At 38.5% G+C, this 72,089-nt stretch overlaps 2 protein-coding genes across 3 annotated transcripts; one reads left to right on the top strand and one right to left on the bottom strand.

The window, feature by feature from the left end:
- Positions 1-23,680: 23,680 nt before the first annotated feature.
- On the top strand, positions 23,681-53,030 carry LOC143039491 (chaperone Ric-8A-like). 2 transcript variants are annotated; one of them, XM_076209600.1, is made up of 12 exons: positions 23,681-23,696; positions 23,890-24,080; positions 26,409-26,545; positions 27,123-27,247; positions 28,797-28,995; positions 32,047-32,186; positions 37,166-37,340; positions 38,930-39,137; positions 46,340-46,583; positions 46,880-47,030; positions 48,243-48,362; positions 51,543-53,030. In XM_076209600.1, exons 2-12 carry the CDS (start codon positions 24,000-24,002, stop codon positions 51,676-51,678), a joined length of 1,716 nt encoding a protein of 571 aa, XP_076065715.1. In that variant the 5' UTR covers positions 23,681-23,696; positions 23,890-23,999; the 3' UTR covers positions 51,679-53,030. The 2 variants fall into 2 exon arrangements, with proteins under 2 accessions (XP_076065715.1, XP_076065716.1); XM_076209601.1 differs by lacking the exon at positions 23,681-23,696 and adding an exon at positions 24,223-24,366 and having other exon boundaries at positions 23,826-24,080.
- Positions 53,031-54,739: 1,709 nt separating this feature from the next.
- On the bottom strand, positions 54,740-60,556 carry LOC143039492 (tRNA methyltransferase 10 homolog B-like). The gene is made up of 2 exons (XM_076209602.1): positions 60,538-60,556; positions 54,740-56,415 (listed from the first exon to the last, which is right to left on the bottom strand). Coding segments are annotated over exons 1-2 (936 nt in total). The 5' UTR covers positions 60,540-60,556; the 3' UTR covers positions 54,740-55,481.
- Between the last annotated feature and the right edge of the window lie 11,533 nt (positions 60,557-72,089).

The following is a 72,089-nucleotide window of genomic DNA, read 5'->3' as shown; positions in this document are numbered from 1 at the left end:
CCCCCTGTCCCTCCGCCACCACACACTCTCGCTTGACCCAGGTCACAGCGCCTACCTTCTCCCCCTCCACCACCACACACTCTCGCTTGACCCAGGTCATAGCGCCTGCCTTCTCTCTCTCCCCCCCCTATGACAGGTTACCGCGTCCCCCCGGCGGGCGTAGCTACTAGTATATTAATATCATGTGACAGGACTCGAAACGTCGGGAATGAATTACCTACTCCTGAGTCTGGTGTTTTCTACGTTTCCACCACTATGGTTCCCGGACTCCAGCTTTTTTCGTATATATATGTATATATATATATATATATATATATATATATATATATATATGTATGTATGTATGTATATTTAGATAAATATATATATACATATATATATATATATATATATACATCAATTGGTACAGAGGGTTGATTGGAAGGCAGTAAAAGAGCCTGTCACAAATACACAACTCAAATTAATTCGTATCGAGTAGAAACGATTTCGTTTACAATTTTTTCTCAAAATCTCCAAATGTTACCTTGGCGCCATATGTTAAGGAGCTTGATGACAAAGTTATGATGGTGTGGTACTATTGCAGCATCGTACCACTGTGTTGTGTATTGTGTATCATACTTACGTATTGGTCAATTGGGAGTTGTATACTTTCCCTTTTGTATTATTAATTATTGGGTTTATTGTGGGATATTGATTTCATTATTAAATGTATTGTTGATTATTGTAATTAATGTAACTTTATGTGCGCGCTCTGGAGTGAGTTTTCCCGCCAAACTGAGCTTGGAGTCAGTTTATACCGCACCCTCAAGGTGTAAGCACATTATCTGTATTTCGTATAAATTGATCGAATTGTGACTTGATACATTATTTTACCATTGTAACGTATTTTTCATTGCCACCCTACTACAAACTTAGAGAGGTTAAACCCAGACGAATATTAGACACATTGTTGAATTGTAGACTTAAGGAAATCTAGAATACTACAGTATAAGCGAAGTTGTTCTGCAGATTTTCAAATTCACATAATTTGTCAAGACAATATGCGAGATTGTCCACACGGATAGAAGTGCTGGTTATTGTTGTAACAAGGAGGGTATAGAGGATTAGTAGAGGTTAAAAGGCGATCAGCCTTTTTGTGGATATTTGAATTCAATGGCATAAAGATAATGCGTGACCCTTTTCCGATTGGATGTTGGTAAATCCCCAGTCACACCAAGCTCATGACCTATTTCCAACCACCTTCGACCGAAAATCAAGCGATCGGTCGGCGACACAAAACTTATGCAAGTAATTGAAATGGAAAAAGTTCATGTGGTTGCTAGGATGAAAATCTATGTACTGGGGACTATTTAGTGTGTGTTGTAATATATCTATCGACCTATCTATTTTTTTACCGACTACTAGCGACTTCCAAAGACTACCTGCAATTGGCAGGCGACCAACTGGTCGCCGGTGGTCGGAAACAGGTCGTAAGCTTAGTGTGAATGGGCCTTAACATATCTAAAATTTAAACTGAATATAATATGCACTGTATATTAGGTCAAGCACAAAGGGGGGGATTTTACCTTTGCAGACATCAAACTAATAATTATATGCCTCCACAAAAACTACTCTTCAAGAAACTACTCTTCAACAACTATTAGTCTGGGCGTGAAAATATAACATCAAATGGGAAGTTTTGTTTTTCAAATGTATTGTTATTTTTTTCCTTCCCAACAACAATCAATGTTCCTTTTAATAATACTGTAGTGTAGTTAATAGAGAAAGTTATGTTTATTGCTTTCAAAATTATCACTGTACTGTATAATTATGCAAAAATAAGACAATCCACGACATGATGAGGAGTTGCTTTGACCTTCTCTTGTATTATATATTAGCAGCAATCACCATCTGGGAAATGTTTGAAATGCAGCGAACTTAGAAGATGCATTTCCGTGGTCTTTGACGTTCTTTAAAATAATCAGAACTATATCAGAAGTATTTCCCTAGCAATCCTGCGAAAGTTCCCTTAAATCACTTATATTACGCAGGTTCTATGGTGCATGGTGTCTGACATTTTATATTAATGAGGAAATCCTTTTCTTCTGTGACAATAGCAGACGTAAATTTCAGCGAAAGAGTTAAACATTTTGAAATCTCTCGGAGAATGACGTTATGACGTCACGTCAGGGTGAAGCTGACGGAAGAAAGCCGTAGGGTACGACAAGTCCTTGGCCCTTGTACATGACTTGTATTCAGTAAGGAAGTATCAAGGTATCACTAGACCAAGCATTTTAACTTTTTTCTCTCTCTCTCTATTTTTTTTTACTTGGCTGCTGAGACAGGAAATTTCCCGTCCTCCAAGTGACTATCTTCCTTGAAAGATCTTGGGATAAAGAGCGGAAGTGGCAGGTGAACAGTACAATTTTTTTTCTTGCAATTGACATTTTATGTAGCGCTAACTTTACCATAATGAGCAATATCACAGTAATTAAAGTAATTTTGTACTTACAGGTGAATTTAGAATTTCTATAACACTGCAATGATTATGAATATAATCTTTATTGCCCTGGTGTATCTTGTAATGACAATAGCAGCAATAATAGTAATAATAATCTCAACAACGATGATGACATGAACCAAACATGGCGGCGACATGACGTCACAACGGAAAACGATCCGCATGTACACAACTGCGGCCGGAAAACGATCCGAATGCACAACTGCAACAGGAAAACGATCATGCGGGGGCGGGGAGTAGACCTACACGACCAGTTTGAGCCGCAGGGGATCGACCTCGGCCTCATGCGTCACCGCCCAGCGACGGGGAACTCCTGGTAGGGGGTGGGGGTGTCTGTGAGAGGGGACTGTCTGCAGTTATGGCGCGGTGGACAACAGGCGTTGGCAATTTTTTTATTAACCGTACAATTTCTTCCTCGTTACAACGTCCTCAAATACTCAAAATACCAAGATAAAATAAATTGAATAAATAGATTAATATATAAATGCATATAAACAAATAAACTAATAGACATAAACAAAATAATGAATTTATTAATAGAAAAAAAAACTAAAAAGAGAAATGTCGGTTTTTTACCTATCGTGTTTTTTCTTCTTCTTCTTCTTCTTCTTCTTCGGCAGTTAGCCTACTTAACCACATCCAAGACCTCCATTTGGCGCCTGTGAGTTGACCTGTTAGACCTTCTGGCAGATCCGGTGCCAGTTGGGGGAATTACCGTCACCCACCCCCACCCCCACCCACCCCCGCCTTCGGTGTCAAGTCCATACAGGAAAATAAATTTCTGGAAATTTTAATTTTAACACGATTTCATGCAGTAGTCTCAGGTTTCCCAACCACCCCCCCTCTTTCTCCCTTTTTCTCTCTGCCTCTCTCTCTCTCTCTCTCTCCCTTCTTTCCTCACCCTCTTTTTCTCTCTCCTTTCCTCTCTTTCTCCCTCCTTTCTTCCCTCTCCCCTTTCCTCTCTCTCTCTCTCTCTCCCTCCTTTCCTCCCTCTCTCTCTCTCCTTTCCTCTCTCTCCATCTCCCTCAATTCCTCCATCTCTCTCTCTCTCCTTTCCTCCCTCTCTCTCTCTCTCTCCCTCCTTTCCTCCCTCTCTCTCTCTCCCTCCTTTCCTCCCTCTCTCTCTCTCTCTCCCTCCTTTCCTCCCTCTCTCTCTCTCTCCCTCCTTTCCTCCCTCTCTCTCTCTCCCTCCTTTCCTCCCTCTCTCTCTCCCTCCTTTCCTCCCTCTCTCTCTCTCCCTCCTTTCCTCCCTCTCTCTCTCCCTCCTTTCCTCCCTCTCTCTCTCTCTCCCTCCTTTCCTCCCTCTCTCTCTTCCTCCTTTCCTCCCTCTCTCTCTCCCTCCTTTCCTCCCTCCCGCTCTCTCTCTCTCTCTCATCACTCCATGTTCTTTCCGTCCGTACCGGGAGGTAAGATTCCTTTGTATTATAAAGCGCGGTTCACACGAGCAATGTTTCGGCAGCAAGTTCCCGTTTTATCGGCAGCTTTTCCCCGCTTTGCTCGTGTGAACGGCACTTAACTGCCTGCGAGAGTTTTCCTTCATCTCCGCGGCGGGAACTTTCCCCCTCGGCACCAAAAATAGTTCTAGTTCATTTCGATACTTTTCCTTTTCATTTTCTATTGTTCTAGTTGTGGCCTGGTCCACGAACTCGACACCCAAGAGTTTGTAGTTCATGTCGATGAAAGCCTGTCTTCATCAATAGCTTGCGTACCGGGTGGGAAAAAAATCCAGTAAAATAATGCATAATAGAAATTAAACAACTGAAAACAAGTTTATTAACATAAACAAATATATTTAAATAAATTAATAAATGAAGAAGTGAATACATGAATAAATAGATAAAATAAATAAAAATACCAATAAGTAAATAAATATATAAGTTAATAAGTTAATCAATAAATGAATGAAAAATAAATAAATGAATAAGTAACTAATTAACTAAATAGATAAGAATATTCTGATGCGAGATATAATATGGTCTGGACTAGAAATTATGACACAAAATAGTGAAATTGTGATCAAAATAAAAAAGATAACAAGGCACGCCTGAGAAAACTACATATATCTTTATTCGAGTGCGGCAACAAAATACCGACAAGAGAAATGAATAAGTAAATAAATAAAATAAAATCTCCCTCGATTGTGACGTCAGGTCGCGCGCAAAGCAAGTTGTTCTGACTCGTATTCGCTGAGCTGCTGCATTCAATACAATTTGAAATTTTGTATTTTGCTGACAAAACCAGCGCTTCCATACTTGGAAACAGTATTGCAGAGAAAAAATAAAATCATAATAATACTAATAGATTTAAGGAAACAGGAGGGAAAGTAGATTATTTCATTTGTTTATTTATTTTACTGGATAAGTCTCCAATTATGAAATAATTATGCGATCATTATGGGTGTTAATAAATTCCATAACGTAATGTCTTCATAAAACTAAATCACTCAGTAGTCCATACTGAGGATAGTACTTAGGTTCTTCAGAAAATAATACAAATGTTGAAATATTACGAGTTCAACAATTTTACTTTATTTTTTTATAATCGCAAGAAGAACGTTACGATCTTGTGGGAAATATGGTCATTTTAATTTTGCCTATTTTAACGTGGTTTACATGACTTGTTGACAGCGTTCTTTTGGGGAGGGAGACTAATCTTAAAATAAATAAATAAACAAATAAATAAATGAATGAATGAATAACTAGATAAACCTATAAATAAATGAATAAATATAAGAATAAATAAACAATATATAAATGAAAATTAATTAACAATAAATTGATATATATATATATAGAAATTGAATAAATAAATATATAAACTAATCAACTAATTAATAAAATAAAAAAAACGTTGATCGCTTTTAACTATACGATTCCATCTCTGCCCTCAAGGATTCAAACACTGGATTTTGCCAACCAAATATCAAAATTAATACTTAGGCTGATGCTAATTAACTAATGCTATCACGAGTCAATCAAGAGAAACCCCACGCGAGGAAGGGGATCTTAGTACATTTCGCTTATTAGAATTGTATCAAGTGGATAATGACGCTGTAATAATTAATCAACGCTCCGTCATCACGTGGGGTTGCTCTTGATAGTCTCATCGTCAACTGCCAATTGCATACTAATATAAATGCTAATAGTAATGATAGTAACAATAATGATAATAATATAGTAACAATATAATAATAGTAACAATAATAATGATAATAGTAATAACAGTAATAATGATAATAACAATAATAATAATAATAATAATAATAGTAATAATAATAATAATAATGATAATAACAGTAATAATAATTACAATAATAATAATAATAATGATAATAATAATAATAATGATAACAATGATAATATTGATAATAATAATAATAATAAAATAATAATAATAATAATAATAATAATAATAATAATATTAATAATAATAATAATAATAATAATAGGACTAATACTACTACTAATATTAATGCTACTACTAATGATAATACTAAAACTCAAGGGACACTAACTCCTCCCTATTTGCGTACCCGATGACACTGTTCTTATGACACTACCGCCAGGCGATTTTATTCATCGTTATTTGGGATCAATCAGAACCAAGTGTTTAAAGAGCGCCATCCAAGTTAAGTTTCAATGGTAGTGATCAGTCACATTACATAAAATTTTCTTTATAAATACTGAACGTTTTTTGTACCTGTAAAATGTATATTATGCTGCACAAATATAAAAGATAGGTAGATAAACAAATACATAAATGAATGAACAAAAATAAATATATAAATAAACGACTAAAGAGATAAACATGAAAATGAATAAATAACAATAAACAAACTAATAAATGATTATGTAATTAATAGTTAGATATATAGATTGATTAAATAAACAGAAAATCGAATTCACAAAATATTGTGACCTTATTACGTAAGTGTTAATCGATGTAAAAATGTTCTAACAAAATCAGAATATTTTGTCGTCATACCACCAATTTCTCACCAAACGCCAGGTACATGTTATCATCTGTCAGTCGCGCTAAATCCAGCGTAGATTTATACTCTTATTCACACTAACGCTATACCGTTTCATTAGTTTCTTCTAAGTCCTCTTCTGAGAGGGTGATTATCTATTTGTGGTCGATATCTTGGTCACGTTTGTCGTTGAACAACATAGCTGGGCGCGTTCCTTAGTGCGTTCCGCTTTAGTTTGGCCGTGGTTAGCGCTCCCAAACTACTAAAGCTTAGGAGACAGGTTCATACCGAAATAAAAGTCCGGTAGGCCACATACTATACCAAAGAAAAATGTTCGTAGGCCACATCCAGTATACCGTCACCTATATTGCTTTAATAGTTTGGGAGCGCTAAGTGCTGTCAAACTAAAGCAGAACGCACCGAGGAACGCACCCAGCTCTGTTCAACAATTTGGAATAAAACTGTGAGAAACAATAGCCTCACGCACCGAAACAAACTTCAAGTCGTTATCTTGGTAAACGTAAACAAACTTGATTCGAAAATCCACGTAATGTACATCACATTTACTTCAGCTGCAAGAGCTAGCTGTCTTCAGACAATTATCAAGATTATTTTCTGAATTTTTGAATGCGCTGTTATGAATTTATTACAACTGCCGTCATTTGAGGTCGATGCATGGATGAAAATCCTCAGCTAAAGTCTACACTAATCATCGATTTTTAAGCCAACACAAGGACAGTTTAGAATTATTCTAAAAACACTAAATTTATCCCACATAACGACAATACCATATCATATCATACCATTCCGATTTCTGGCAGATATCAACACGAGGATTGCCTAAGGCCGTCATGTTGGTAAAAATCCAATATAATCAATCATCTTATTGTCGTCCGCCTAGTTTGATCAACGCCATATTATTGGAACCATTCGCGCGTGTATTGTAGGTCATGGCTAAGAACGGGATTCAGTGTTGTGCTTTTGGTTGCAATAAGCGTGAGAAACACAAATTAAAACAGTAGAAGAATCGAAATTAGTAAAGGCAGCAAAGATGCAGTCAAAGTTAAAACGACAATTTTCACGCATTTTCACTCGTACGTGATTTTTCAAGTTATGTTAGAAAAAACGTTAGACCAGACAACACTACCAAAAAAAAAAAAAAAAAAAAAGGAAAGATATACTGAGCGTTAAGCTACATTTTTTATATTTACCGAAATTGGCCTAGGTTCTAATAGCACGATATTGTACTCCCCGAAAACAAATCGTTTTCTCTAATTTATAAACGAATCTAAAAACTAAGTTAATGTTTTTCTTGACCTTAATTCCATCCTTAATAAGCTTCGCGCGTTCTTCTGAAGGGCTGGAACACTATCGGAATGCACAAGAAACTACAATACTTAATTACATTTTCTTTTTTATTTATTTATTTACTTATTTATTCTCCTACTGCACATTTATGTGTGCACAATGCATAACAGGCCGCTTTGCTATACGTTACATCTTGGCCAGAATACGTGCTCAGCCACTACTACGAACCTCACCAAAACATTTGGTAAGCCAAACCTGAGGGGAATCTCAATCTTCACTTCTTAGAAAATCTCCAGAATTTCCTGTTTACTCCTCCTCCCCCAACATCCCACGGCATTTGGGTCAGCCTGCGGCCGTCTATATCTCGTAACGGTTCATGAAGCTGCTCATTAACAGTTCACCCATTTTTTTTTTTTTTTAATCTTTACTGGAAAAACATTTATTTGAGCGGCTTTTCACCAAAATATCTTGATGTAAACAACGTCTTCAGGTATCAAGACTGGTCCCAGCAAGATGGCCGCCTAGAATTGTCAGTAGCTTCACTTTTGAATTGATGCTCGATCCAATCTTTCTGTAAGATCAGTGAGGTGAAACGTAGTTTCAAATAAAAAATATATATAGACAATAAATGTTTATGCCTTTCATATGTTTGTAACAAAAAATATTATAATTTTGATGTTATTTCTTTAAACAGCAAGAATATTTAAAGGGAGAATTGTGGAAATAAAGAACAACGAGAATGGGGTTAGTTGAAGATGCTAGTGCTCCCGCCACCTTCCCCTCCTCCTTACGAAGGGGTTCGTGAGCTTTCAAGTGCTCAAAGAACTACAAAAATGAATAAACAAATAAATATGTAAACAAATAAACGAATAATAACTGAATAAATAAATCAACAAAGAGATGAAATGCATCTTGCAAAATGTCGTCTGATCCTTGTACGTCAGACTGTTAAATTTCCTCTAAGGCCACAATAATATTGTAGGGAGGGGGGGGGGAGGACATGGAGAAATACCCTGATGACGCCCATGAGAATAAAAAAGAAAAAGTGTATTCCAGTGAAGTAGGGGGAAACTACTTCATAAGGTTACCAGAGATGCATTCGATTAAGAAATAAATCTTGTAACATCTTGAAATCTGAAGATTCACTTTAGATATCAGACCAATGAAATCGCTTAGATTAACTTGCTGGAACTGTTCCAATTTCGGGAATTGACATAATTTTTTCTTCCTCTTTAGAAATACGTTTGCCTTTCACCCTAAATCTGCGTTAGGAACGAGTTATGTTAAATGTGTGTATGTGATTCACCATGGCCTTGGATCACCTGTTGGACTCGTGATCGACAGCTATTTCCCTCCCAAAAGAGAGCTTAGAGCTCATAAACGACCGATCTATGGGTAATGCTGTGAAATTACACGCACACACACACACACACCCAACTCTCCGCCCACGAGAGTTGGAGTAACGACCCGCAGCGCAGTGATACTGAAATTATTTCAGCCCTGGACGGGATTCGAATCCGGACCTCCGTAGTGGCGGCCGGAAACTCTACCAACTGCGCCACGTGTGTGTGTGTGTGTGTGTGTGTGTGTGTGTGTGTGTGTGTGTGTGTGTGTGTGTGTGTGTGTGTGTGTGTGTGTTTAGACGCAATATACATAAAGGCTGAAGAAATAAGAGAGAGAGAGAGAGATGCAGAAAGAGAGGCAGAAAGAAAGAGAGGCAGAGAGAGAGAGAGAAGGAGAGAGGCAGAAAGAGAGAGAGATAGAGAGAAAAAGCGAGTTCATGACTCTTGTTTTCTTCCATCGCCATAAGGCGGCCTTGCATCGTCACGTCACCCTGTGCCCCCACCCCGGGGGGGGGGGGAGTGGAGACATTTCTTCCCATGGTCAGCCACTGGGAGGAAGAGGAACACGTGTGAATAACAGCTGAGGCATATAAAGACCTGGGGGGATGCACCGAGTGTCAGTCTAGACGTGATCAAGACCCGGAGAACCCCACCGTCCCCTTCCGCAGGTTCTTGTCTATCACTCAATCATCATGGTCTCCTTCGCCCAAGTCAAGTCTGTGGTAAGTCCCGACGCATTCCCTGGTGGGCAATAAGTAAACATGAGATGATGCTAAAGGCAGATGAGATTAAGGAATTTGGACTCTTATGGATTCTGGTCGTAAGGAAGTTTTTTCCTGTTCCTCCTGCAGGTGCTCCTTCTTGTCCTGGTGACGGCGATGCTGCTGGCTCCGGCACAGGCCTTCCGCGGATACTACCCGAGGTGAGGAGCTCTCGAACAGTTCTGCAAAACGCTTAGACATATTTTCTCATGATCTCAGAGGCATAGAGTCTTGAAATCAGTAATTTCTAATCCTACTAATTTCTAATACCGGACAAACTTCGGGATTTAACGGATCTGTCCGGTATTTCCATCGGATATAAGGAATCCTCGGTTATAACGGATCTTTGGATATAACGACAGACCCCCTGTCCCCATATCATCCGTCATACCGAGGGTTTACTATACTGAAAATATGTTTTGGAACGTAGGTCTACTCTATGACTATATCCAGTATACTCGGAAATCACAAAAAACGCCTCCATTAGTGCAGAAACTGAACATAGAATAATTTACTTAAAAAGAATATGTGTATGTCATAACCCGGTAATCCTACCCCTGTTATATCCGTCACTGCTCAAAATTATGAGAACATAAGAATGGAGGACACTGCAAGAAACCTTAAGGCCTACTCTAGGGCCTCGAGTCTAGGCAGTTCCATGTCCCTTACCACCTGTCATCCCTAATTATCTTGACTTGCTTAATTCATATGGCTATGTGTAGGACTGTTTATTTCTTGTTTTCTGTATCCAGATTATTGTAATTCAGGATCAAACACACGTACACAGACGCATTAACCCATGCAACACGTTACAGATGGTCTGATAGAGAATAAGATAAAAGTGCTGGAAGCAATTCTGTTCGTCACCGATGACCGACTTTGTTTTTCTTTCCTGCAGCCACTACACGGAGGACCACGTGCGACGGCCTTCCGTCTTCCCCATCAGGCCCATCACTCCCCCGAACCCCAAACCGAACCCTATCGGACTCAGCCACTACTACGAACCTCACCAAAATATCTGGTAAGCTAAACCCGAGGAGAATCTCAATCTTCACTTCTTCCTAGAAAATCTCCAGTCACCTGAAGCCCAAACCGAACCCAATCGGACTCAGCCACTACTACCAACCTCACCAAAACATCTGGTGAGCTAAACCCGAGGAGAATCTCAATCTTCACTTCTTCCTAGAAAATCTCCAGTCACCCGAAGAACAAACAGGACCCCGACCGAACTCTGTCTCTATTCTAAGCTCCACCAAAACTACTAGTAGCTGGAGACAACCCTCAACCTATCACAGCCTCTCACTATCAACAGCATAGCAATGCATCTCTCCCGGAACTTGTCCAGGAGCTTTGTGAAACATCTCAGGAGCCTCCTTGTGTCATGAAGAAGTCACACAATCGCATTCTCTATCAGACGCATTCTTAGCTACATAATTACACTACAATGTGGCTATAAATGTAGCTACTCGTCTGGGAATCCGTTGTCATGATGTAGATACCATCATCGTAACCATGTTGTGCTTTGTCTAAAAACACAGTCATCTTTCATCGCCATATTCACCGCTAGCAATAAATATTTATTCATAAACGAGGCGTCTTGTTACCCAATTCTCGACACCAGATCCCTTCATTAGAAACACTTGGCGCATCAGCCATGTACAATTACTCAGAACACTGTGCTCGGTGAGCTCTGTAGCCCTCCACGTCTGACCTTATTTCCTCATCGGCTGTTCGAACAATGCTCGCATGGATGATAATTTTGGAGAATTTTTTTTTTTAAGAGCTCGGTAAACGTTTTTCAGGTCATGAGCGCTGAAATGGCCCTCGACATCCTCATTAATTCCCCAGACATACCTCGAATTATTCTAAATTCTCATGACAGCTCTAGCTAGCTGTTTTAGAATTATGCGCTGGTCTGGATTACCAACCAACCTGGCAGCACTTTTTGCTTTCTTCTCCAGTGTCTTACGCGACGACCACTACTCGACCTGAGACGTTCATCAATACACTCCTCAGCAGTTTTAATATATATATATATATATATATATATATATATATATAATATATATATATATATATATATATATATATATATATATATATATATATATACTGAGGGTTTTCCACGGTTTCCTAAGCCTATCAAGGATGCTAACCATACCCCTGGGCACATACATTATCCTAATCTTCTCCAGACGAAATCTAGGTGGATACCATCTTGGAATCCTTCTGGACATTGCAAGCAACATGAGTGTTGCAACCACAAGTCTATGACCTGTCTCAAAGAACACAATATTCCATTAAACCCTGCAGTTATATAGGATCTTCCAGTGAATACTATCAAGGGTGAGATCGATTTCGTCTGCCGCTCCACAGGCGTTGCTGTATGAAGTCCATCGCCTCTGGAACCAGGAACCAGCAAACCTCAGTGTCTTGGATTTTGCAAAAATCAGGAGAGAAATCTTAGTGTCTCCTGAGCCATGGAATCAATACATATTTCATAATCACCTCTGTCGGTACCAGTAACTGCATTGAAGTCGCCCAAAACAACACGTGCGTCTCGTGGTGGGCACTGGTCCACCATGAAGTCAAACTTAGTATATTTTTTCAAGTTCATATGACCCAGTAGGAGTATATACTGTAATAAAACACATGGAACACAGGGTGTACCTCACCCTCACAAGAATCATGCGCTCATCAACCTTAGTAACCACTGCAATAGCGTGATATGATTGGCTAAATACACTTACATCTACCCATCGCGAAGTGGGCCCCGTTGCTGTGGCCTAGCCAGTATTAGGTGTAGCCCTCTCTACTGATCTCCCCATTGCTTGGTCTCCTCACCTCAGAGAGAGCCTCTATATCTAATCTAAGCCTCCTGAGCTCTGCTGATAAGAAGGGTCATCGGTTGCCCTGGAAGAAGGAAAGAATGACTCAGCGATTACACACAGAGTCCGCCGGAGGTTCACCTCGGACCTGACTCGACGTCCTCATCCCGGGTTTGCCCCATTTAACGTGGTTGGGGGTTTGACGGGGACATGTTGCTAACCCACGTCTATCAAAAGATAAAGAAAAAGAACAATCGTGCATCTTTACATTTTCTCTAATTTCTCAGATATTATTTGTCCGAAACGTTAGAGAAGTTAACGTTTCGATGGAAATAAACAAGCTCACCGTTGTGTTTTCCCTATCAAACGTTTGTTTGTATGTGTATGTGTATATATATATGAATGTATGTGTGTGTGTGTGTATGTATGTATGTGAATGTGGGTGTATTTATGTATGCGTGTGCAAAAGTACTTGTGCATTATTTTATGCATCCAGGCATGCATATGTACGTGTGTATGTATGTATATATGCATATATGTATATTATATGTATGTATATATGTATGCATGTATACATTATGTATGTATGTATGTATGCATGTATATATGTATGTGTGAGCAATGGATGTGTAAACAGTGGGCGGGATACAGGGATAATCCGTCATCCATGAGAAGCTAAGATGAGAGGGGGGAAAGGGTGGTGGATGGGGGTGGAATGAGTGGGAGTAGGCATGTGTCTTTGATTTGGCTACTTCTCTTATAAGGGGGAAAAGTTATTGACACACACGCACACACACACACACACACACACACACACACACACACACACACACACACACACACACACACACACACACACACACACACACACACACATACACACACACACACACACACACACACACACACACACACACACACACACACACACACACACACACATGTATATATATATATATAAATATATATATATATATATATATATATATATATATATATATATATACACACACACACACACACACACACACACACACACACACACACACACACACACACACACACACTTCAACGAATGGACGGCTTAGAAGACGTTCTGAAGAAAATTGAAGTTTGTGGATCCCAACGCAAAGAGAAGTGCCTATTGTTTTTACAGGGTGGGGGGGGGGGAAATTGCTCGTGGAGTAGTAGGAAAGTAGGGAAAGAGGAAAGGGGGAGGGATTACTGAGGGAAATGGAAGGAAATGAGGAAGGAGTAGACTTGGCCCAGGCAGACAGGCGAAAGGTAAACAAAAGGCCTCCCGACGACGACGAAATGTCTAATAAAAATGTAAAGATTAGAAGTATAGATAAGAGCAATACAGTAGAAAGTGATGAGAATATTTTCAAGGGATTTAAAGAGGGTGGGGGGGACACCCCCCCCCCCGACTGACAAGACTAGAGGAGAAGGTCGATAAGATGATCGAGGACTTGGAGCGTAGGTTCGGTCATATGAACACCATTTTACAAAGGGTTGAAAGATTGGAAGAACTAGAAAAAGCGAATAAAAACTTAACTGATGAAATAGAAGACCCAAAAAGACAGTTAAGAGAAGTAAAGGTGGAGAATGAGGAATTGAAGAAGAATAGTAAAGAAAACAGAGAGGGATGGAAGTCGATAAAAGAAAACAACCCAAGAAGGAAATAAGGTTTCATTCACTGACATAGTCAAACAGCAATTGAAAGAACATACTGAAGACTCAGTTATTAAAGTGATGAGACAAAAGGAGAATATAGTAAGAGATTTAGCAGACAAGAAGAAATGTATAATTATATTAGGAATGGAAGAGAAACACAACACAGATAGAACCACAAGAATCAAAGAGGAAAATGAAAAAGTAAGCCAATTACTAGAATCAGTTCAGGAAGATGAACCAGAAATTATGAAACAAATCGAAGAGAAATTTAGACTCGGAAAGTATAGCACAGACAAGACCAGACCAATTAAGATTAAATTCAAGTCACAAACAACGGCAGAGAATATCTTATCCAAAACAGGGAAACTAGCAACAAGTGAACAATATAAAAATATATGGATAAAAAGGGAAATTAATAAAGAGGAAAGAGAGGAAGAAAAGCAGAAAAGACTGGAAGCCAAGGCAAAAAACGAGATCAGAACGGAGTCAGAGAAAGAGAGATTCTATTGGAGAGTAGTGAACATGAAACTAAGGAAGTTCGACATACAAAAGAAAAACATAAGGGAAACAGAGAACACAATGGAAGTGGCAGAAAACTAAGAGTCTCTTACACAAATATAGATGGATTAATAACAGGATTGAATGAGCTGAATGATTATTTGAAGGAAAAAGAACCGGACATAATGGGAATTGTAGAAACAAAATTAAAAGGCCCACTACCACCCAACAGTGTAGGACATGATGCATACAATTATTGGATTAGAAACAGAGAGAAAAAGCAAGGGGGTGGAGTTATGTTACTGACTAAGAAGGATATAAACGTGAAAGGTGTCATATATGGAAAGAATACAGTAGAGATGATTATGATAGAAGTGGAAGACAGAGATAAGAAGAGCAGAAAATTTGTGATAAATTATGTGCCACCAAAAACAGCCTCATGGGAGGAGAGTGAACATAAAAGTATGTTAGAGGACACAAAGATAACATTAAATAAAATAATGGAAGATGGAGGAAGAATAGTTATGATGGGCGACTTTAATTGCAAAGAAATCTGCTGGGAAGAAATGACAGTAAAGGGTGAAGACGACTCATGGGGAAACGCTCTACTTGAGATGATTATTGACCACACAATGACACAATGGATACAGGAGAACACTAGGTATAGAAATGAAGAAGAACCATCGAGACTAGACTTATTAATTACATCTGAACCTAGAATAGTGGACAAGATTGAATATAAAACACCAATAAGCAAAAGTGACCACATATTGATTGAACTGGAACTTAATGAAGAAAAATATATGAAAAGAAATGAACAATATAGAAAAGGAAGAATGATGTATGAAAAAACAAACTTTGATAAAATAAGAGAATTCTTTCAACAAGAAAACTGGGAAGAAATATACAAAGAAGAAACATCAGTGGAAAAGAAATGGAATATTTTGACAAAAATTTACAAAAAAGGAGTGGAAAAGTATGTCCCAAGACAAAAACAAGAAAAAGAATATGTAAAATGCTGGTACAACAAAAGTTGTAGGGAGTTAAAAGACAAAAGAGACAAAGCCTGGACCAGATGGAAAAAAGACAGAAGACCTGAAAAATGGAAAATATATACCGGTTATAGAAATGAATATGTACAAACGTGCAGAGAGGAAAAGAGAAAACATGAAAAAGACGTCATAGAAAAATGTAAAGATCAACCAAAACTATTCTACAGATTTGTAAACAATAAACTGAAAAACAAACAGGACTTGGAGAAATTAAGACAAGAGGGAGTTGAATACACTGAGGAAATGGAAATGGCGGAAATTATGAACAAACATTTTAAATCAGTGTTTACAAGGGAGAACATACAACCTGAAGAGATTGAATGGAAAGAGAAAGTCCCCCCTATGAAAGAAATAGAAGTAACAAAGAATGAAATATTGATACACTTGAGTAATCTTGATGTCAGAAAATCGCATGGACCAGATGAAATAGCAAACTGGATTCTGAAAGAATGCAGGAATGAACTGGCAGACAAAATACATAGCATAATAAGCAGTTCCTTGAAAGAAGGAAAAGTTCCAGAAGATTGGAAAAAAGCAAATATAGTACCTATATATAAAGGAGGAAATAAAGAAGAACCTACCAACTATAGACCAGTCTCTCTAACAAGTACAATAGCAAAAATTTGTGAAAGAATTATCAAAAATAGATGGGTAAAATACTTGAAAAAAAAACAACGTACTAAATCCAAGGCAATTTGGATTCAGACAAGGACGATCATGCGTCACCAATTTAATATGTTTCTATTCAAGGCTAATAGATATAATACAAGAAAGAGATGGATGGGCTGATTGTGCATTTCTAGACCTAAAAAAAACTTTTGACAAAGTACCACATAAGAAGTTGCTTAAGAAACTAGAATCTGAAGGAGGAATACAAGGTAAATTACTAAATTGGATGGAAGACTTTTTGCAAGAAAGAAAAATGAGAGTAGTGATAAGAAACCAGCACTCAAAATGGGATGAAGTAATAAGCGGTGTCCCGCAGGGAACAGTTCTGGCCCCAATAATGTTTGCTATATATATTAATGATATGGATGAAGGAATTGAAAGCTATATGAGCTTCTTTGCAGACGATGCAAAACTACTGAAAAGAGTGAAAACTGAAGAAGATTGTGAATCACTACAGAGAGATCTAAATAAAGTACAGGAATGGAGTAGGAAGTGGGAGATGGAGTTCAATAAAAAAAAAAGTGTAGTATAATGGAATTTGGAAAAAGCAAAAACAGAATAACAGGATCATATAAATTGGGAGAAGAAGGAATAAAAAAAGTAGAAAATGAGAAGGACCTGGGAGTCATTGTTATGAATAATATGTCACCTGAGAAACATATAAATAAGATTTTTGGAGAAACTTATAATTTAATAAGAACAATCAAAGTGGCATTTACATACCTGGATGAAGAAATGGTGAGGAAAATCCTAATCACCCTGATAAGACCAAGATTGGAATATGCAGCAACGATATGGTCACCAAGTACAAAAAAATGTATAAAAAAACTTGAAAGAATACAAAGAGCAATTACAAAACTGGCACCAACACTCTCAAAACTATCATATGAAGAGAGACTACAAAAACTTGAACTACAGACACTAGAGCAAAGAAGAGAGAGAGGAGATTTGATAGCTATTTACAGAATCATGAAAGGCATAGAAATTACTGATAGAGAGAATCTGATAAAATGGGATGACAGAAATACAAGAGGACACGGAAAGAAAATAAAAAAAAGACAGCTATAGAAGAGATTTGAAAAAGAACAGCTTTCCTCACAGAGTAATAGACAGTTGGAACAAGTTAGATGAGAAAGTGGTGTGTGCAAAAACAATACATGAATTTAAAAATTGTTTAGATAAAATGAGAAATGAAGACGGGACCCCACGAGCATAGCTCCCCTTCCCGTAAAATACAACTAGGTAAATACACACACACACACACACACACACACACACACACACACACACACACACACACACACACACACACACACACACACACACACACACACACACACACACACACAGAGTGAGAGAGTGAGTGAGAGCGCTTGCTCCCGATTCTTGTTTTCCTTCATCATTACGATATGACCTTGCCGGGGCCACGTTGCACCGTCACATCCCCTTGCGCCATCCCCACCCTCCACGCAGAACGAGAAGCACTTTCTCTCTCTCGTGGGGCGCCCCCCGGACGACAGCGAGCATACGAAACTCACCAGGGAAAATCCCCTCAAATATCTGCTGGAGCATATAAGAAGACCTATGGGGCACCGAGTGGCAGTAGAGACCTAGTCAAGTCCCAGAGAACCCCAGATAAGACCTTGTCGTCCCTTCCGCAGCTTCTTGTCCATCACTCAGTCATCATGGCTTTCTTCCCCCAAGTCAAGTCTGTGGTGAGTCTCGATGCATTCCTGGTGGGTAACAACTAAACACGACAACAGGGTATTACTCGTAGTAATGGACTTAAATTGGATAAATTTAGATTTGATAAGGAAATGGGCAAGGACTGGTTAACGAATGGAATAGACTTAGTAACCATATCGTGAGCGCTGAAACTGTTAGCTATTTTTAGAAAAGGTTGGGTAATGGACATGGAACTACCTTAGTGTAGGCCTTATGGTCTCTTGCAGTCTCCTCCATTCTTATGTTCTTAAGACGTGATGCTAGCGGCAGATGAGATTAAGGAATTTGGACCCGTATGGATTATGGTCGTAAGGGAGTTTTTGCTGTTCCTCCTGCAGGTGCTGTTCTTCGTCCTGGCGGCGGCGGCGCTTCTGGTTCCAGCACAGGCCTTCCGAGGCTACTACCCGAGGTGAGGCTGGGGTTCATGGCCCTCTCTGTACAAGCTTAAACTTCGTATTTTCTTTCTTTCTTTCTTCACTCCCTCTTTGTTTTTTGTTTGTTATTTATTTGCTTGATTATATACTTCTTGCTAGAATTATTCATTTATCATAATAACAAGCGTGCATCTACGCATTCACTCATGCAGTAAGGGAAAGGAAATCGGAGTGAACAAGACAAGAAATGGTAAATGTAGTTACGTCCGTCATTGCTGACCTATTTTGTCTCTCCAACAGCCATTACACGGAAGATCACGTACGGCGTCCCCAATTCTCCCTTGGGTCCGGCCACCACTCACCCTTGGGCTTGCCCAGTGGGCACCTCAATCCCCTGAGGCCCAAACAACACCCTGTGGGACTCAGCCACTACTACAAACCTCATCAGAACTACTGGTAGATCTTTGTTTTAGCACACACGAACAACCTGCGTTCTTCAACCTTCCTCGAACTCGCACTATCAACAAAGTCGCACTGCATAGATCCTGGGACTTGTTCAGGAGCTTTGCGAAACCTCAGGAATCTTCTAGAAGTCACACATTTGTATTTATAGTCGAACTATATCGTGGCTACGGTGATGTTGTCTCCATTTTGTTGACACATTTCAAGACAATTAACTACATGTGACTGTCAGCCACGTATTCAGTCACACTACCTGACTATTTGATTTGGCAACTCATCTTGGAAAGCGTTGTCATCATCGTAACCACGTTATGCTTTGTTTATGAATACAGAATCATCTGCCATCATCATTCACACAACAAAACTAGAAATAAACAAACAAACAAACAAACAAATAAATAAATAAATAAATAAATAAAGATTTGTTCACAAATGCAAACTTTTAGTTACCTAAATTTCAACAATATTTTATTTGATTAGTGGGTCAGGGATTGGAGATGGTTAAAGAAAATGGAGAAAAGTGGGAGGTGAGCTAGCTGTTGTTTGCGGACGACACTGCGCTTGTGGCAGGATCGGAGGAGGGATTGAGGAAATTGGTGACAGAGTTTGGGAGAGTGTATGATAGAAGAAAGCTGAAGATAAATGTGGGTAAAAGTAAGGTGATGAAATATACAAGGGGTGAAAGTGGCAGTAGTCTGGAAGTGAGCATTAAGGGTAGAGCGACTGGAGGAAGTGGATAGTTTTAGATACTTGGGTACAAATGTGGCAGAAAAAGGTGGAGTGAAGATGGAGGTAGAATGTAGATTGAGAGAAGCGAATAAATGCTTTAGTGGATTAAAAAGTGTAATGAGGTATAGACATTTGGGAATGGATGCTAAGAGGAGACTATATGAAGGAGTGATTGTGCCAACAGCACTGTATGGGGCAGAAACATGGAACATAAGAGAAGAAGAGAGGAGTTTGAATGTGTTTGAGATGAGGTGTCTGAGAAGTATGATGGGGGTTACTAGGCTAGATAGAGTGAGAAATGAGGAGGTGAGGAGGAGAACAGGGGTGGAAAGGGAGTTGGAAGATAGGGTTGATGAAAGAGTATTAGGATGGTTTGGGCACGTGGAAAGAATGAGTGAAGAAAGAGTAGTAAAAGAGGTATGGAAGGCAGATGTAGAGGGAGTGAACATGAAGGGACGTCCTAGGATGAGGTGGGTGGATGGGGTGAAAGGGGCTTTGGGGAAGAGGGGAATGTCTGTTGAGGAAGGATGGGAGAGGACAGAAGACAGGGGTGAATGGAGAATGGTTATATGTGGATGATGTTGTAATGCATGAGGTGGAATGGGCGGGGGGATTGGGGGTGAGGTAGTATGTGTGAGCAAAATTTGACGCAGCCCGAAGGGATTTCTCCCCGTCTTCTCCTTTATGCATGGGGAGGACGGAGAGGGGGGGTCGCCGATTTAATGAAGCTGCCTTGCTGTGGATGTGCTGTGTCTTGCGACACTGCTTCTGACCCAGGGCAGTGGACAAGGTGCAGGGATGACCCGTCATCCAGGAGGTGCTAAGATGAGAGGGAGGGTGGAGGGGTGTGGAGTGTATTCAGGGATGGAATGGGTGGAAATGATTTTATGCCTTTTCCTTTTTGGCTATCTCCCTTGTAAGGGGGGAAAAGCCTTGGTATATGTATGTATGTATGTAGAAACTGTTTAGCTTTGATGATCCATTCCAGCACCAGCTTATTCCTTGTGGAGGACCGCAACACAGCCTCACGACGGTGCTGCTTATGGTCGACAAGAAAATCGCTAACATACTTTTCTTACATATATTTTTTTCAATATTATCATCTACTTTCCTCATGACTTAACATTGGTTTTATTTGTACAGTAAATAAAATATGTTCTTCTGCACTTATTTAGGATATATTTGTATTAGTAGGGTGTAATTACAAATATAACTGGAAATACACCCGACAAAGTCTTGGTTACTGGAGTAAAATAAGAAATTTTGTTTATTCCTGACGACATATTCCAGCGTAATCTGTTGCCGAAATACACCAAGATGACACCAGAAAGTAGCCCAGAAATTTGTATTCTCAACTAAACATTTATTCTGGATTCCCCCCAAGACTTAAATGTCCCCCCCCCCCATACACACACACCAACAGGGAGAAGAATCCTTCCCGCAGGGCCAATCAATCAAATCAGCCATCCTGAGTCCACTGCTGAACAAAGGTTTCTTTATTAGCATTCTCTTTATCTCATCTTTCTTACAAAACCTGTTCGATATGGGTGACCCTGCAGATATTTCCTCTCTGTCGACTTTAACCCACTACCAGAGAAAAATATGAGCAGAAGTTCAGCGATATCCGTAATTTCAATCACTAACTCTGGTCGTCTTCAGCAGATGGACTGTGGACTATATAGCAAAGATCACCCGCTCGCGCGGGATCGGTGTTGGGGTGGGTGGGAGGGAAGTCTAGGAAAATGAAAAGATAGTTGTGTATGGACGGGTGCAATTGCCACTAAGCGGTTTTTAGGGATATTCATTAGAGTTTATGTCGTGGTTCATGAGGAGAACGAGGAGAGACTCATGTCATATGCCCTTGGTGAGGCTGGGCATATGAACGAAAGGTATTCGATGTCAGTAGCTTTGGAGATTAATTTACTGACTGCCAACCAAGCGATGGAGTCTGCAGGTGACCGTTAGCCTTTGGAAGTTTTAAAAATAGGGAAGTGGTTAATGAGTAAAATTTCAATTATTTTTCTTCTAAAACTACAGTGGAATTTGGGGACACTGGCAGTGTTTTTCCAAGCAATGCGGTGATCCATCTTGCTGGAGTGAAGAAAGAATGCAGAGTTGTCTTGATCGTATCTGATGGAATTAATATATATATATATATATATATATATATATATATATATATATATATATATATATATATATATATATATATATATACATATACATATATTCTTGTTGTTACCACTTCCCGTTTAGCCCCAGTACACCTTAAGACAGTCTTGGAATTGTAATTTACACCGGAAGTATTATCCACTCTGGTTGTCCGATAGACATTTACAATTTTTTCTAAAAATACTATTGGGAGTAGTTAAAGGTGACTTTGATTTGACTGTTTGGCAGGTGTTTGGAAGAAGCATTGATGGACTCGTTGTTGGGTTCGCCATCAACCTGCCAAAAGCGAGTCTGGAGTATCAATGACTTTTATGATATTCACTTTGGCTAGTCTACTAAATTATTTATCACTAATATATTTCCAAAGGGATGATATTTCGGGGCTGGTGGGAAAAGATGACTGAGAGTGACAACCCTTCAAGACAGAGTTCGAAGAAGCAATGAAGTAGGCTTGGGTATGCAGCGCAGTAGTGATGTAAGCACTTGCGAGTTATTCGTTCAAATCGAACGACTTCTTTCATTGAAGCGGATGAATCGAGTTATCGTTCCCATTAAGTCGTTCACTTGGTGTTTGTTTACATCCTTGCAATGTACATATGTCGGTGGTTCGGAGTGGTATATAATATATGTACTTTTTGGTACTTGTATGAACAGTGATACAAGTGCTTATCAATCACCACTTTCCATAGGACTATTGGCTGTTTACTGACCAGCAACTCATGACAGGCTACGGGTTCCAGCCTGGAAACTTGAGTTACGGAATCGGGTAGAGAATATCACGAGCGAGTTTGATACTTAGTGACTTGCAGTAGAACTCAACTGCCTCCGGCTGCGCTGGGCAAATTTCGTGAGGTCCGGCTCACAGACGCCACTCCGGGCCGATTTGATGGACCCCAGACAAGGCCCAGCTCACCACTCGGCACTGACAAATTAAATAGGGATTATATGAAAAAATCGGTAAATATAAAGTTATTTGCTAGTCTTACAATTGCAAGTCTTTCCTATATCACTGGATAGCTCCTGTCATTCTGTTTTTTTTAGGTCAAATAAATTAATACCTCTAATCTATAGTAACGTCCGTAGCGATTTTTTTTTTTTTTGAGAGGGATGCGGTGGAGAATAACTTAACCTAAAATCTCTCTTGTTTAATGTTACGGTTGATGTTTAGTTCTTCCATGTCAAGGATCGCACTCCATATATTTGGCACTATTACTCGGCCCACTGCAGAACGCAACCACACAGGCAACTGACTCGATGACTCGACTGACTCAGTACCCCGTTCTCTTCAGCGAATCACTCGTCACAAAAAAAATCGAGTTTTCCATGATCCATCACTAGTAAATTGTACTACTGTTTTTGATCTCCCCTTATGAAATAATTTTTCTTTACATTTCCCTATTAGCTAATTACAAATAAAGTTAACATAGGGGTTATGTTTTTGTCATTCATATCAATTCTGCATATTACAGTGTTTGTAAATCACAATTAGCGCGCGCATGTTTACGACAGAGCTTATATTTCATGCAAGGTGTTTCTCGCCTCACATTACGCGCGCGCAGGTTGTTTACAGAGATCCTGCGTCGTGCAAAAGAAAGGGTCTATTTTCACTAATAACAACTTTCCCGTATTTGGTATATTGCGTCAGTTTATTATACATGTAATGACTAGTAAAATAAAAGGGAACATATTAAAAATTATGTATAATATATACTTGTGTGCTACCTCCCAGTGACCTGATGATTTTTTATTAATTATATCATGGTCAATATAACATTTATATTTTGTTTACAATCTGTTGCTGACAAGATAACATTCGATTTCAAGAGGGCAAGTCGGGGAAGAGGTATCTGACAAGTGCAAGGAAGAGACTTAGAAACGGGGAGAAGTTTGAATTGTAATTCGATACAGCAAATAGAGGCAAGTTTAATAGCAAAATGGAAGAGGCAGCCTTGAAACTACTAGAAAATGCAAATGATCAAGACTTTGTTCGTCTTCTCACCGATTTTAATACCAGGGTAAGTTAGCATAAACCATAGGAAGACAATTTTGAGATATCTGGCATTTATTAACGTAGTAGTAAAGTATCGTAAGCATAGATTACACTACATATAGTGTCATTTCCTTGTCTGACAACCACCTGTTTTCTTTTGGTTGTAGAATGTAGACGTAGAGTCAAGAGACAAGACTAAGAGTTAGAGTGCCATTGTACTCCTACTTTTACTTACATGGACTTACATGGATGACTTCCTGGAAGAGGTTTTCATGCCTGTGACTCCAGATAAACATTTTCAACTTATGGCAGTGTGTGGTGGACTACCTTTGCTTTAGACTTTAGTTTATAATCGTACTTCAATTCTTGATTAAACCAGAATGGAATTTATCAAGTATGACCTCAGACTGGTTAACTGATATTGCAGTGATCACCCACACACATAACTGATTCCAGCTATTTATCACCTTACATGGGAAAGTATACTTCCTTATATCCAGCCGTGACCTTGTCTTAAAAAGTTTCAGTGAATTCCCCTTCTTATGCTTTCTTCTCGAAGTTTCAATATACCGTGACTACATTCCCCATCATATTTTCCAGTGAGTATCTTGTATGTCTCTATTAAGTCTCCCTGTGCTTTTCTGTATGCCAGCGTTGGTAGGTTCAGTTTCCTTAGTCTCTTCTCATAATTAAGAGCTTTAAGTTCGAGTACCATCCTTGTAGCCCTACGCTGCACATTCTCTGCCATCTCAATGTCTTTAACCAGGTAAGGACTCCATAGCTGGTTAGCATACTCCAAATGTGGTTTTACCAGTGCTACAAACAGCGCTTTAAATATTACTGCACTCATCGTAACAAAAGTCCTTCTAATTATTCCCACTATTTTGTTGGCGTTGTTTACTTTCTCTGCCAGGTGATCCACACAACTTAATTTATCATTGATTATTACTCCCACATCCTTCTCAAAAGTAATCTTTTTTAGCTGCTTCTCCATTTGGTAGCCATGAGCTTCAGTAGTTGTTCTTCCTATTCTCATATAACTGTACTTATCTGAATAAAAACTCAACAGCCATTTTTCACTCCATGAGTATACCTCCTGCACATCCTGCTGTAATATCTGACATATTGACATATTCTGACATATTCAGACATATTGTGATATCCATTTAAAACCTATATCAACACATCTGGTTGCCATCCCTAATAGCACAAGGTCAAGGTAGGCAGACAAAAACCAAGTGAAGGGGTAGCTAAACCTGCAAGCATGCCAGTCTGACTAAAGGGTACCACTGAGCAGTAATTGATACTTGTGGGTAAAGAGACTTCAGTTGTGACTTTAGTTTTTATCCAGATTACAGATATATAGTATTTTAGAGTATCAGTAGATAGATAGGTGACAGAAATATTAGTCAAATTGATACAGGCATGAGCTGAAGGCATTATGGAGAGCTGATTTGAAACTGGCCAGAGAATTTAGTAGAACAACCTCATTAGGTAATGAATTCTAAATGCAAACATACCTAAGGGAGAAAAAGTATTTATTAGTTTCCAAGGAACTGTAATGACAGAATATTGTGTATTTATACCTTCTTAAAATTAGTGATGGGGCCATATGAATATGTCAGGAGGACTTATACTGCACTCACCATGAGAAAATTTCCAGTATTGTATGAGATCAGGCCTCAGTAAGCATCCTTGGGCCTGGAGCCATTTGGCATAGGTTAAAGTGAATAGTCACCACCATAACCTGTGTTACAAATACAGGAGGCAAATTCAAGCAAATGTCTGATGCGAGTAGTATGCAAGGTGACTGTAAATTTTAAAGATCTACATTGGGTAAATTTTAAGAAATTAGCTGACAGTTCTGTGTAAGGTCTTACAGCAAATTGAGGTCAAGCTAATAGGCCTGTAATTAAATGGGACAGTTTGGAAACCTTTCTTTAAACTGGGAATTACTTAAGAAAATTTCCAAGAAGATAGCAAACATGAATGTATACTGGTTTTAAATTTTCTAAAAATTTGATAAGTAAGAGCTGAACAAGATTTAAGCAGTGTAGGGTGCAAATCAAATCCCATCAGGTACATTCCCTAGTTGTTTTGATATCTTGCAATATATTACCCTTTGTTTGGGACAATTTTTAAAAAGGTAATGTGAAAACATGGAGTGATGTAAAACTAAGTTTCCTAAAACATTTAATTACCAAGCTTCTATGTTTCTAAATTGTTTACAAAAGAAAGTAAGACTGTTAAGTGACTTTGCCATGCATTATAAGTGGTATCCACTTCTACTTTATTTCTGTTGATATTTAGATATTTATTTTTTATCTAATGAACATATTTATGTTCTTTACAGTTTGAAAGGCAGTTTACACTGCCTGAAATGCCCAATGATGGTTGGGGACGTATGTGGTCTGTCATTTTTCACAGACTAGTGAATCCAGCGGCTTCTGGCACACATTTCACGTGTCTCAACACTGTCAGAATCCTAAGGTAACCATTATGCATTGCTTATTGGTGTATGAAGACCAGTGTTTCACAACCTTTTTATCCTTGCATAACCTTTAAAATATATTGCATGTCTCAAGGAACCCCTGTGCAAAAACAAAACAAAACACATATACCATATCTTTCTCATTTTATTTTCATTGTAATAGGTTAGATAGGATGATGTCTATATTACATTATTACAAAACCAAGAATATGTTGTGTGTATTTAATTATATTATGTATATGAAATTAAATAAAAAATCAAAAGTGCATTAGCTTATCTCACTTGTTCATGTGGAACCCTTAGGGACCTTTTGTGGAACCTTAGGGACCTTTTGCAAAACCTTAGGGACCTTTTGCGGAACCTCAGGGTTCTGGGGAACCCTGGTTGAGAAATGCTGATGGAGACAGTACTTTATGTGGTTCTGGATTTTCAAATTGAAGGGAATATCACTATTGAGGAGACTATATTTCTGTTTTTTATCATTATTATGATTGTTTCCACTATTCCATTTTGTATATATAATTTAGAATTATATTGTCATTTATGTGTACACAAGCAACTTCGTTTTCTTTCCAGTCGTAATAAAGCAGGAGTAGATTCTGTGGTGGATAGGGATTGTGTCTCCACATTAGTAAAATTGGCAGGGCTAGTGACAGAAGAGGAAGCACTATCAAGACTCAATGAACAGATCAACTATGATGGTAGGTGCCATGCATTAGTATTTGTCTTTTATGGGTGCAAAGGAGTGATGGGGTTGTGGCATGTGGTAAAGATCTTGAAGATGCTCTTATTCACACTGTACATTTATCTATTCAAGTTTTGCCATGCATTTTGTGGACTGGAAATTAGCAGCCTTACAGCTGCTGCCAGTAGTTCTTGAGCACCTCACATAGATTTCTTTGAGAAGAAATCATGGAGAGATATCTGTGTTTTACTAGTGTATTGCTACATTGCTTCTAACCCAGGGCAGTGGGCGAGATGCAGGGATGAGCCGTCATCCAGGAGGAGCCAAGATAAGAGGGAGGGAGGGGGGTGAATGGGAGTGGAGTATGGGGGGATGAAATGGGTGGAAGTGGATTTATGCCTTTGACTTGGCTACCTTCCTTGTAAGAGGGAAAAAGCCATTGGTATATGTATGTATGTATGCATGTACTAGTGTTCTATGTTCTGTGTCACTTCATGAAAGTAGTAGTAGGAAGGGAGCAATGGCATTGTATTTAGAGGAGGATATCCTAAGTTAATAAAGAGAAATCTGAGAGATTTTGAGCTCAGTCCACAGACTAAGTATCAGACCCTTGTGAAAATGAGGAAGATGACAGAGTTTGTCAATGGTAGAAAGATGAGTCTTTCTGATGTCCTTCTAGCAGAAGAGGCTGGATGACCGCGTTGTGAACAGCTGCCCAGGATGTAACACTTCACCCCATACCATACAACACATAATGGAAGACTGCATTATACACAATCATGCACGCAAACAACACAACATACGCTCTATAAAGGATTTGTGGGAAAACCCAGTTTCGGCTATGGCATTCCTTGGGGAGACGGGACTGCTTGGACAGACAGTCTAGGGAACAACAACAACAACAACAAATCTACAACTACCTGTCACCTGCATAGAGCTGATGGCCAGGGCTACCAGAAGAGGCTGGATGACCGCATTGTGAACAGCTGCCCAGGATGTAACACTTCACCCCATACCATACAACACATAATGGAAGACTGCATTATACACAATCATGCACGCAAACAACACAACATACACTCTATAAAAGATTTGTGGGAAAACCCAGTTTCGGCAGTAGCATTCCTTGGGGAGACGGGACTGCTCGGACAGACAGTCTAGGGAACGACAACAACAACAACTACCTGTCATTAGTCTCTTTACATTTGTAATATCACAAATTTTAATAACAGAAAGGTGAAAATACTGCTATTAATCAAAATTAATTTTACTTTGATTTATTTCCTTGTACTATGAAATGCTGCAGTTGATAATTATTGAAAGTCAGATAGCAAAAAGAGTGCAAAAGATGAGTGAATGGATGGAGCTTAATGGATGAAGGGATGACGTGGCCCTAAAAGATGTTCTTCTCATCCACTGTACGGACTGATATTAATATACAGTATACCACAATGAAAAAGTGTGGAATTCAATACTTATTCTATTTCTTTAATATTCTGAAACAATGACAACTGTAACTCAGTATTTTATTTGAGTCTGAAAATATTTATCTTACAATTTTACAGTTGTCTTAGAAGCACAGAAGAGTTTGTTTAATTTGATATACAGCAGTCAAGCAATACAGCGCTTCTGTTGTGGTAATAGCTGCGTACCTGGTCTGATGTGCCGAATGAAGCTTTTCCGAGACCCTGAATTGCCCTACCTTGTCAAATATTTCGACATGAGAATCCTCTTCCTAATTACTGCACTTTGTCCAGATATCAGGTCAGTAGGTCAATGTTTTCCAGAATTGAAGTATATATATATATATATATATATATATATATATATATATATCTATATATCTATATATATATATGTATATATATATATATGATTTTATGCCTTTTCCTTTTTGGCTACCTCCCTAGTAAGGGGGAAAAAGCCTTGGTATATGTATGTATGTATATATATATATATATATATATATATATATATATATATGCATGTAGAATTAAATACGACAGCATTCTGACAATTGTTAAACTTTTTCTTAATGTTTTCTATTTGTCTTATCAACTTTTTTCCAGTTGTAGGGTGAGCTGATACAAGTTCTCCAAAGTTTTCCATTTAATATTCTCGAGCTTTCGTCTTCAAAGAGACATCATCAGGATTGACATAATTTCTGCAATAATGAATACAAATGTTGGTACATATAAGTTACAAAATAAATTACAAAAATACAAATACAAATAAACAGGTAGAACAAAAGATATATAACAAGAGTTATTACTTACGTCTATAAGGAAAGTACAAATGATAGAGAGAGAGAAAGGTTTAAATACATAAACTGCTATCCGAGTTCCCATTACGGAGTCTGGCGGATCGTCTGAGTGGTGGGGGAGTGGGGGGTAGGAGGGGAGGGGGAGGGGGAGAGGGGACCTCAATGTAGCGATGTCTCAGGTTAGCGCTACTGTACAGTTTAATGCTGGACGTCATGTCCGACTGGATATTTATAGTGGGGGCAGAGTCCCTGATGTGGAATGCCTCCAAGAGTTTCAACCTTCTAGGGTCCTCACTGTACGCAATAATTTTGGTACATTGAACTAAGGTGTCTCTGTCAATATTTCTATTGTGATATTTTGAATAATGGTCCTTGATCGCTCCGTCCTGTTGGTGAAAGGTTAGTCTTCGGCTGAGAGTACATCTGGTGTGCCCGACGTATGTGGTATCGCGAGACGTGCAATTCTCGGCTGGACATTTGAATGAATACACCACGTTGGCTTTAGATGTAAAGTCAGCTCGACTATTACAGTTGTTTTTCATCACCATTGAACAGGTTCTAGGGTTACGATAGTATATAAGGACTCGGATCTCATGGTTCTCTTTAGTGGGGTGACAATTTTTCTTAATTATGTCCTTGATTGCTTTTTCATCCTTTTTGTAGGCATCACTGAAGGTGTTACGATAAAAAACGTTAATAAAATTAGGCTTATTGGCGCTTTGGTTGGACCCAAGTTCACACAGTAATTTATTGGTTATGCGGTCAAAATCACAGTTAGCATAACCATTATTGGTGAGCATTTGTCGTACATGCTGGAGTTCTGCATGTAGTGCTTCCCAGGACGAACATACTTTTATAGCTCTTCTGACGTATGCTCTAATAACACCTTTCTTATAACTATCACTGCATTCGCTGTTACCGTTCATACATTTATCTAAGTTGGTGGGTTTACGGTAAACACTGGTAATAAAATTAGTAGAGGTGGAATCAACCAGGACATCAAGAAAAGGAAGTTTACCATTTGTGTTCATTTCTACTGTGAAATTCAAACCCGAAATGTCCTGTAGACGCAGTCTTAATTTTTCCAGGTGCTCTCTGGAGAATGTACATACGAAAATATCGTCAATATATCTACAGTATATTTTGGGTTTAAGTTCACTCGCGAGAAATGTTGTTTCCTCCACATGTGACATGAAGGACTGAGCAAATAAAACGCCCAAGGGCAACATAAATTTTGTAATTTATTTTGTAACTTATATGTACCAACATTTGTATTCATTATTGCAGAAATTATGTCAATCCTGATGATGTCTCTTTGAAGACGAAAGCTCGAGAATATTAAATGGAAAACTTTGGAGAACTTGTATCAGCTCACCCTACAACTGGAAAAAAGTTGATAAGACAAATAGAAAACATTAAGAAAAAGTTTAACAATTGTCAGAATGCTGTCGTATTTAATTCTACATGCATCAAAGAAAACCTGCTTCCTTACTTCACGAATATATATATATATATATATATACACACACACACACATAGGTCTCTTAATCCAACATGCCAACCATCACTTGTATGGATGTTTGGAGCCAAGACAAAAACCCACTTCGAGAATTGGCTTAGGACATAAAACACCACCAATTCCTGAAGTGGGTTTATGCCTTGGGTCCAATGCCCTCACAAGTGGCGGTTGGGGAGTGTTTGATTAAGAGACCTCTTTATATGTGTGTATTTTACTTAGTTGAATTTACCTACCGTAATTGTAGTATACAGGAAAGGAGCAATGCTTGTTGTGTCCTATCTCCTATTCTCTAATTTTCTAACATACCAAAACCAATGCATAGCCTACTCTGCATCTGGTGAGAAAGGTGAGACCTAGACTCAAATTCATGTACGGTTCAAACTTAATCTATATCTTTGATTTCCAATTATCATATTTAGCTTTGAACTCGTGCATTGTTTGAGCTTGGGCTATATCACCTTCTAAGCTATTCCACATATTTATACATCTATATTGAAAACTGTATTTCTTCACATCCTTTTGATGTGGTCTTTCTTAATTTACTTCCATGACCTCTTAAAGCCCTCCCATCTTTAATCAGGAGATCTCTTCTATCAATGCAATCTATCCTCTTTAGTGACCTAAACATTAATCATGTCACCTCTTTTTCTTTGATCTTTCAAAGTTGGCAGACCCAGTGCTTTTAGTCTTTCCTCTTATGGTTTATCTGCCAGGCTGGGGACCAGTTTGGTTGCTGCCCTTTGTATTCTCTCAGTCTTGCTTATATCATTCACTCTGTGTGGGGAATTTAGTGACCTGAACACTGTAAAATCACCTATTTCTCTTCAGTCTTTCAAAGTTGGCAGACCCAGTACTTTTAGTCTTTCCTCATATGGTTTATCTTTGTGTGTGTGTCTGTCTGTCTGTTTTTTCCTGAATTGTGTAGACAAAACTTTTCTCATAGTGATAGATTTTGTAGTACATATAAAGGCATCAATGTTAAAAATATTTACGTGGATGTGAAGTTGCTTATATATTGTTCTTTACTCTTCAGACCCCAGCTGCGGACAGAACATCACTGTCTCACTTACCTAATCGAGATTCTTGACCTGGAAATCAAAACCGTGCAAGAGTTGCAAGAATCTTCCTGTTTATCAAATAATCAACAGAACACGAATCTCGTCTTTAGTGTAGGTATCAAAAAGAGGGTTTCTTTGTTGTACAGTTTTAACCTTGGCTGACTACCTACCTTATAAGGTGGAAGAGCCTTATGGTGTTTACATTGTTAGAGAAATTTGGCACAGTTGGGCACAGTGCCTTACTGAGAATATGTGATGGATTTTTTAATGTGTTGCTGTATACGTAGATCTCTTAATCCAACGCTCACCAACCACCGCTGGTGCAGACGTTTGGGCCCAGGACGTAAACCCACTGGTGTTTTATGTTCTGGGCCAATTCCTGAAGTGGGTTTATGTCCTGGGCCCAAACATCCTCATAAGTGATGGTTGACAAATGTTGGATTTAGAGACCTAGGTGTATTTCTCTTTAAAGGTCAGACTGCAATAGATGAAGTCATTTTTCTAAACCACCTGGTCCCATTTAGAAAAGGTTTTATAAACTCTCCCAGTTAATTCCACCATTGTAGTATTCATATTGTTATTAAAATTTACGTTTAAAGAGTGGATTTCTGAAAATTCTCAAGCCACACAGCCATTTTATCATGCATTGGTGGAGCATCCTAGGAGTCAGTGTTGTATTGCACTTTAGAAGTGATTATTGTGTATACACTCATGGTTTCTATTGAAAAATGTCACAGAATTTAAATGAATCAGAAGAGGAGGAGTTAGGCAGTGAAGGTCGTTAATTATTGGTCCAGCCATATATGTTTGAGCCCATAATATGACACCAAACGTCAAAAGATGATCAGGAAATGACAGAACATGCTAAAGTTGACCTTGGTAATGTTGATGAAAATGGGAAGTCTGACCATAATAGTGAATAAAGTGAGGAGGAACAGGATCAAGAAAGGAAAACAAGGGATACGGGGCAGAAAGAATAGGAAATACCGACTTGATATATCTAGGGATAGGCTAGGCCCAAGGCGAAACTAGATCATCACCTTATTCTTAGTGTTCTATGTGTATGCTGTCTTGCACATTTTGTGAATCTGCACAGATTTTGAATATTTGTCAGAATGTGCAGCACCAATAATGAATTAATAATTGGGCACACAAATCCATTAGAGATGTGCACATTGTGAACCTAACCTAACCAATTATGAATTTATTATTGTTGCTGCACATTTTATGGATATTCATAATCTGTGCAGATTCACAAAGTCTGTGTTACCTAGGCTACCTAGGCCTATAGTCTATTGACTTGGGGAGGAGGCGTTGTTGTGTGTGTGGAACATCCCCTAAGCTGTTCTTCAGAATCATGAACTAGACCATGAGGGATTACAAAAAAGTTTGGGTAGACTTTTGCTACTCTGGTAATAACCGAGATTTTTTTTTTTTTTTTTTTTTTTTTCAATCAATCAAATCAGCCATCCTGAGTCCACTGCTGAACAAAGGCCTCCTTCATAGCATTCCATGATTCACACAACCGCGCCAACCTTCACCACGGCACCCCTGCAAACTTCTCAATTTCGTCTTTTTATTTCATTATCATGATCTTTTGTCACTTTTATGTGGCCTTCTTATATAAGAAAAAAAAACATAACTTGCATGAACATATTTAGCTGAAATTGACATATTCTTGTCCAAATGAAAATTTAAACCAAATTTATACATGCATATATCAAGCACTTTTTTCCTCCTTACACGGGAGGTAGCCAAAGTCAAATCCATAAATCCACTTCCACCCACTTCATCCCCACACACTCTACTCCCATTTACCAGCCCTCCCTCCTTGGTTCCTCCAGAGTGATAGGTTCTCCCTGCATCTTGCTGACCACCCCAGCTCAGAAGCAATGCAGCAAGACACAGCACATCTGCAGCAAGGCTGCTTCATTTAATTGCCCATCCCCTCTCAGTCCCCTCATGCAGAAAATGGACATCAGAGAGAATCGTCTCTGTACAACCCATCTTCAGAACTCTTCAACACCTGAACTTCCATGTGGAAGTGCAGCTCCAAATAGTGATGCAAAAAAAAAAAAAAATTGAATCGCAAGTTAAAAAAAAAGACTTGTTTTTTATGTTTATTTTTTTTACATTTCCAAATTTGTTCAGATATTGAATATCAAGTATATGAAAACAGGTATAAGTACTTGATTCATCCCTCCACATATGTGTATCTACCTTATCCAAAGAGACATCAGACACAGTATAGAAATAAACAAGTAATTGACCTTTTTAGTCAGGACTCAGATGCTGCAACAAGTGTAGATACTGTATATGGGCCAATATGGCTACCTTACAAAATTTACTCTTAGTATAATCCTTAAAGGGTGAAGGGGGCTTTGGGGAAGAGGGGAATGTCTGTTGAGGAAGGATGGGAGAGGACAGAAGACAGGAGTGAATGGAGAATGGTTGTATATGGATGATGATGTGATGCATGAGGTGGAATGGGGGGGGGGGGTGAGGTAGTATGTGTGAACAAAATTTGACGCAGCCCGAAGGGATTTCTCCCCGTCTTCTCCTTCTAATGCATGGGGGGACGGAGAAGGGGGGGTCGCCGATTTAATGAAGCGGCCTTGCTGTGGATGTGCTGTGCCTGGCGACACTGCTTCTGACCCAGGGTAGTGGACAAGGTGCAGGGATGACCCGTCATCCAGGAGGTGCAAAGATAAGAGGGAGGGTGGAGGGGTGTTAAGTGTATTCAGGGATGGAATGGGTGGGAATGATTTTATGCCTTTTCCTTTTTGGCTACCTCCCTTGTAAGGGGGAAAAAGCCTTGGTATATGTATGTATAATCCTCAAAGATTAAATACAGTACTCCAAATTTCCTTGTCATAAATGGTTAAACATACACATAAAGTAGCATATATAATAAGGTTTGCACAAATTCATCATGGTCTATGGGCCAGGAAGATATTTTTTTTTTTTATTATTATTATTATTTTTAAATATATATATATATATATATATATATATATATATATATATATATATACATTTATATATATACATATATATATATATACATATATATATATACATATATATATATATATAAATAAATAAATAAATAAAAAACATGTTTTTGAGTTGCATCTATAGCTCCAAAGGGATGACAGTCGGTCTCTGGACTAGGCCCAAGAACTCTATCAACTTTCAATGTAGTTCATATGTTTTCTCACATAAAGGAGAATGAAAACTGTTGACTGCTACCCTCTTCTTACTACTGTAAGCTTGTGGCATAGGAGCATTCCTACACAGATACAATACCGACAACAGTCCAAAGATTCTTCCAAGAGATCTATGGGAGAGCCCAAGAACTGTTACCAGTCACTGTAGGGGTTCAGGTTTCCAGTCAGAGAAGTTTGAGACAGCAGTTACGAGTACACTTGTCCCTCGTTTAATGCAGGTTTACTTAACAAAATTTCAGAGTTATATAACTTTTTTTTTTCCAAATCTTGATTAATGAATGGAAAATTTGAAGTTGCACAAATACTTTTAGTAAATTTACAAAAAAGCCCTAAGGGATTTCTCCTCGTCTTCTCCTTTTATGCATGGGGGGACGGAGAGGGGGGGTTTGCCAATTTAATAAAGCAGCCTTGCTGTGGATGTGCTGTGTCTTGCGACACTGCCTCTGACCCAGGGCAGTGGACAAGGTACAGGGATGACCCGTCATCCAGGAGGTGCTGATAAGAGGGAGGGTGGGGGGGGAGTGGAGTGTATTTCAGGAATGGAATGGGTGGGAATGATTTTATGCCTTTTTCTTTTTGGCTACCTCCCTTGTAAGGGGGAAAAAGCATTGGTATATGTATGTACAAAAATGAAAATATAAAAAAAAAATTACAACCAACAAATAAAATTAATTTATGAATACAGTCAATAAAAAATAAAAAATTCTAGTGTATGTGTGGCAGCTACATGGTAGTTTGTTTATACTTTATGTGGCAACGCTCGAACATTGGATTACAGTGCTTCACACATTTTCATCTGTTTTAGAATGAAAAGACTGCATAATGTCTACTAAGAATGTTGCTATTGGTAGTACTGGTGTTCCTAAGCCTAAAAAGTGTAGAAAATCTATAACTTTAGAAACTAAAATAGAAATTTTGAAGAAAAGTGGTGAAGGCATGTGACTGAAGGACATCACAAATTTGTTTGATCTTGCTCCGTTGGCTGTGGTGAAAATTAAAAAGTTCCATTTTTGTCACCTTAAGTCTCAAGTCTTCCATTTTGTGAGTGATGATATGATATGGTTTAACGTCACAAACTCCTCCTTATTGGAAGGCTAGGATGGTGCCCCTCACAGAGGGCTTTGTAGCATGGAATTTAATGAACCATGCCCTTAGTTTAACTTTCCCAGTGGCAGTGTTTGATCCGCCATCCCCTTGACCTTTGCCGCAAGTAACGGCGCCCTAAACCCACTTCTATATATCATATAACTTCAAGATATAGATTTATCCATATTTCATATGTCTGTTCCTATAAATATATAACTGCATTTTATAACAGTGTCAGAATTCAGAATGTGATTTTTGTTTATAAGAACATAACTTATGTAATGGGAGTCAGCGGGAAAATGAAATTTGTTTTAACACATTTTTGCTAAATGAATGATTTTCCAGGAACATAACTTATTCGTTAAACGAGGGATGAGTGTATTATTATAAAGTCGAATCCATGTGTATTTCCTTAGGTAGTATTTTATTTTTATTTATATTAATGTTGTGGTCTCAAATTTAAGAGCTTCCATTGCTGTGGCAGGTAGAGCAGAATGACCTGATGAATGAGGTATATGTATTAAATAACCTACATACATGGTCATCCAGGAGGTGCCAAGATAGGAGGGGGAGGAGGAGGGTGGAGGGTTAGTGGAATATATGGGAAATTAAATGGGTGGGAGTGATTTCTATGCCTTTTTCTTTTTGGCTACCCCCCGTGTATGGGGGAAAAAGCCTTTGGTGTATGTATGTATGTACATACATGGTATATGTATGTATGTAGATTATTTAATATTGTGGTCTCAAGTTTAAGAGCTTCCATTGCTGTTGCAGGTAGAGCAGAATGACCTGATGAATGAGGTTCTCAAGCTGCTGTACAATCTTGTCTTCAATCTTGGCAAGAATGGGCCAGATGAAGAAGAGGAGAGCTACTGTCTACGCCTTGTCACTATCCTGCGAATCCTTATCATGTCCTCTGTGAAGGAGGAAGAGAAGACTAAGGAATTACACAGGTGGGCAATATGACATCTTTTTTTAGAAGCTCATGATCTTATAATATATCTGTGGTCCTGATTGATTTATGTACAAATATATATGTATGTGCTCCCTCCTATATAAGATTTATAAAAAGTTAATAAAACAAGGGGAAATCTTTATTGTTATTTATAAAGCTTTTAAAATTACAGGTATGCAGAGCTTGGTAGAGATAATCCCTTTCCCCCCTATCACAAACACTATCTATATACTAAGAGCTTTTTCCCCCCCCCCTACAAGGGAGGTAGCTAAGTCAGAGGCACGTACCTATTCCCACCCATTTCACTCCCTTCCACCACCCCTTCCACCACCCCCTCCACCCAGGGCCCCGACATGGGTAAGTGCCGTCCCGCGGTGAATCGAAAAGTGCCCCCCCCCCCAACACACACACACCACCACTACCACCACCTTCCACATCTGATGGTCACTAGCATGACTCACATGTAACATTCATCCACAAAACAACATTTATACACACATTATTCATACACACAACTCATGATGAATAAATCATGCATTAAAAGTACATTAGGGGGAATTTGCTTTACCTTCTTTTCATAAAAAATGTCGCCGCCCCTCCAAAATGTGCTGCCCAGGGCATTGCCACACACCACCCACCCCAGCCCCTCCCCTTGTCGGGGCCCTCCCTCCACCCCTCCCATCTCAGCTCCTCATGGATGACAGGTCATCCCTGCATCCGCATCACAAACACACACACACCAAAATCTGTACAGTCAATCTGTTTACTTTCTGTCTTTCCTCTGAAAGGTTTGGGGATATTTTGTCTTCTGGTATCTGCATGCATTATGGATGATGTGAACCACTTAAAATGAAGGCATCGGGATGTTTTTCTTGTCTCCGGATCCTGGTTTTGAATAATCATATTTTTTTAACATTTTTTTTTTTTTCCTTTCTTTCTTTCTTTCTTTCATCAGAGAGCCATCTCCCTACCACACATCTTCAAAATCCATCAACCTCCTCACTTCCATTCAGATGAAGTTTATAGATCTTGGGCCTAGTCCAGGAACCAAGTGTCAGCCCCTCAGGTCTGCATTTCCTGATGGAGGTGAGGAGTTGATGGATTTCGGAAATGGACAGGTGCGCTGTCCATTTTGCAGGACCACCACAAGCAGGTAGCCACTCTAAAACTAAAGCCTCCATCTTTCCTTAATTAACCCAACACAAGAGTGTAGCCCTGTAGGTCAGCACTCTGTCCTTAGGTCTTGTGGGTGGCTGTTGACAGTTTTGTAGATGCCATAGGGTTCTTCAGAAGGAGAGACTGTGAGGGGGTGAATTATAAGCACATATACACTTAAATAAACAAAACATGTTGAACCATCCCTCCCATCTCAGCTCCTTGGCAATGAAGGTTTACCTTGATCCCTGTCACATTGGTTGTATCGAAAGCAGTGCAGCAAGGCATGGTTCTTCCATAGCAGTCTTGCAGCCAAAGCCAGTTTATCCCCTCTGTTTCACCCACATGACAACCCATTTCCTCTCCTCTGTAAAACTGAGGCAAAAGTAGTTAACGAGTTAATTTATGGAAAAAATTGTTTGTGCTTTGCAGCCACACTATCAACTTGCTCCTTCTGATGTCCCCGCAAGCATATGAGGAGCTACTCATGCCCATGCCAAGTGCCTCTGAAGTCGGGGGTGCCACGGCTGGTGCTGTCGGAGGGGAGGATCCTGACGTAGCCCAGTCGTACGAGTATGACGGCAAAGACATGACAGCAGTCACAACAATTTTCAATTATCTTAATGAACAACTCAGAGCGGTGAGTGTTATACTATTGGGAGGCAATAAGGAATTGCATAAATACATAGTTTATTTGGTAGCATACCATAACCAGAAAATCACTCTCTAGATTTAAAGTGTGTTCCATTGTATTGTTAGATAAAAGATCATAATTGTGGAGTTAAAATGTACAGTCAGACCTCGCCGAACATGAGTGTTAGGTTCCCTAGCCCATTGTGCAGGAAGAAATTCGTGTTGGGCGAATAACAGGTCTTATTGGAAAAAATAAGTTAATTCCCAAATCCTCTCCAGACTCTGGCACACAACACGACCCAGCAGGCAATTCAAATCATACTATCATGAATCATGGTCATGTTTGGCAAATGCTGGGATATTTTACCAATTTGTGTGAATGTGAAATTTTAGGCACGGTGAAGACGTGTTGGGTGAGGTCTGATATTGCTAAAATGAAGCACTAAAAGGAAGAGCAGCATGTACACATGCCTCTGAGCATGAATTCCTAGTCATTATCTGTAAAAACTTATTTGTCTAGAGTAGAGTCAGTTTGAGGCTGCTAGGCAGCAATTTTTTAGTAAGGCCATATATGTATGTATATGTATATATATTCACTATAAAGTAATGTCATAGCACATTGATAAAATAAACTTTTTATCCCACAGTCGGAAAAAGAAGACACTAATGTCGAATGTTCTGTATATTTCGATCACTAACTGTGACCCTCTTCAGCAGAATGAATACATAATGGAAGGCATATGCTTATATACAAAAATGTGAGGTGGGAAAAGGAACAAGCTCAGGTAACGTGACCGATGCTCCACAGGTCGTGTGGGGTTTTGTGACCTTGGAGTATATGAGGTAGCACTTGGCTGACTGCTGAGGTGGTAATGCAGTCAGGTGACCACTGACCATTTGATATATTGAAATTAGGGAGATATTTAATCAGGGAAGACTCTATTATTTTCCTTTTGAAGCTACATGTTGATTTATAAATTATTTTAGCATCATCCCAATGCATGTGGTGAGCACATTGCCAATAAAGATCACCGCATGCATTGGGATGATGCTGAAATAATTTATAAATCAACATGTAGCTTCAAAAGGAAAATAATAGAGTCTTCCCTGATTAAATATCTCCCTAATTTCAATATATCAAATGGTCAGTGGTCACCTGACTGCATTACCACCTCAGCAGTCAGCCAAGTGCTACCTCATATACTCCAAGGTCACAAAACCCCACACGACCTGTGGAGCATCGGTCACGTTACCTGAGCTTGTTCCTTTTCCCACCTCACATTTTTGTATATAAGCATATGCCTTCCATTATGTATTCATTCTGCTGAAGATGGTCACAGTTAGTGATCGAAATATACAGAACATTCGACATTAGTGTCTTCTTTTTCCGACTGTGGGCTACAGTTGATAGCCGAAATATAGGATTATTCTTTATTCGAAGTTTATTCTTTCTCCGACTGTGGGTTCCTGTGTTATATATATACATATATATATATATGTATATATATGATATATATATGATATATATATATATATATATATATATATATATATATATATATATATATACCAAGGCTTTTTCCCCCTTACAAGGGGGGTAGCCAAAAAGAAAAAGGCATAAAATCATTCCCACCCATTCCATCCCTGAATACACTCCACACCCCTCCACCCTCCCTCTTATCTTAGCACCTCCTGAATGATGGGTCATCCCTGCATACTAGATTAAATTCTCTTCATGAAAAAGTTGTCTGCAATGAGGTAGTGCCCTAGCTCTCTTTGAAAGCAGGAATATATGATGTTAAACCAGAGCCCAGTATTTCAGGAATTAGGTGACATGCCTACAGGCCAGAGGCACAATACCAGTTATCATGGAACTGCAATAAGAGACCTGGGCCAATATATCAATTAATTGTCCTTTATAGATTATGTTTTGGCTAATGCCAAGCAATTACATTTGGCTAAAAATTAGACATGGGAAAGAATGGGTTTTGGTCAGTTAAGATCCTATTCTGTGTGGAGTCATTCCTTCAAATAAAATCATTCAGCATCACTGAGTAGGTTAGAGTGTCGCTACTTGTAGGGGAGGTAGAGGTGTCAGCAGTTCAAAATCTGGCACCAGCAAGTTGGACCAAGAGCATGGTTCATTAAATTTCATGCTACAAAGTCCTCTGTAAGGGATGCTGTCCTAGCCTCTTGATAGGGGGAGTTTGCAGCATTAAAACTGAATCATCAACCAGCAATAGTCTAAAACTAAGCCTGCAGAGCAATAAACTGGATTAAACAGGTTCAGTTCTCTTTATAGAAATAATTTTGAGTTTCATTAAGCATAAGTTGACTGTTTCCAAAGACTGGGCATTTGATGAAGTTGACCTGTTTCAGTTTTCTTTTTTATTGACTATTTGTACTTGATGTATTATTTTATTGTTTATTATGCGTGATTCAGATCTCTGGATGCCTTTTTGTTTTCTTTTGTGTGAACAGCATCAGGATTTTCATTCAATATTGAATGATAATCCATTAGAGTCAATTTTGTCCATGAAGATAGAAGTGCTGGCAAATTGTCAGCAACAAAATACTCTCTTGAGCATTTGATTGTTTTGTTCATGTTATTCCTAATTTCACTTTGTTTTCCTAGAAAAATAGCCACAAAACCAATATTTCACATGGAAGACATATGAGGTAATTGAGTCCATTAGGCGAAAATTAAATGTTGTAGTTAGAAGAACATAGTTTTATAGTTTTAGTTACTAAATTGCTGTGTCTTACTACATTGCTTCTGACCCAGGGCAGTGGGCAAGATGCAGGGATGACCTGTCATCCAGGAGGAGCCAAGAAAAGAGGGAGGGAGGGGTGGGGTAATGAATGGGAGTGGATTATGTGGGGATGAAATGGGTGGGAGTGGATGCCTTTGACTTTGGCTACATCCCTTGGTATATGTATGTATGTGTATAGTTACTAATTAATTTTAATTTTGCTTGCTATCAAGATTTAGGTGTGAAGACATTGATTGTAGTGCTAATGTAAAACCAAAGCTATTGTCAGAATAAGAGATTCAAAATGAAGGGTGTATTTTGTATGTCAGGCAAAGTAGTTATTAATGACAGGCATGCACTGGCAGATAACTGCCAGTATTGCTAAGAAATGAGGTAGAACCTTTGCAATTTTTGAATGGGATTCATGTGATGGAAAAGGGATGGGTGGTCCTCCCCCATGCCTAACCTTTCTTTGTGGATAAAGGCTTATTAGTTGGAAAAGAAAAGAAAGAATTTGTCTTGTTCATTTACTTATCTATTTTTAGGGAAGTAGCCTCCATTGTAAGGGGGAAATAGCTATTGGTATATGTATTTATATGTATTTATTTTTATTTACCAGCCTGTGGTATTGGCTGCATGTTATTGTGCTGAAAAATTTTGCTCAGTAGCATGCAGCAGATACTTTAGGATATGAGGTGCCCCTATGAACCAAAGCAACACTTTGTCTGTGTTGAGGAAATATCTTCTCATAGAGAAATGATGCTACTTTATTGCACTGGAAGTTTGGTCTCCATTATGCTGTCCCCATCTCTTAATACTGCCTTATACCACTTTTTTTTAATATTTCCAATTTTGCCTGTCTCCTATGGTAGGGGGAGGGAAGAATACCTGCTACCGAGTTTTTCCACTCGGTTCATAAAAGACGGCTGAAACAGGACAGAATTCTTTTGCTCTCTGTAACCCTAAGGGGTACATTCCTATGAAAAGTCAAGGCATAAGAGGGTCTGGGAGGTGTTTTCCAACCAGAACCCTAAGGTTTGGGTCTTTTAATGTGCATGGGTGTGGTGCAGGTTAGAGTAAAAGGGAAGAGTAGGCAATATGTTTGTGAGAAGGAAGATGGATGTGTTGGCATTAAGTGAAACTAAGTTGAAAGGAAGGCATGATTTTGAGTTTGGGAGTGTACTAGGGAGGGTGTCAGGAGCTAGGAGAGGACAAGGGAAGTAGGGGTGGCTCTACAAGTAAGGGAGGTGATAAGTAAACTACACGTGGAGTGGAAGAATGTAAAACTGGACAGGGAGATGTGTCTTTGTTAGTACATATGGGCTTGATAGGGAGAAGAGTGTAGAGGAAAGGGAGGCTTTTTGGACAGATTTGAATGCTTAGAGAGTTTGGGGAGGAATGTCAATGTATTGATATTGGGAGATCTCAATGCTAGAGTAGGGGATGAACCAATAAATGGAGTGTTTGGGAAGTGTAGAGTTCAGGTAAAATTCATAGTGGAGAGTTAATGGTGGAAATGTGTTTAGAGAGTTGATGATAGCTAACACGGTGTTTAGGAAAAATGTCAAGCATAAGCATAAATACTCATAGGAGATGGTGGTGAGTGGAAGGGTGGTTGATATGGCATTAATGGACTATGTAGTGGTATCCAGAAGAGTAGGAAGAGTTCTGAATGTCCATGTTCTTAGGGGAGAGAGTGGGGTAATGTCAGATTATTATTATTATTATTATTATTATTATTATTATTTTTTTTTTATTATTATTTATTTATTTATTTTTTTCTTAAGGTTAATTGAGAGTGGAGGACGGGTGAAGAAAGAAGAAGAGGGCAAAAGTTAGAGAGGTGCTTAAAGTAAATTGTTTAAATGGAAAGGAAAAGGAACAGGAGCACAGGGAGAAACTGAGAAAAATGTGGGCACCGATGAGGGATAGAGTAGAGGTAGGAGTGCAAGAGGAATGGGGTGTTTCAAGGAGGGAGTGATAGGGTGTGCAAAGATGGTATGTGGAACAAGGAGGATGGGAGGGAATAGAAGGAAAGGTAGTGAGTGGTGGGATGATGAAGTGGAGAAGGTTGTAGAAGAGAAGAAATAGGCATTCAGGGACAGGTTGCAAAGAAAGATGGAAGAAGCATATGAGAGGTACAAAAAAAAAAAAGTAGCAAAACATAAGATAAAGGAGATGAAAAGGATAGCAGATGTAAAATGGGGGAGGAGTATGACAGAAAAATTTGAAAGTAATAAAAATATGTTTTGGAAGGAAGTTAAGAAAGGAAAGGGAGGCGAGAAATAAGTAGAGAAGGGAAGGTAAAAGGTGCAGATGGACGGATGTCAGAAGAGGAAGCAGGAAGGGGAAGATGGGCAGAGTATTTCATAGAGCTGTTAAATGTGGAGGAGGATAAGGATTGATTGATGGGAGCATTGGGAGGTGCTAAGAAAAGGATGGTGATGGGAGAGGAAAATGGAGGAGAAATAAGAAAAGATGAGGTAGGAGTAATAGGGATGACCCATCATCCAGGAGGTGCTAAGATGAGAGGGAGGGTGGATGGGTGTGGAGTGTATTCAGGGATGGAATGGGTGGGAATGATTTTATGCATTTTCCTTTTTGGCTACCTCCCTTGTAAGGGGGAAAAAGCCTTGGTATATGTATGTATGTATATAGGAGTAATTTTGAAAATGTATATGTATTTACTGAGCTGATACTGAGGAGACTGAAGAAGTTGGTGATTAGTTTAGAAAGTTGTGTGAGAGGAGGATTGTTAAGAATAAATGTGGGAAAAGTATACAAATTTTGAAACATAAGAATGTCAGGTAACAGGGTTAACTAAAAAGCATAAAATCAAATCAAACTGAAGGACCTGGGTTACCATATTCAGTGGGTTAAGATAAATAATGTGGTTAGGAAGGTTATACTTTGGAGAGTATACAGGCTGGTGTGTGCATTTCAACTTGACTGATTTGACTTAAATTATTGGAGGAAAGTCTGAGATATGATGATATCATTGAACTTCAGTTTGGGTATCGAGACATTGTGGGCTTCCACTTTAACTACATGTGATTTTTCTTGTTGAATAAATTTTTTCATGAGAAATTATATGTATGTATGTATGTATATATATATATATATATATATATATATATATATATATATATATATATATATATATATATATATATATATATATATGCAGAGTCCACTAGGAAAAGGAAAAACACACGGAGTCCGAGTGCTTTCGTGATATATTCGCATTATCAAGGAGTACAGAAAGATGAGAACAAAAAAAATGGAGATACAGAGTATAAATAGGACAAGAGAGACATTTACCCACTTCTCTGAAGCCTGAAAGCTCAGGTTGGGTCACTCGGTGAGGTCATGGAAAAATATCATTATTACATTAACTTTTAAAATATGTACTATTTATATTACTGACAATATATGGATCTAATTTATATAATCCTAAACTATTATTAATGAGTTGGTCATAATTGCATTTGATAATTCCTGACTCTATGATATTTCTTTCTGTTATATTCTTACATTGTATAATTTTTGAAGCATTTTTCCAGTCAATAGGATGGTCAAATTCACAAACATGTTTAAAAAGTGCACTAGATTCTTGGCCCTTTTTTATGCTGTTTTTATGCTGTTTAATCCTAACCTCTAATTCTTTTCCTGTTTGACCTTGTAGTAAATGTGACAAATATTATGTAGGTCAAACAGGAAAAGAATTAGAGGTTAGGATTAAACAGCATAAAAACAGCATAAAAAAGGGCCAAGAATCTAGTGCACTTTTTAAACATGTTTGTGAATTTGACCATCCTATTGACTGGAAAAATGCTTCAAAAATTATACAATGTAAGAATATAACAGAAAGAAATATCATAGTCAGGAATTATCAAATGCAATTATGACCAACTCATTAATAATAGTTTAGGATTATATAAATTAGATCCATATATTGTCAGTAATATAAATAGTACATACAGTATTTTAAAAGTTAATGTAATAATGATATTTTTCCATGACCTCACCGAGTGACCCAACCTGAGCTTTCAGGCTTCAGAGAAGTGGGTAAATGTCTCTCTTGTCCTATTTATACTCTGTATCTCCATTTTTTTGTTCTCATCTTTCTGTACTCCTTGATAATGTGAATATATCACGAAAGCGCTCGGACTCCGTGTGTTTTTCCTTTTCCTAGTGGACTCTGCATATTTGTGATTCACGTGTGACTTGTGAAATTTGTGCATATATATATATATATATATATATATATATATATATATAATTTTTATACTCAAAAGTTTCTAGTTGTTTATCTTTTCATATTTATATTTGAAACACCATAGGCAGTCATGTAATATACGATGAATAAAAACTTAAGATTTTGGATGGACAGATTATTTTTCAAGTTACGAAGAACTTTATTACATCTCTTGTGACCCTTAATTTTTTTTACCAGCCTGGGAAACTTGCTAAAGAGACGCTGAACCCAATTTTGATTCTCATGTGTGAAATGTGTCGAGCCAACCGAAGTATTCGCAAATTTTTACGTCAGAAGATCTTACCGCCACTTCGTGATGTTACTAACAAACCAGAAGAAGGGGACACAATACGAAATAAACTGTGTTCGCTAATGACTTCCCCGCTTATAGAAATCAAGCATCTTTCAGCAAACTTCTTGTTTATTTTGTGCAAAGAAAATGGTAAGGCTTTATAAATTTTTCTAACAAGTTTAGTAGCTTTAGTAATTTGAGTCAGTATCTGTAGTGGGGTATAAATATAGATATACATTTTCATGATGACTTACATGTGTTTGTGAGTTAATGATTGCTTTCTAAATGCTACTATGTACACAATTATAAGTTTAAGATTTTTTGTCACATTTTGATTTTATATATCCAAGTCTATAATAGAGAACTGAAACCACAGAAGATTGAGTGATTGATTGATTGACTGGATGTCACATATTAAATATCAACTTGTGTCTCTATCCCTCCAGTGAGCCGTTTTATCAAGTATACTGGTTATGGCAATGCAGCGGGATACTTAGCCACCCAAGGGCTCATGTTGGGTGGCAAAGGCAAGTCTGGAGACTATTCCTCAGACTCTGAGGAATCAGACACGGAGGAATATAATCAGATGAAAGACAAGTGAGTTCTTTAGAGTTTTTCCTTGTGTTACAATTTGTTTTTTTGGCTACCTCCTGTGTAAAGGGAAAAAAGCCTTTGGTATATGTATGTATGGTTTGTAAAGTTAACCTCTTCAATACTAGTCAAATTTGTGTGCACAATAGGTTGCCTGATGTACAATGATGCATCACAATACGCTTATTATAAAATATCAAGTTACAGCTGTTATACTCATTCTCTTTGACATAGAATATTTATAATCACAGAAAAAAATTTCAAGCCTGTTCATAGAATACAGGGGTCATTCAGCTACAACTACAAAATAAATGTAATCGTGACGCCAATGGCAGCATCCTTGTATACTCACTCGCACCTACGTGACGCCTACGTAGGTGTCATCATATTCTAGGAGTTAAAATAGCTCAATGAATAGGTCGTGTTAAGATCTTTCTTTTTCAGTATTGAGTGATAATCAGTTAGACTAAATATTTCTATGATTTTATTTCTGAGGGTAAGATCAGTCTTTATGAAAAAAAGAAAGAAAAAAAAGATCAACTTTTGACTTTAACTGTTTCTCCTTCCCAGTTTCTTTCTCTGGACGTTGCTTTACTGTCTCTGTGGCTGTTCTCGCTTAAATAGGTAACCATGGATAGAGGAGTGATAGCTTGCTAGCATCATATTCCTTTGACTGAAAATCAAAATTTGTGATTCATCATGGTCTTGGATCACATGTTGGACTCATGATCAACAGCTATATCACTCCTGGAAGAGAGCTCAGAGCTAATATATGTGTGGATGGGCATTGGCTTCATGTGATAACCATCCACCCTGGCTATTTGAATACAAAGGTAACAAATGCTGGCTTAACCTCTTCACTCCGGGGCACATCGCACGTCTGGCAGCATTAGCTGCCCGATGTGCGATGTTGCGTCATAATAATCGCATTATAAAAAATAAAGTCAGTGCTCAATCATTCGTTCTCTTTCACCCGTGAATTTTGATAACCATAGAAAATATGATGAAGCCAGTTTAGAGAGAATGGAGGTTACGTAGTTACGACTACAATAAATATAATCAAGATGACGTTGGCATCATCGCGTACCCACTTGCTCCTCATGACACCTACGTAGGCGTCACCGTATGGAAGTGGTTAAATCATAGTTAAGTTTGTTTTGGTGCAAGGTCCACCACATTTTAAGATGCCTCTAACCAGTAGTGTCTTCTTCTTTACAGGATAAATCCAGTAACGGGTCAGTTTCAACCACCAAGGCCCTCCCCAATGGAAGGCATGTCCGAGGAACAGAAGGAGCATGAAGTCATGAAGCTTGTGTCTGCTTTCGAGAAGTTGACAGAGTAAGTGAAGGGAAAAAGAAAATATTTTATGTAAGAATTGTTTACATTTCACAGGGTTTTTGAGTCTTTCTGGGTCAAGGTTAATTTTTTACATATTCATTTCTTTATTCTTCTTATACTGGAGTATTTTTGTTTGCAGTTAACTGAAGGAACTTGTGGGACATCCTTACAGACCAGCATTTCTCAACCTTTTTACCCTTGCGTAACCTTTAAAATAAATTGCACGTCTCAAGGAACCCCTGCACAAAAAAAAATAAAAACACATATACCATATCTTTCTCATATTATTTTCATCATAATAATGGGTTTGATAGGATGCTGCCTATATTACATTATTACAATAACCAAGAATATATCATGCTTGTAATTATATTACGTATATGAAATTAAATAAAAATCCAAAGTGCATTAGCTTATCTCACTTGTTCTTGTGGAACCCTTAGGGACCTTTTGTGGAACCTTAGGGTTCTGGGGAACTCTGGTTGAGAAATGCTGTTATTGACCATAGTTGCACAGCATTCTTTTATGACTGTCACTCCCTCTTTGAAACATCCCCATTCCTCCTCCACTCTTACCTGTACCTTCACCACCTCTCACATATCTCTCAGCTTCTCCTTGTACTTTTGTTCCTTTTCCTTCTCATTTAAACAGTTTATTCTAAGTACTTCTCTACCTTACACCCTTTCCCTCTATCTCCACCTATCCTCAACAAAAATCTTACCTTCCACCAAAAAATCATTTGATATTCCCCCACTGTCTCTCTTAAGAATATGGACATTCAGAACTTGTTCTACTCTTCTCCTGGGTACCACTACATAGTCCATTACAGCCATCCTAACCTTTACAATTAGGTAAATACACACACATACACAGGAAGAGGAACCCCCACTATACTCACTCCACCCTATTTAGTTACCTATTATGAAACACAGGACTACAGGGAGGTCATTTTCACTGCTGACTACACATCACTGAGGAGAGACGATGTTCCAGAAGTGGTATAGGCAAGATTTGAGAATAGCAGAACTGAGTGAGGGAGAAAAAGGGAAAGGAAAGGGAGGAGCTGCAGTGGAAGTAAATTGTAGACTGAGAGAAGGAAAGGCCTTAGGAGATTAAAAAGTGTCATGAGAAATAGGCATTTGGGAATGAATGCAAAGAGACATTATGAAAGGGTGATTGTGCCTATGGCACAGAATGGAGTAGAGACCTTCAATTGAAGAGAGGCAGAGAGGAAAAGTTTAAATGTGTTTGAAATGAATGTAGATTGAGAGAAGCGAGTAAATGCCTTGGTGGTTTAAAGAGTGTAATGAGGAATAGACATTTGGGAATGGATGCGAAGAGGAGACTGTATGAAGGAGTGATTGTGCCAACAGCACTGTATGGGGCAGAAACGTGGAACATAAGAGAAGAAGAGAGAAGGAGTTTGAATGTGTTTGAGATGAGGTGTCTGAGAAGTATGGTGGGGGTTACTAGGATGGATAGAGTGAGAAATGAGGAGGTGAGGATGAGAACAGGGGTGAAAAAGGATTTGGGAGATAGGGTTGAAGAAAGAATATTAGGATGGTTTGGACACGTGGAAAGAATGAGTGAAGAAAGACTAGTAAAAGAAGTATGGAAGGCAGATGTGGAGGGAGTGAACATGAGGGGACGTCCTAGGATGAGGTGGATGGATGGGGTGAAGGGGGCTTTGGGGAAGAGGGGAATGTCTGTTGAGGAAGGAAGGGAGAGGACGGAAGACAGAGGTGAGTGGAGAATGGTTGTATATGGATGATGTTGTGACTGCATGAGGAGGAATGGGCGGGGGGGTGGGGGGTGGGGGGTGGGGTAGTATGTGTGAGTAAATTTTGACGCAGCCCGAAGGGATTTCTCCCCGTCCTCGCCTTATATGCAAAGGGGGACGGAGAGGGGGGGTCGCCGATTAAATGAAGCGGCCTTGCTGTGGATGTACTGTGTCTTGCGACACTACTTCTGACCCAGGGCGGTGGGCAGGGTGCAGGGATGACCCGTCATCCAGGAGGTGCTCAGATGAGAGGAAGGGTGGGAGGGGTGTGGAGTGTATTTAGGGATGAAATGGGTGGGAGTGTTTTTATGCCTTTCCCTTTTTGGCTACCTCCCTTGGAAGGGGGAAAAAGCCTTGGTATATGTATGTATGTATGAAATGAAATGTCTGAGAAATATGGTAGGGATGACAAGGTTGGATAGAGTGAGAAATGAGGTGAGGAGGAGACCTGTATAGTAGAACAGGTAGTGACTACTTTGTGATTGCATCAGCTATTCTTCCACTCTTTGGACTTTGCTCAGTCCCACTTGGTGTTGTCTAGTTCTTTCATTAAAATCTTCAGACTGTGGTCTTCTGAGAGGGTTCTCACATTGCAAGTATACATCTTCATTTTTTTTTCGTGGTATTTAATGTCCAAGACACTGCTTGGATAGTGCTTACTCACATTTGGTGGCACACTACCCTGAAGCACACCAGGTAATGTGGTTGGACCTTTAGGAGATGATGATCAAATAGGAATGCCTAGTTTTCTTTAGGTTGTGATATTCATGGGTGCAACAAAGGAATTTTGGCAATAATCTCACCTCCCTGCCAACTGGTTTCTGGTGAGATATGTATATATATATATATATATGTATATATTATAATATGATGTGGAATAGGTGGGGGTGGGGGGGAGGGAGTATGTGTGAGAAAAATTTGATGCAGCCTGAAGGGATTTCTTCCTGTCTTCTCCTCTGCGTGAGGGGATGGAGAGGGGGGGTTGCCGATTTGATGAAGCGGCCTTGCTGTGGATGTGCTGTGTCTTGTGACACTGCTTCTGACCCAGGGCAGTGGACAAGATGCAGGGAAGGGAGCTATCATCCAGGAGGCGCCAAGATAAGAGGGAAGAAGAGGGGTGGAGTGTGATGGGGGATGGAATGGGTGGGAGTTGTTTTTGTGCCTTTGTTATTTGGCTACCTCCTTTATAAGGGGGGGGGGGAAGCCTTTGGTATATGTATGTGTGTGTATATATATATATATATATATATATATATACACATGTGTTAATATTCTATAGTAATATTACTTTGTGCAGAATAGATATTTCTTGTGCAGATTATTTATTTCTTATTTATTGACTTGTTTATTATTCATTTTTATACATTCTATTTATTTGTTTATTTTTTTCATCCATACAGACAAAAGGTTATTAAGCCCTGTCTCATCAGTGCGGATGGAAAAGTACAACCAGTGGACTCCATTTTGGAGTTCCAGGAGGGGCTAAATTGCCCACCATCCAACAGAGCAAACCATAATGATTCAGATTCAGACTGAAGAGACCACAGAATTGGCACAAGCTGTGAATCTTTTCTCAAGTCAAGAGGAACACGTGGTGTTTGTCGCAACCTCCCAAAGGATAGGATTCAGTACTACATGTATACTCCTGGCTTACAACATGGAGGACTCTATAAAATCTCAGTGGATTCACTTAGATTCTCCAGGGTGAGGTTCAGATCCGTTAATGTGGATTGGAATTGAGGAAAGATGAAGTGGTGATATGCCATGAGGAGTTGTGATAATAGGAATCAAGTCATCAGGTGACAGATATTCCTCTGCAATTATGAATCCCCTTGGGTGTCTTCACGTTCTTTCTTAAAGATTGAGGGTATGGGAGAAATCAACAGATGACCCAGAAAGAGAGTACATGCTACTTTCATCATTAAAACTGTACCAAAGCAATAAGTGAGCGATTATTTACTGTGCTCTTCTCTCGCTGATCTTGTGATGTTGGTCACATATCCGATAATGTTTTCTGTGTATGGAATGTAGTACTACAGTACATGAAACTCGTGAAGAACTTTGTTTACTAGTCTCTCTTAATTTTATGTAGTAAAAATGTGATGTTTCAGTGGAAGTTTCTTGGTCTTCAGTAACTATTAAGAGCTCTATCAAGATGCTGATTTAAAGTTTGACTACCATTTGTAGTCAAACATTTATTGTGATTCCTGTAATTTTTATCATAAGAAATAATGTATCTTGTTTGTTCACACAATGTGTACTAGTGCTCACAGTGCTTCGTAATATATGAATATTTTTCCACATGGGAATTCAGTTATTATATTTTGCTATCCTAGGGGCTTTGCCCATTTATATAAACCATTATCTTGTGTGCCATTGCTGAGGCAGTTATGGTGTTGTTTTCTGTTAAGTTGGATATCTTTCGTGGGTTTTACAGTGGAGAAGTGCAACATTGTTGGAGACGAAATAGTACGAGTGTTGATCAGAAAATTCCTGAAAGGGACCAATTAGTATTGTTATGTTCTCTTCTCTAGTCATGATAAGAAAACAAGCGTAAAGAATGTTTAATTTTTATTTATGAAGATTTATAAATAAATATGTATATTGTTGGTATTTTAGCCATATTGCTCATTGGATATTAAAATCATGCATAGAAAATTTATCAAGAAAAGATATTATATTGTTCAAAATTCATCTAATACGAATTATATGGAATTTTTATAGTAAATACATACAAAACACTAGGAGTCAGTTCTTAGTATAAAATGATCACAGAGTTGGAAGTCAAGATTCTTTTTGAGGTAAATTGTAATATTATTTGCAGAGGATGAGCACCATATTACAAAGGTAAAGATATCTTTTATGCCAAAATATACAAATTGATCAATACTGATTGTTTTATTGCACCTTCCTGAACTTGAAATATACTTTGTAATCAAAAGCAGTCCTAAAAACTGGAGTAAAAATGATCTATTATACATATATATATTTATATATACCAAAGGCCCTTTACATCTTATATGTGAGGGGTACTCAGTCAAATCACGCCCATGTTACTGATTTGATTTAATTGGTTCAACGTTATGTACTCTCCCTCATACAGAGGGCTAGGATGGTGCTTTCTTGTGGGGCACTTTCTGAAGAATATACAGGGTGTCCATAAAGTCTTTCCCTGATTAATAAAATTAATAACTTTAAAAGTATTGTGGATATGTCCGTACAATTTTCACATTCTGTTGAGCAATAACGAAAGTTTCTTTTGTTTGCCTACATATGCCACTGTGATCACTCTATCCGCCAGCTGAGTCAAGAATAGCAGAAATGGTGTCATTGCAGGAGAAAGCCCAGTGTGTGTTATGGTACCACGAAACAAAATCACCTGTTGCAGTTCAACGCAAGTTCAGAAATGAGTATCGACGATATCCAGCAGATGTTAAAAGCATTAAAGACTGGTATAAAAAGTTCACAGAGACTGGAAGTGTTGAAGACCGTAAGAGAAGCGGTAGACCCAGTGTGAGTGACGCAGTCCTAGAAAATCGGTTCGTCGTGCTTCTTGATTTTTTCTTATGGGGTTATATCAAGGATAAAGTGTACAGTACACCAGTACCTAATGTTGAGACCTTAAAGGCAAGGGTAACAGCAGCTCTAGCAACGGTAACTATGGAGATGCTGGAGAATACCTGGCGTGAGATAGAATTTCGCTTAGACGTACTCCGGGCAACAAAGGGGGCACATGTTGAAATTTATAAGTAATATAAAAAAAACTTTAGTCATTGTTGTTGAAAATGAAGAAAACCGTGTACCTCTACCTAACATGATTTGTGTGTAATAAAGGTCTAAAATCCGGGAAAGACTTTATGGACACCCTGTATATAATGTAACATGCTCTACCATAAACTCCTAGCCTAAGCATTGACACTCTTAAGCTTCTTGGCCAGGAAGCATTCCACCCACATCATACATAAATAGAATTCAATTTACCACCTGTCTTATCTTGGCACCTCGAGAATGAAGGGTCACCCTGTCTCCTGGCACATGGCTCAAGTCAAAGACATTGCAGTAAGATACAGCTCTTCCACAGTAAGGCCTGATTGCTGGAGCTGATTTAGCCCTACTGCTTCAATACGCATAAATATGAGGTACTATTCCCATGAAGTGGCCTAGCTGTGGATATGCTGTGTCTTGTGACACTGCTTCTGAACCAGGGCAGTGGACAGGATGCAGGGATGACCTGTCATCCAGGAAGTGCCAAGAGAAGAGGGAGGGTGGAGGGTAGTGGAATATATAGGAAATGGAATGGATGGGAGTGGTTTCTATGCTTTTTTTTTTTTGGTTACCCCTCCGTGTAGGGGGAAAAAGCCTTTGGTATATGTATGCATGTACTATTCTCATAGTCCATCAAACTCCTCTAACCCATTATTGCTCATGTGGACAAATATTGCTTTTACTGACTGTATTGGTTATGAGCTGGTTGCATCCATTTCAGACAAATTTTCGATATATGTATAATTGTAAAGTAGTTTCAATTTGGTTATCTTATTCAAGCTTTTCCTGTTTATGCCGACAAATATGTCACTTTAAAATGGGTCACATGAAGAATTATCACCCCAGAATGCCCACATGATGAATCGTCACCCCGAGATCCCACCTGAAGAATTGTCACCCCAGTACGCCGAATATTAATAGTGGAATAAAGTTTAGGCCCATGAGATCCCACCTGAAGAATTGTCACCCCAGTATGCCGAATATTAACAGTGGAATAAAGATTAGGTTAGGTTGAGTGAAGGTTATGATTATTGTCATCAACTTCTACAACCAAAGAATTGTAAACACTAGGATGGCCCACATGAAGAATTGTCACCCTGTCGAAGTCTGGGGTGATGATTCTTCATGTGATCCTTTAAAACATTTATTCAGCTGAAAGGGATGTCTGGTTGGTAAGGAGTTAATATTACAATGACAGAGGTATAATCAAACTACATACATCCAGGGCAGTGGACAAGATACAGGGATGACCCTTCATCCAGGAGATGCCAAGATAAGAGAGAGGGGAGTGGAGTATGTAGGGGATGGAATGGGTGGGAGTAGTTTCTATGCCTTTGTTTTTTGGCTACCTCCTGTGTAAAGGGGAAAAAGCCTTAGGTATATGTATGTATATGTACATATATATATATATATATACATATAAACACATCCCTGATTAATCTGTCCTAGGAAAGTAGTAAGAAAGAACATCGTCAGTAAAACAAGACCCTTGCTACCATTGAAGTAAGATGAATAAAATCAACTGGCAGCACCCAGATTAAAAAAAAAATGCATGACATCTCCTATGAGGGTAGTTATTGGAAGCCTTTCCTAACTGGTACATGTTTAAGCATTGCAAGTCTCCAGTCCTGAAAATCTAAATATGTCATAAGTATGTCAAACACTTGGTTGATGGTTAAAATGGTGTTGAAGGTTCCTGAGTCGCCCTTTACAAGTATCTCCTTTATTGGTAAACGAGCACTGGGTATCGATTCGTTTCTGGCAAATGTGAAGGACTGCTGTTTTTTTACCGTTTCGTCAACAAGACCACCGATAACATATACTTTGTTTACATCGATACCTGTTAAGACATTCTGAGCATCAGGTGATAGGTATACAATATCTTTTGACTGGAAGAGCTGTGTAACACTGAACTCACTTCGAGACACTATATAATCTTGGAAGCCTTCATTTTTGGCACAGCAAAGTTGATAAAATGTGCTATCTTCCCTCAAGTTTACAAAATGAATGTGAGCAGGGTGTAAAAATTTCTTGTTTGATCCGTAGACTCTCCCCAGCTGCAATGCAAGTCTTGTCTTCTCTTTCTGTGTCATCAACTCTACAAACTGGAGATCAATTGCAATCACTATGCCATTCACCAACGCATTTTTCAGTCTAGTCCGTGTCAGCTCCTTCTCCTGTTTCTTGCTAATTCTGATGTCAGCCTTTCTGTTCTCAATTTCCAAAGCTTTTCTCTCTTTCTTTCTTCTTTTCTCATCTTTCCTTTTCTCTTTTTTTGTAGCTAATATCTGTTCATATCTTTGTTGCTTTCGTAAGCGGTTTTTTGATACTGATGTGTTATCACCACTTAGATTTTGATTATGCAACTCAGATATATCTTTTAAATTACTTCTAAGTACACTTAATGACTCTTCTTTCTCAATGTACAAGTCACTTAAACCAATATCCAACCATGAATCTTCACTTTCCTCTACTCCTTCATCCTCTGCCATTGTTCCTCCTTCCTGCCTGTAGAAAGACAAGAAGAATATAATCAAAATACACATTTACAGAAAGAGGCTGAACATATATTGTATACAAAGAAATCTAAGTGTGACAATACTACAAACCTCATGTATACATATTAGAATCTTTTCCCTCTCATAAAGGGGAAGGGCTATTTTTTATACAGCACAAGTCATGGAAGAAACAAAAAACATATAGAGGAGAATGACTGACTTGTCTATATAGTCATCTATATACCAAGGGCCTCTTCTTCCTTATAAGGAAGGTACTCAGCCAAGGCCCATACCCACTCCCACCCACCACCTATTGTTCCCCTCTCTTGTGCTTAATCTAAAAAACTCAACCCTTCTGCTACTGAAAGGATGGCATGAAAAAATAAAAAACTTTCTCTTTAAGGAAAAGCATTATTAGGTACTTGATGGGGATGCTACAGATATCAATAAAATAGCCTCACACCAGCCAAGATATAAAAAAACTTTTACTTGGTAGCTATGAAAGAGATTATAGTTTGGTGCATACAATTGAGTTAACTTCTTTGAAAAACAAAGGCAAAAAAGTAACCCAATTGATATATATATATATATATATATATATATTATATATATATATATATATATATATATACACAAAATCTTAAACAATATGGAGAACACTGGGAATGGTACATTTTCTTTAGCATAGTGGATTCTTTACATTATACATCAGTTCAGACATATGCACACTTTCAGATATGTAAACTTAAGAGGTAAGGGCATTGGAGAATTATAGCAGCACTAATGTACATGGTATTGAATGGTTAATTCCTCAAATTTTTTACCATAAAAAAAAAAAAATCTTCAAAAGTATTTTCAAATAGAGTGGATAAAAATGATAAATTGCAATACTATGTAAACAAGCAAAATAATACATTTAAAAAGAAGGAAATGCTATACCCTACTGTTACACACTATATATAATTTTTTGGTAAAATTCTAAATACACACAAGCACGGATATTTAACTTGAAACTTACATTGTCTAATAGCTACTAACCTAACCATTCCATAGAATCTTAAAAAAATAAATAAATAAAATAGAAAATGATAAAAAAAAATAATAAATGTGTGTGTGTAAATGGAATAGAACTCATTTTTCTTAATCTTTTGCCATATGAAAAAATTTGGAGAACTTTCAAGAGTCAAGACTGAATAATCTGGATTAGCCTGGTATATTTGGTAAGGATGTAAATATGAGGGTTCCCTGTACTAAAGTCTATAGTCAAAGGAATGAATACAAGCTGAGTCCCCGGAAAACTAAAATCTCATTTCCCACGGTCTCACTAATTGCCGAACAAAACCGATAAAAGCCGAACCAACAAAACCCAAACAAGGACGGTTTTTGCTCAAATGCACAGTTCTATATATATATATATGGTTGCATTATTTGAACTATTTTCTTTAAAATGTGTGATTTCCATGTAATATGATCAAAGAGAAGTTACGTTTTTATCCTCTGCAAAATTACCGACCCCAGCTACGATTCGTCCAGCCCGTCCTCAATGATCATTGGTGGTATGGATCAAACTTCACTCTATTGAGTTTCTTACTATTGTGTTATTAGTGTAATAGACTGCATATAGTTGAATTATTTCAACTCTTTTCTTTAAAATGTGTGATTTTCATATAATTTGACCAAAGAGAAGTTATGTTTTTAGCTTCTGCAAAGTTACCGACTGGTGGTTACAAATTTACCGCTCGCCTGCCATCTACAGTGGCCGCGAAAAGTTTGGGCGCGTAATTAACGAGACACAAATGTAAACACTTGTGACATTTAAATAATCATTTAAAGACCTATAAATGGCTTATTACATACCTTATTTACCAAGCGATTTTCCTTTAAGCTTTATGACCTTCTCCAAACGTGCCGGGATGCATCTTGCCAGGTTTTGTACGTGTTGAGGAATAATATTATCCCAAATATCCTGTATTTCTGTTTTTAGCTTAGCTACAGTGGAGACGTCACGATCTTGAAGCTGTTTTTCAATTATATGCCATACGTGCTCAATGGGATTTAAGTCTGGAGAATTTCCAGGCCATTTTTTGAAGTAATCAACACCACAGTCTTCTAACCATTGGGTAACAGACCGAGCTGTGTCAGCAGGAGCTCCGTCCTGCATAAACCAACTAGCATTGCACTTTTCAAAACTTTCAGGCAGGTTATCACACAATAACTCGAAATAAGTGTGCTGATTTACACTCTCATTTTGTGCAAGAAACACTAAATTGCCAACTCCACCAAATGCAAAGCATCCCCACACCATAACACTTGCAGCATGTTTCACCACTTTAGCTGTATAGCGAGGGTCATTAGGGTCAGACCCCCTGGGGCGCCTCATACGCTTCGACCTGCAGCCCGACGACACCACAAACGTTGACTCATCACTCCACAATACTCGTTCCCAGTCTTCTAAGGACCAGTCCTTATATTTCTTGCAAAATGCTATGCGATCACGTATGTTTTTTGCACTTAGGAGGGGAAGAACTTTAGCACAGCAACTACGGTATTGTAAATCTTTGGCTAAATGATCAGAAATACATCTTACAGACACATCATGCAGCAGTGCAGGGTTATTTTCTTTCAGTTTTCGAGCTGTGAGCATTGGATCTTTATCTAACTGCCTCCTAATAACCGTAGAAGTACGATTTGATATCTTCCTTGGCCGACCAGAGCGATGCTTTGGAGTAGGAATGATGTCACTTCCTCCGTCTCGAAATTTCTTGGTCCACTTTTGCACTTGACGCACTCCAATTCCCACACGAGTAGCAATATCTTTACACTTATAACCCTCCTTATAGAGGGTTATGATTGTAACAACTATGTCTCTTTCCAGCTCTTTACCACTTCCCATTGCGGAGATATCAAGGCACAAATACAGAGACCACCGCAAAAAAAAAGACTACTCCTCGTGAGAGATGTTTAGAAACTGACTCCATGTGACATCGAGTGCGCCTAAACAGAGTTGCCAAGTAGTGCGTATTGTCTCGGCTAAATATGGGTACAAACACTAGCATTGAAAAATAGCAAAAAGTTTGGGCGGAAAGTTGTATTTTTTGCATGTTTTGAGTTTAGCGGAAAGTTTGGCCGCCTATAATTTTGTGCCCAAACTTTCCGCGGCCACTGTATGTTCTGTGAGTGCAGATCATCACTGAGTGTCTGGGTTGCCAGATTGGCATTTTTAAAGCCAAATTTTGCAGAGGATAAAAACGTAACTTCTCTTTGATCATATTACATGAAAATCACACATTTTGAAGAAAATAGTTCAAATAATGCAACCATATATATATAGGTGTGCATTTGAGTAAAAACCGTCCTTGTTTGGGTTTTGTTGGTTTGTTCGGCTTTTATCGGTTTTGTTCGGTTTGTTAGGCAATTAGGAGACCCATTTCCTATGGGCATGTCTTCAAAGTAAGAAACTTAATAGAGTGAAGTTTGATCCATACCACCAATGATCATTGAGGACGGGCTGGACGAATCGTAGCTGGGGTCGGTAATTTTGCAGAGGATAAAAACGTAACTTCTCTTTGATCATATTACATGGAAATCACACATTTTAAAGAAAATAGTTCAAATAATGCAACCATATATATATATATATAGAACTGTGCATTTGAGCAAAAACCGTCCTTGTTTGGGTTTTGTTGGTTTGTTCGGCTTTTATCGGTTTTGTTCGGTTTGTTCGGCAATTAGGAGACCCATTTCCTATGGGCATGTCTTCAAAGGAAGTCAAAATGCAATAAACAAGGTTCAACTTGCAAGAGAATTGAACAATATCAAGCCAAATTCATTAACACGGGATCTTAATATAACATCATATTAATATATTATATACATGTTTACTGGTGTGTAAACCCAATTCAACCCTATATTGTACTCATAAACACTGCAATACTACGGTAGTATCTTCGCTCTCCATATTTGAGATAACACAATTTTCTTGATTTTCAAGTTCCACCGAACAATCTACTTTTGAAATCATATTGGGCCTCGATTCTAGAATCACCCTTGTTTCCTGTGATTAATCCATTTCAATGCATAAATTCTGTTAACCACGTAATTATCAAATAATATATTTATTAGATATTCTCACATTGTTCTATTTTGCTCGCCACCCGTTGCCATACTATAAACAAATACCCATGTTCGGTAGTCTGATCGATCATGAATATTAAATAAATAAATAAACAAATAAAATAAGTTCTCGTATGTCGGCAATATTCAAATCAAATCAGCCATCCTGAACTCACTGCTGAACAATGGCCTCCTTCATAGCATTCCTTAATTCATATGACCGCGTCAAACTCTGCCACGTCACTCCTGCAAATTTCTCTATCTCGTTTCTCCACCTATCTGGTGTCCCTCTTCCACCTTTCCATATCGCGACATCAACTCAGTAGCACATTTGCTCCATCGCTCATCAGTCGTTCCACTTTCTTTTACCGCCTCCACAAATCTTTCACTCTAGTCTACTCTCTCACCCAACTTGCTCTCTTTCGGTCTCCCAGTGTTATTCCTATCATTGATCTCTCCATTCTCCTCTGTGCAGTCCTTAGCTTTCTTTCCATCGCCTTCGTTAGTTTTCAAGTCTCACACCCGTAGATTATTGCTGGCACAATGCATTGATTGTAAACTATACGTTCCAAACAAAAAGGTAGAGAGCCTCTCAGGATTTTATCATACTTATCAAACACTTTCCAACCAATTGTAATACATCTTGTTATTTCATTATCATGATTTTTAGTCACTTTCACTATCTGGCTTAAATGATTATACTCTTCAACTTCTTCAAGACTCTCACCATTGATTATAATTAACTTTGGTTTTACTCTTATTAATTTTTAAATCTACTATGATATTTTCCTTGTTCATATCACTCAGCATATCTTGCAAGTCTTTTGCTCTTTCTGAAATAAGAATAATATAATCTGCAAATCTTATGTTGTTAAAATATTCACCATTAATCTTCAAACCTTTCTCATCCCAACCCTTCTGAAAATCTCTTCCAAGGAAGTTGTAAATAACTTGGATGAAATTGTATCACCTTGTCGTACTCTTTTCTCGATCTTGATCTATTTTGTATTTTTATGTAGTCGAATTACAGTGGTAGGCTACCTTTCGCATAAATATTTTCTAGAATCCTTACGATCTGTTCGTTTGTACCCTGTTTGCGTAGCGAGTTTAGTATTGCTATTTGTTCTACCGAGTCAAAGGCCTTCTCGTAATCTACAAAAGCTAAACAGAGAAGTATATTGTGTTCTGTCATTTTCTTGATTCGTTGATTCATTGCCTGCAAATGGTCTAAGAGTCGAATATCCACTTCTAAAGCCTGCCAGTTCTCTCGGTTGGTTTCCATCTAAAACTTCACTTAGTCTGTATTTAAGGATCTTGGAGAATACTTTATATACATTTGATAGCAAGATAATCGGTCGATAGTTACTGAGGGCCTTCTAGTCTCCTTTTTTATGAAGCAGAATCATTATAGCATTGCACCACTATTCAGGGGCGCTTTCTTGACGTAACCACTGGGTGTACAACTGAGCTAACTATATGAATTTCTTTCCCCGCGTCTTTCAAAAGATCTATCGATATACCACCTTCCACAGGTGTTTTTTTTTTTCCTCATTTCATATTTCAAGGGCAAATTCTACTTCTTCCTTTGTAATCTCTGGCACAGTACTGACGTCTGCAGATGAATTTACTGACCCAACTACGATCTTCGACGAGTAATGCTTTTGGTAAAATTCTTCTACTCCATTTACCATTCTGTCTCTGCATTGAATGATCACCCCATTTCTATCCTCCAAACATATAATTTGTTGTCTTCCTAAAGCATGTCTGCGCTCGATCCCTTTAACACTTTTACCTTTCCGAATAGTTTCCTCTATTTCATCCATGTTTCTCTTTCTTTTCTCTGATGTCTGCCTTTTGTTGATAAGTTTGTTTCGTTCTACTCTTTCTATTTCGTCTCTCCTGCTTTTGATCTACACGATTTTTTTTTAATTAGGTCATTTGTAGCTTTGGAGTATATGTTTTCCCTAATACTTTTTGTACTTACTACTTTCCATGCCGATTCCCTAATAATATTCACTAAATTCAAATTCATATCTTCGGCAATGTCCTCATTAGGTCTTAGTGCTTCGAATCTATTTGTAATTTCTGAATTTTCTTCTTATCCTTAACCTTCGCAAGGCATATTTTCCTTTTTAAAATAAGTTTAATCCTCTCGGCTCTGAAAATGAATTTAGCTGTGCAACCTACCATTCTATGGTCACTACCTATGTTGAATTTATTTATCACCGTATCATTGCTACGCTCTTGCTCTCATCTCCTAATATGAAGTCTATTTCGTTCTTTGTTGTTCCATTTGGACTTCTCCACGTCCATTTACGACCTACACACTTTTGGAAGAAAGTGTTCATTACTCTCATATTGTAGTTCTCTGCAAAATTGACTAACATCTCGCCTATGTCAGTTCCTTCACCTACTCCAAACTTCCCAGTGTACGACTCATCTCCCATCTTCTTTCCCACTTTAGCATTAAAGTCGCCTATTACCAACGTGTACTTACTTTTTTCTTGATCCATTACCTGACTTAAATCATCATAGAACGACTCAATTTCATCGTCTGAACTGTGAAGTTGGTGCACAAACCTGAAATATTCTTAGACAGCCTAATCACAGTCCAAGCTATTCTGTCTGATAAACTACTGAATTTGACTACGTTACCAGCAACCTCTCGGTTTATCAAAAATCCTACTCCACTAGACCTTTCTTTGTCCTTACCTCTGTAGTAGAACAGGTGGTGACTATCTTGTAATTGTATCAGCTTTTCTTCCGTTCTTCGGACTTCGCTCAGTTCCACGATGTCCCACTTGATGTTGTCTAGTTCTTCCATTAAACTTTCCAGACTGTGGACTTCTGAGAGAGTTCTTACGTTGTAAGTATAGGTCTTCAATTTCTTCGTGCTGTTTAATATCCAAGACTTGGATCTGCTTGGAGAGTGCTTACGTTCGGTGGCACACTGCCCGTAAGCATACAGAACAATACGGTTGGACCTTTAGGAGACGATGATCCAACAAGAACGGCTGGGTTTCTTTTGGTTGTGTAATTCATTTGGCTATGAAGGAATTTTGGCCGTAATCTCACCTCCGTGCCAACTGGTTTCTGGTGAGATATTTCTCTAATGTCAGCTTGTTCATTATATTCGGTGGAGCCCTACATATCTATACGGTGCCCAATGGTCCATGCCGCCTTTAAGACAGTACTTTATATATTTATGAGGAATATCCATGTTTGCCATCGGGGACGTGCCAGTTAGCAGTGGATCCTGCTACTGTGAGCTGATATTTGTCTCATCTTTCTTACAAAATCTGTTCGATATGGATATTTCCTTTCTATCGACATACTCGTAGATTTTGTAATCATTAAGATTCTCAAGTCTATTCACCACGTCAAGGTGTCAACTCTCGGATATATATATATATACACATACATATACATACACACATACGAGACAAATTCGCTAGTGACAGCGATATTAATCTCATAATTTTATGACAGTCGCATGTAGGATTCGAACCCACTGCTTCAGCCACCGGTAAGACAACCGTCACAACGCCTTAACCCTCTCGACCACCGAGGCAACAAAATCTTGTTACCCGGAATCTTTCTGATTCCCGAGGATAGGAAAGACCACTAATAGTCGAGAGGGTTCGACTCCTACATGCGACTGTCATAAAAATTATCATATATATATATATATATATATATATATATATATATATATATATATATATATATATCTATGTATATATATACATATATATAGGACCTTCACCAAAAAAATCACAGCTATGAAGGGCCTCAACTTCTGGGAACGTTTGAGGAAAGTGGAACTATATTCCCAACAAAGGAGAAGAGAGATAACATATCATATATGTATGGAAAATATCAGAAAACCCGGTGCCCGATCCTACCTCTATGCAAACGCAAGCCAGAACAAATGCTCGTACAGGAATCTAGTGCCAATCTCACTCTCTTCTCACATCAGTCCCAGAAAGAATCAAGGTTCTCCTTGCACCCAATCTCACCTACAGCGGCCCAATATTACTTAATGCGTTCCCAAACACATAAGTAATCTCACAATCCACTTCAACATCAGTTTCAAGAACGAACTAAACATGTATGTTAGGACACTACCTGATGAGCCTTATGTGCCTGGCTACACAGCGTAATGCAGGACAGCCTCCAATTCGGGAAGATATCCGTGTTGGCACAAACAGTGAACCATAAACAACTAGAAAACCCTCTAAGTCTGGGGTTCTCAACCTACAGTCTCATATCGCCCATTCTTATGTCTTGCTGTTTTCAAGTTTTATATGAGATCATTTCAACACTATATATAATCGCTAAGCATCCACTAAATCCCACTAGTTTTCGGTTTGTGGTTCCACTTTTGAGTGTATGGTTCCCTAGTGGTCTGTAACCCACAGGTTGAGGACCAAAAGGCCTCCTGTTGGCATGCTCCGTCTTTGTAATCTTTTGTAAGTTAGTAACGATGGCAACTTATTAAGTTAGTTATTACCAAACTAATTCACTACATGTATTTGATCATTGAATATGGTAAGTTTTCATACTTTAATAGTATTAGATATTTTGCAGCTGTGGGGACAATAGAGTGTCTTTGATCTTATATACAAAAGGTATCGCATTGGGTAGTGGCAATTCATCATATAATCTATTGTATAAAGCCTGTTCGACAACTATTTATATAACAAGATATGATAAATTTGAAGACAGTTATATAAAGCCTTTTGAATAACAGAAACATTAATCTTAATAGAATGAAAAATAACAGCGGTTTTTAGACACATTCGGACATTTCCTGCATTCTACTAAGGGCCTGCATCGACTGATCCGAGAACATCAAAATAAACGAAATTATTTTCTGACATCAATCAATCCTTGTCTAGTTGGCAAAACAGTCTCCCCAAAGTGTGAAATATTTTATAGTAATACCTGTACCTCCACTATAGCCGTCATGCAATATCAAGATAGGATTAAAGGTATTTAATTGTTTCTAATACTACCACGTATTAGATCTATTTATTTACGTAAAATACTCATAATATTTTATTTATATACAATGCGAGGAGGCTCTGCAAAGCATATAGATCGATAAAATACGGTTATATCGACATTTTAGTAGTTTTAATTACCTCTATTGCGGTTAGAAAAAAATATAAACCAATTTTAAAATAAATGAAGAAGTACTCTACGTATGTTGCAAATATATAAAAATAGTAAAATTTTGTAACCATTAATCTTCCATATTTTCTATATGCGTACCCGGTTACTGTTTGTTGACAAAACTGTCGGATAAATGTGTTCAGGCTAGTTATTGGGAAATAAGGAAGTTTTCTTGACTTTGTGATATATTTCCGTGGAATTCTAACCAATTACTACGAAATTTATAGAAAAAGTAATTAAGTGGCACGTAATTTAGATGCTCATATGATTTTAACAGTACACATACATCAAATTTGACATGATAAAGTAGATGTTTGTTTAACTTCAAAATGTGAACATCGAATAATTGAAAATATTTTGAATATAGTGAAGTTTGCTCATTCCAAATATAATGTGAAATCAGTGTTAATCAGTGTGATATATTTCCGTGAAATTATAACCAGTTATTACGAAAATTATAGAAAAATAATTGAGTGGCGAATAATTTAGATGCTCATTTGATTTTGATAATCGACATACTCCAAGTATGAATTGATAAAAGTGGAAGTTTGTTTGACTTCAAAATGTGAACATTGAATTATTGAAAATATTCTTAATATTGTGAAGTTAGCATATTTCAAATAGATTGTGAAATGAGTGTCAATCAACGTGAAAACAAGGATGGACCAACATCAAACGAGGTAAGATGGACATTGATTATGTAAGATAGACATAATTTACCTGTTTTTTTCTGACAATATTATTGCACCTATACATACAACATTGGCAACTTTATCTTCCAATACTATCAACATTTCATAGACATGATAAATATCATACATAAACTTTGAAATTAAGAGATATAAAGACGAGAGAAAATAGATAAAATGTACAGGGACTGGTAGAGACCTTTACTTGGAGACTGAAATTGAACTGTATAGTTGAAAAGGTATTTTTTCAGAAGTGCACACCTACGCGATATACCATTAAAAAATAAAATATTAATTTTGTAAATTATAATACATCAACATAATAAACGTTTTTATTGGCGGAAATCAATAATAAAAATATTAAAATTAAATACACTACCGAACGAAGCTGCAATCATAGGATCGAGGCGCCATATTGTCTGTCCAGTCCCGCTAAAAGTAAATACACTACCGAACGAATCTGCGACCATAGAACCTGGAATATGCCTTCAGTACTTCCGTCAGTACCTCGCACAGTACACAAATTTAGAAACAGTGTTACGGAGTTGAGATTCATACATTTCTGACGACGACGAAGTCCCTGATGACCTATAGAATGACAATTATCGCATTACTAAATGTAGGTTAGGTTAGGTTAAAATAGACGAATTTACCATACTTTTCATGATATTGATATACAAGGAGAGGAGGTTGATAATTACGGTTATATTGACATTTTAGTGGTTTTAATTACCTCTATTGCGGTTAGAAAAAAATTGTAAACCAAAGATGGCGTCTCAAGCAGCCCTCGCGGCTCCGTTCGTGTATCGATTCTAGTAAAAAATTCTGTTATTGATTTCCGCCAAGAAAAACGTATATAACGTGGATGTATTATAATTTACAAAATGAATATTTAATTTTCTAATGCTATATCACGTAGGTGTGCACTTCTGAAAATTTACGAATGAAAATAAGGTAATTGATGACTACTTCCAGTGAATTATGATTTTGTGTGAACATTTATACTACTACAGTGACGCCTTGTATGTATCTTATTCTAGCATGGAACACTGAATTTAATTTACATAGGATTAGGAGGTAGGGGGGAACATGGGGTCACGGTCTGGAATATTTGTTTTCAACTGAGGGTCCATGGTCCTGTGAGGACCTACAGAGGCTTGTCAAATACTGGTGGTAGTGAGTGGATGCCAAGCGCTTTTATTCAGTTAATGGATACACGAAGAACCGGGTGAAGAAAGCTAGATCTAGATTTCGATGTCCAGATGACGTCTTATCCCCCCCCCCCCACCGAAGTTGGCGGGTGCCTCGGAAATGAGTGAAATCGTCTGGCAGTAATTGAAATAGACGGGAAGTGTCACCTGTTAAGGAAGGGGTTGATTGGGGGTTAATTTTGGTATCTTTAGACATCCATCTTTTCCATGTGGTAGTATCCTCATGGATACAAGCATTGGGTGTTGCTGGTAAAACAGTAATGGTAACTCTCCCATTAAAATACATACATACATATATATATATGTATATATTTATATATATATATATATATATATATATATATATATATATATATATATATATCACGGGTACTTACATTAATAGTTATGTATAGACCAGAGAGTTGAACCATGACTAGTGCGGATAGAAATAGAATAAGAGCGGTAGAAATAAAAATTCTAAGAACAATAACAGGAAAAACACGCCGTGATAAATTAAGAAATGAATATGCGAGAAATACTGTATGAGTAATACTAACGGTAAACGAGATTAGAAAACGACAGTTGCAATGGCTGGGTCATGTAGGAAGAATGAATATCGAAAGGGAGCTAAGGGAAGGTGGGTGTGGACACCAGACGGAAGATCTAGGTAAAGACCACGAAAGAGACAGGGATGGCATAGAGGAAACATTAAAGAAGCACAACATGCCAACTATTGTAAAATTAAATGAAGAAGGAATCTTCGAAGATTGGTGATGTGTTGAAAAGGGCTGAATCCGAACACCAACACAACACAGATTGGGAAGGAGCGCAATATACAGAGACTATTCCAAGAAAAGATTATTCTTAAAAGTGTGGACAACGAAAGAGTCCAGCATAAAGAGGTGCATTGACTTGAATCCAATATACCTAGGCACAAGGAACACGACGACAAACTCGACCCACGGTATAACCAGTTGTTACTACTTGCGTGAGTGAATTAAGGCACACGCCTAAATATTTATAAAATTGAGTTTATAAGAGTTTGTGACCGTGGTTTGTTCGAGTCCTTTTTGTCGCATGCGTGTGTATTTTACCAAGTTGCATTTCATATCATCGTGAGTTAAGATGTGCACGTGAACAATTGTGACCAGTTGTCCGTGCAAGATGAGTGAATACGAAGTGCACGCCTTTGTGTATAAAAGGTCGATTTTTAAGAGCACGTGAATGCGACATGATTGATTCTCTTTGGTCGTACGTGTGTTTACACCCGAGTTCATTTTGTAGCGGTTTAACGACATTGTGAGTTTAAGTTTTATGTGAGGACGATTGTGAACAGATGTCTTTGTTATGTCACGTGTACCTGATACTCGTTGACACGGAGCGGTCAGCGGGACCCTGGACAGCTCCGGCTGAGCTTGCTACCTCTCCCAGTTCCAGCATCGGGCAATATATTGAATTTTTTATCATTGTACCCCATCTCACCCCTGAGGACGGTCCTAAGACTAGGACCGAAATGTCGGGCAATAAACCTCCCACTTTGAGTCTGGTGTTAAACTCTTCTCCCTTCAATATATATATCCATATCACACACACACATATATACATACATATACCAAGGGCTTTTCCCCCCTTACAAAGGAGGTAGCCAAAGTCAAAAGGCATAATTTCATTCCCACCCATTCCACTCCCATTCACCACCCACCCCTCCCTCCATCTTGGGTCCTCTTGGATGACGGGTCATCCCTGCATCTAGCCCATCGCCCTGGATCAGAAGCAATGCAAAAAAGACACAGTATATCTATAGCAAGGCCGCTTCTTTTAATTGGTGACCCCCCCCCCATCCGTCCTCTCATACAGAAACATTAAAGACGGAGAGAAATCCCTTTGGACTGCGTCAAAATATCATTCACATATAACCACTTTCTACCCCTCCCCCACATCTTCCACCCGCTCCCTTCCATTCATCACAGTATCATGCACACACATCCATTCTCCACTCGCTCCTATCTTCTGCCTTCTCCTTTCCTTCCTCAACAGACATCTCCCTTTTGCTCAACTCCCTTTTACCCCCCGTTCATCCATCTCATCCTCGGTCGTTCTCTCATGTACACTCCACCCACCTCTGCCTTCCACACTTCTTTTATTAATCTTTCTTCACCCATTCTTTCCTTCCTCAACAGACATCTCCCTCTTGCTTAACACCCCCTTTTACCCCCATCCATTCATCTCATCCTCGGTCGTCCCTCATATTCACTCCATCCACCTCTGGCTTCCACACTTCTTCAATAATCTTTCTTCACCCATTCTTTCCATATGTCCAAACGATTCCAGTACTCTTTCATAAACCCTATCTCCCATTTTCTGTTCTACTCCCGCTCTCCTCGTTTTTCACTATCCAAACTTGTAACCCCAACCATACTTCTCAGACATTTCATCTCAGACACATTTAAACTCTTCCTCTTTTCCTCTCTTATGTTCCACGTGTCTGCCCCATACAGTGCTGTCAGTACAATCACTTCTTCATACAATCTCCTTTTGGGGTCCATTCCCGAATGACTATTTCTCATGACACTTTTTAATCCCCCAAAGCACTTGCTTCTCTCAATCTACAATTTACCTCCACCTCCACTCCCTCTCCCGCCATATGTTTTATATATATATATATATATATTCCTGTCCCTCTCAAGAATATATATATATATATATATATATATATATATATATATATATATATATATATGTGTGTGTGTGTGTGTGTGTGTGTGTGTACATACACCAATAATACCATAGCTAATGAGGAAAAAAATGCTGGTAAATTACAAACCATAAGAAATGTAGCTAGATGATATATATATAGATATATATATATATATATAGATATATATATATACTGTATATATATATATATATATATATATATATATATATATATATATATGATAGAATAATAGTATGAAGGACGACGAAGCTATATTGTCTAAAAGGATAAAATAGCTGATGAAGTGATGATAAGTAGGCAACCAACCATTCATGTAACAAATGATACTGAAGGATTCAATTCCATTACCTCTTCCTCGTCTTCTTCCTCTGCCTCCTCCTCCTCCTCTTCTTATCCTCCTCCTGCTCCTACTCCTCCTCCTCCTGTTCTCCTCCTCCTTCTCCTGTTCTCCTCTTCCTCCTTCTCCTGTTCTTCTCCTCCTCCTCTTCTTCTCCTCTTCCTCCTTCTCCTGTTCTTTTCCTCCTTCTCTTCTTCTTTCACCTCCTCTTCTTCTTCTTCCTCTTCCTCCTCTTCCTGTTCTCCTCCTCCATCTCCTGTTCTCCTCCTCCTCCTGTTCTCCTCCTCCTCCTCCTCTTCTCCTCCTCCTCCTCTTCTCCCTTCTCCTCCTCCTCTTCCTCCTGGTGCGTGTCCACATTAGGATTCCCGTGTGGGCGGACAGGCCCCAATCTTCTTTGACAACAGGACGGCGACTCCACATGTTCTGACTCGCGGCTAATCCAGTTAATCTTCATCGGCGGTGCCCTCCCCCCCCCCCCTCTCTCTCTCTCTCTCTCTCTCTCTCTCTCTCTCTCTCTCTCTCTCTCTCTCTCTCTCTCTCTCTCTCTCTCTCTCTCTCACTCTATCTATCTATCTCTCGTCCTTGCTTCCCCTCTATCACTATCTCTCCCTCATTCTGTTTCTCTCTATCTACATCTCTATCCCTCTCCCGCCCATTCACTCCCTCCCCCTCCCCTCCCCTCCCCCCCTCCCCCTCCCCCTACTCCCACCCAAGAATTTGGTATGAATATCCCGAAGGGGGGCCCAATTCTTCTTCTTCTTCTTCTGTTGCTGCTGCGTCGGGAATGGGAATGGGAATGGCAAAGCCGCCGGTGGAATGGGAATGGAGATGGAAGGAAGAGGGTCCGCAGTTGACAGCCCAAGGAGAACTGGGAGATACATTTTGGGGTCCCTGGTACACATACATACACATACACATACACACACAGACACACACACACACACACACACACACACACACACACACACACACACACACACACACACACACACACACACACACACACACACGGTGTGTGGTGTGTGAGTGGTCTCAGACCTACCCAGAGATCGGCTAATAAGGAGCTCTGAGCTCACTGCCGACAGAGACTGCAGCAGATCCGAGGTGAATACACACACACACACACACACACACACACACACACACACACACACACACACACACACACACACACACACACACACACACACACACACACACATACCTACACACATACACACACACACACATACACACACAAACATAAATACACACACATGTGCATATGCACACATGTACTCATGCGTACAAACATGCACGTATACTCGTACACACACCTGCACATATACACACACATATGCACACACATGTGCACATACACACCTGCACATATACACACACCTATGCACACACATGTGTACATACATACCAGCACATATACACACACATATGCACACATACATGTACACATACACA

Source organism: Oratosquilla oratoria, chromosome 26 (assembly GCF_046742065.1).
Source record: "Oratosquilla oratoria isolate Oo_2021 chromosome 26, ASM4674206v1, whole genome shotgun sequence".
Taxonomy (NCBI): Eukaryota; Metazoa; Arthropoda; class Malacostraca; order Stomatopoda; family Squillidae; genus Oratosquilla; species Oratosquilla oratoria.
Note: the sequence above shows the minus strand (reverse complement) of the source record. Positions and strands in the feature narration are given on the sequence as shown.

Excerpts from the sequence above, each read along its gene's own strand:
- LOC143039491 (XM_076209600.1), top strand. The coding sequence starts at position 24,000 with ATGGAAGAGGCAGCCTTGAAACTACTAGAAAATGCAAATGATCAAGAC. Across the intron at positions 27,248-28,796 it reads TGAACAGATCAACTATGATG|TTGTCTTAGAAGCACAGAAG; the intron begins GTAGGTGCCATG and ends ACAATTTTACAG. Across the intron at positions 47,031-48,242 it reads TATAATCAGATGAAAGACAA|GATAAATCCAGTAACGGGTC; the intron begins GTGAGTTCTTTA and ends TCTTCTTTACAG.